This window comes from Trichosurus vulpecula, chromosome 2 (genome assembly GCF_011100635.1).
Source record: "Trichosurus vulpecula isolate mTriVul1 chromosome 2, mTriVul1.pri, whole genome shotgun sequence".
NCBI lineage: Eukaryota > Metazoa > Chordata > Mammalia > Diprotodontia > Phalangeridae > Trichosurus > Trichosurus vulpecula.
In genome coordinates this window covers 412,662,300-412,734,388 of record NC_050574.1, presented here as the reverse complement: position 1 = coordinate 412,734,388, position 72,089 = coordinate 412,662,300, and the positions used below count along the sequence as shown (strand labels likewise).

Below are 72,089 nucleotides of genomic sequence, written 5' to 3'. Positions count from 1 at the left end.
CTTTCTCACCTATTCCTCTTTGTAGTTTTCGTGACTTGGTCATACCAAATCCAATACTGTTCAATACTGAATCCTAGGACTCATACATAGCTACAGTTTACTATAAACTATCGTATGTGGCCATCTAAGTGTTCTTGATCTAAATTAGGGAGGACTTTACATTTATTCCTCAGTGTCCTAAGCAATGTTCAAGGACAAGAATTATAAGATCAAAGACTATCCGCAACTGCTAGTCTGAGGGAGCCATGGCAATGGACTTTGTCACAGTCCTGCCACAAGTTTGGTCATTGTGTATACCCTCACCACCTACCTCAAGCAGGGTGACTCAGATCTCTGAATTCTAGTCTTGGCCTACGTATTCTAATTCTGATTCTTTCCTCTACCCTAACATAGGACATTTTAAACTGTCAGTATGTAGAGTACCCACATTCCACCCCGGGGTCCACAGCAGCATCACAGAATATCAGAATGGGATTAGATTTGAGTCCATCTGGTTCAATCTATAGTAATGTGTGGATTACTTGTTAGAAGCAATAATTTTCATTTGTTTTCATTTTGTAACACCACTGGTCTCATGTGAGCTTCCACTAACATTAGGCTGACTCAGAACCGTGACTAACCTTGAATGGACCTGGATTGAACTGATCCCCCAAACTCCAGGTCCCCTTTAATCAGATCTCTAATAGTTGATAGCATACTGGATTTCATGCCTTATACATTATTCATTGTTTTCTTTTGTTGTGTTATCGTGTTTTAATAATGGATAGTTCTCTGAGGAAATCTGAAACACAACATTTTTTAAAGAGTATGCTTCAGAGAGACTGTTAGACATACTGCAGTGATTGTTGGTTTGTGGAAATGAACCATTACAAGCTTCATGCAAGGTAACAGTGAAAGAGAATCAGTTGTACCAAAGTAAATGTGATTCCAAATAAAATAACAAAAATAAAACAGCATAAAGAACTATCAAGCTGTTGTAGAGAAACAGCCCAATCCTCAGAATTTAGATGAGATTTGGTTAGGTAAAGCATTTATTAAGCATGTACTCTAAGCCAGGCAATGGGTTAAGCACTAGGAATACAAATATATGAATGAAGACAGTCCTGGGAATACAAATATATGAAAAAAAGACAGTCTCTCCCCTCAAGGAACTTATATACCACAGAGAGAAGACAACACCTAAAGGTTACTGAACATGAGTTTTGAGGATGAAGAAGTTTCCCACTTAAGACTGAAGTGGGAAAGCAGTCTCAATCTTCCTCAGATTTGAGAAGTTCCATTTGGGAATCTCCATTTGAGGAAATATCCATGCCTGTTATGGTCATGTCTAACCGGGCTCAGTTCCTGACTCTCCAGACTACTTTTCCACCTCTGACCCATTGACCTTCTAAAACTGTAGACTCTGCACCCCTGAATCCTTTTCCTTCAATTGGTGACTTTGCCCTCAGATCTGTACCTTCTTCCCAGTCCCTCTTCCCGTGCGTTTCAGCTATTCTACCATCAGAATGTAAGTTTCTTGTACCAAGGAGTCTTTCTTTTTGCTTGTATTTGTATTATTCCTAGCACTTACCACAGCATCTGGAACATAGTAAGCCCTTAATAAATGATTTATCTAATCTAATCCCATCTAAATTATGAGGATTAATTAGACTGGTTCTCTACAACAGTTTGTCAGTTCTTTCAGTCATCTCAGAAAAGAAGCCATGATATTTAGAAAGACCTGTTGGCTGCAAGAGCTCTTATAGATTTCACTATAGTGCTGCATAGGTTTCTATCTCCCCAAAGCAATTCAAGTGCTGTGGAAATATCGAGGGTTTTTGTAAAATACATATGTACAAAATTCAGCTAATGCCCATTTAGACAATTGATTTCCTATCCTGTGGTCTTGGGTTTGGTTGTCTGACTTATTAAGTCATCTGCTTCTGGTGAACATTTTCCCATAGAATTTCTATGTCATTCAAACTCAGAATCATGCCTTCCTGAATCGACATCCTAGAATCCTTAATTGGGATGTCAATTGTTAACCTTAGCTGAAATAAACTTTGTTCCTGGGGCAGTTTTGGAGAGGTAGTCTTCCTAGTAAATCCATTTCCCAGGTTCTGAGTTACTTGTTGAGTTTCCCTAGGTAATGCTTAAATCTGCTAGGCAAAAGACAGTATAATTTAGTAGAACGTGACAAAATATAATCACAGTAATTACTCTGGTGATTAGTTAATGTGAGGAAAACCAGTTTGAACCTTATGTAGTTAACATTATAAACAACAAAACTATAGTAAGAACATCTAATTAGGTTACCTCTAGTTCATCTACAAATTTGGAGAATTTTAGTCTTTATATACCACTTGTTCTGTCTGTCTTTACCTGAACCCTATACATAATATGGATAATACTATCCATAGACTAAAGGAAGAATCAAACTATAAAATAAATCCTTTTGCTTCTCGATGGTGTCAGAGAGAGACTTCAGATAGAAAAAAAAGTCAATCTTCCAATTAAGAACAGTCCATAAAAGAAGACACAAAATAGTTTTTTAAAAGAGGTTGAAGCTTTAGTTTGGGAAAAGCTACAATATTAAATAAAACCTGTTCTTTGTCATTAGTGTGCAAGGTCACAATAATGAGTTTAGAGCCTGAGCGCAAAATCAGAAAAGACATTTATTATTCTTTCTCATGAGAAAGAACACCACCTAAATGGTAGAGGTTGGGGGTGCTTTAACTATATTTTACATTTATTCGGTCTGAATAAATGGGTCCCTCCCCTGAACATAGTACGGGAGAGTATAAAGTATTCAGATGGACGCCAATCCTTTTATAGACCCTCCCTTCAAATCTCCCAGGCTCTTCATTGGCCAGATACAACCCACTGACTGCCTACTTCATGCCCTCCTCAAATGGCTTGTTTAAGCATGCGTACCACCCTCTGAACTTTCACCCGACCTGAGGCCTGGTTTCAGCTAGATCAGAGCTCTGATTGGAAGTAGTTCCAATCAGTCACCTGACTTACACTCTGCTAAAGCTGGGGGAAAGAGGGAGGAAGAGGAATGCTTTCAACTCTGTGGAAACAAAACTACTTCCCCATATCTTACAATCCCCACTCTTCTTTTTTTCAAATTTTTCTTTCCCCATCTTTAATACTCCCTTACTCTGTCATCTGAATTTTTCCCTTTAACCATCACCCCTTTAAGTAAATATGCAAAGAGGTAAAGGTTGATTGACACATTAACAAATCAAAGGGGGAAGTCCCCTTTGTAAATACAGATACAGAGACCCAAAAGAAAATGATAATGCAATTGTCCCTTTAAGATTCAAAAGTCTCTTCCCATGCAGCCGTCTGGCAGGGAATATCATCAATGAAGTCTTCTGGTCCTTGGTATTTGTTCCAGCCATCTGAAGCACAGCATCTCTGCATCTTCTTCTTGTTGTCTTCTTGTAGGAACCAGCTTCCTTTCCATTCCCTACAAAAGTGACCTTAGCACAATTTTAAGTTACCCTTATACCCTGATCACTTTTTCTTTACAAATTCAAAATTTGAACCTTGACCAATTGTCATGTTTAAGAAATTCACATCAGAACACAGTTTCTTATATTTTACCTTAACCCATTATTAATTTCCTCACTAGGAGGATGAGATTTCACTAAGGAATTAACAACAGGTTCTAGTACATACATTAAATAGTCAATTTTTAAAAGAGTATATATAAAATCTTAACCTGTTAGTCATGCCATGTTTCTTTGATGGCATTTACAAAATAAACCACAAACCATTCCTCTTTTAACATTACTAATTTTAACAAAACTTTAGACAAGCATGATATTAACAAAATAATATTCTCACAAGCCCTTGACCTAATTGTCTCCATACCATTACCAAGAATAAAAAAAAAACCCCTAACAAATATAAGACCCTGTACAAGGCCTTATAAACTACCCTAACTTATACAGGACCACACACAGGAACACTAGTCACAGTCCTATAGTAACCTAAGATGTTCCATAATCAATTGTTTTAATAGATTTGTTACTGTACTTACAAAACCTTCTGATTATAGAAATTTGCCACTAAGAGAATAGGGACTTCTAGTAAGGGGATGGTATTTCCCCAGCTTCCTGTCAACTCCAGGCAGAAGTTATGTCAAACTGCAAGCTGCATTGAGCCAGGCTTAAAGTCTGCAGGGTTTCAGTTAAGGAAGTCAAGAGAGTCCTACCTCAGCAGATGCAGAAGTTGCTCTCTCAACCCTTCTATGAAATCATATCTGTAATTCATACTTCCCTTCATAGGGCTCCTGGCATCATGGATCAGTGGCTCAGATAGCCTTCCCTGATATTTACACCTGGAGTTAGACTCAGAAAAACGGTCAGTTAACAGTTCCATTAAGTCTTTGAATAGCAAGTTCCAACAATCAGTTTAAGATATAGCTATAATCTCACATTGCTTAAGAAACATCTCCAAAGTGAGTCCTAAATAGCTTACATGCATTTCTTCCCTTGTTCATAAAATCTTCCCATTAAGATCATAAGTTATTGCTCTAACACATTTGCATCAATTTTCCAGGCTTTTCTATTCTCTTCAAACTATGCCTGATCTGAAAGAATGAGATATTCTTCAAGAATTGAACCATATAAATATGATAGGTTCAAATACTAACTCTGTCTTTATGTTTTAGACCATGGAATGAATTCAAATCCAAACAACCACATTTAAAATTTCCCATAAATGCAAAAATATTCTACAACTCATCTCTCTTTAAGGAACACTGAAACTGTTTTCCCCAAACTGCAAATGTCTGATTTAATTTCAGTAATTAATTACACCATTTGTCTTTTTTTTTTGGCAGGGCAGTTGGGGTTAAGTGACTTTCCCAAGGTCACACAGCTAGTATATGTGTCAAGTGTCTGAGGCCAGATTTGAACTCAGTTCCTCCTGACTCCAGAGCTGGTACTCTACTCACTGTGCCACCTAGCTGCCCCACCATTTGTCTTAATACCCAATTGCTCTTATATCACTTTGAAACATTTTAAGGACCTTATTCCACATAGATACAAAGTAACTTTAAATCCCAGTCTTAGTCTAAGGGATTATGATTCAACATTGCATTTGTATCTTTATTTCACAAACTTCTTTTCCGTTTGTCTAATTACTCCCATTAATATTTAGAAAGAATACTATCCTTCATATGACTATACAAGAGTACCAATTTACCCATCATTTGATTAAAAACAGAAAGATTTCACATATTTGCATTAATCAAATTTTCCATTTTTCCCCATAAAACCATCTAGGTCTGTAGGTATCACAACTTCACTTCACAATAGTAACAGATTCTGACAGATACCTTTCCTTTTATCACTAACTACTTATTTTTGATTACAGAGACCTGCCATGAAAAAGGCAGCATCATATCATCTCTCCCAGAGGGTGGGTTCTTTTACATCAGATGGCAAATTTTGATACTTTACCAAGACCCACATCTCAAAATCTAGTCTTGTCCTATATCAGTTCTGCTGACTTTAAAAAGCCAGTTTTGGAGGTGGACTGGTTTCTGACCCCTGCTGTTCTCTTTCTTTCAGTTCTTTCAGTAAAACTTAAATCCCAGTAACTTCTGCCCCACCCCTTCCTTCCCTTCTACCAAATAGTAGGTGTTCCCAAAGAATGCCAATTGACAGGCCTACATTCTGGGAGGGGAGCTATATTAAAATGAGTTCTGGGGTAGACCTAGGTCACTGGATCCTGATCAAAGAGGCATCAATATCCACCCCACTCAACAAAAGAGGGTGCTAATAATTGCCCAGACCTGTCTTCGTATCTCTATGGGGCACATTCAGCTTGAGCATATCTCCTTAGCATTTGGTCCCAACCAGAGACTCATAAAATTCAAGATTTTACACAGGGTTGATAAGAATTTATGTCCAAAATCCTTGTTTTAGTTAACAGCCTCAGTTCTTGATTAAGTACAATTCTTAATCTAGCAACATCTAGGTTATAAGGGGAATTGCTGTTCCTAAATTCCCAAAGTACTATAACACTGTACATGATTGACAAAAATTAATTTCAACAGCTTTTAACCTCTTTATCATTTTTCTCTGATAGTACAATTCTTAAAATTTAAAGCATACAAATGTATGTTTAAACCATGCAAATTTAATGCCTTAAGCACTTTTATGTTTTTAAAAATTGAAACTACCCATTATTCAGCCTTCCTTTACATTTCAACTATAAGACAAGATAGCTTATAAGTTATTACCCTTTACTAACATAACTACTGTGCTGGAATCCCATTCCAGCTTAAACAAAGCAAAAAGGTTAATGACTAACCTCACATGTGGATGGATTTATGTCCTTGCTTCACATGCTTGTTTATTCTTCTCTAATTATACTCAGTCTAGAAGAATAAGATACTTCAGGAATTATTGTATTTCCCAATGTATAAGACGCATCTTAATTTTGGGTCCTGAAATTTAAAAAAAAAATGCATTACATAAAGTTATTGAACTCAAGTTATATTCATCTGCTCATAGCTTTCAGACATCTTTTGGGCATGTCTGGTGCATATACACATGCTTAGTCCATTCTGTTCATGAACCTGAAGGACCGATTGTATCCTCCTTTGAAATCAGTAACTTCTTTTTTTGTCAGCAATTCTTCTTGCCTCATGCTGAACCATCTTTGTGGACACAGGAATTCCAATTGCCCTTTGCTCTTCAATCCATATCTTCAATTCCCTCTCTAAATCAGGCCATTTTGCTGACTTGCCTCTCGTGGCCTTCTTCTGCTGAGGTGTTTTCAGTAGGGTGTCTTCTTCCTGTGGCCAGTCTAGGAATGTTTTCTCAGTTGGAGGAGGACCAGACTTACGTTCAGCAGCACGATTTCCATTCACTTTTGCAAACTGGATCACTTTTAACTTGAATTCAGCACTGTCCCAAAATCTGTTCTGAGCCATTTCTGGGCAGAACATGGCAAAACGTAACCTAATATACCAGTGACAAATGCAAAACAATGAATGCAAAGACAACAAGCACGAAAAAGCGGGAAATGCAAGTAAAAAAAAATCTACAACCACTGTATTAGATGCACCCAGTTTTTAGACCCCCAATTTTTCGAAAAAGGGTATGTCTTATACATGAGGAAGCACAGTGCATTTGAGTACTTGGCTTTTTAGCCTTTACATAGTGTCTCTTCCAACTTATCAAGTTACTTCTATCTCTCCTTTTTTCTCCATGCTCTCTCCCTCTTTCTCTCCCCTTTTAATTTATGAAAACATAGCTCTCTTGTGTAGTTGTTATTATTATGTTTTTCATTTGGTTCTGCCCTATTTTCTTTACATCAAAGTTCATAGAGATTTTTTCAGATTTCTTTCAATTTCCAATACTGATTTTAATCCATGGTAGTCTTTCGTTGCATTCATAAGCCAGAAATGATTCAGCCATTCCCCATTTATCAGAATATTTCCATAATATCAATAACAGTTATTACTATCTAGTTCTTAATAAGATATCTAGTTCTTACTATGTGCCAGCAATTGTGCTAAGTGCTTTGCATTTATCTCATTGGGTTCTCACAACAGTGGTGGGGGGGTAGGTGCTATTATTATCCCTATTTTATAGATGAGAAAACTGAGGCAAAAAGACTCACAAGGATCAATAACAAAATAATACTATGCCATAAATACCACTGAACACACAGTTATTTTTAAAAAATAATACTGTCCCATTTGGAAACGTTCACAGGAAGTAGATTGCAGGGGTAAAAGTATATCATATTTATTTTTAAACTTTCACTATCTTCTACCAGATTGTTGTCTTAAAAAACCACATGCATTCCCAACAGAAGCTTATGAGTGCACCTGGTGATCCAGAGCCAATTTAATATTGGAGTTTCATAATTTATTGTTCCTCCTTTTGTGATTTTCACACCTTTGACTTTTTCCTTTAAATGGAGAACATGTTTAGAAAGTATAATGACAATAGAATCCCAAGGTAAGATCATGCTTAAAATCAGCAAACAAAATCTACTCCACTAACGTGGGGATGATTAGTGACTGTGTAATCAGACAGGAAAGATGTCTTAAGGAGATAGTAGTCAATACCTTTTTACCCCTTTCCAAGACTCAACCTGTAAAGATGAAATATGTACTTCAATCTTGCTTCTGAAGACAACATCATTACTGTCTATGAGACAAGAGATAGTCATTTCAAAATGACAATAAACTTTGTAAAGTATACACAGAAACACAGGGCTAAATAGCCCAGATTTACAAGAATAAGGAGGAAGAGCCTAGTTATGCATCTGCTTACGTATCTAACTCAATGCAATTACTCCAAGCAGACTTTCTTAAGTATCTACTAAGTGTGGTACCTGAGGGATAAAGATAAAAAGCTCCATGATCTTCAGGGCCTTACAGTGTAGAGTGGTCTGCTGGAAGTAGCATTAAGGATAGGGTGGAGAATAGAAGAATAAAAGAGATAACCAGAGATTATTGAGGAAAAAGTCAAGAATCTCAATGGATATAACGAAAACAGAATGGGTAAAGGGCCTAGCATTAAGAAGTCTCAAATTGCCCCATCATGATTTAACACTACTTGGCAACGGTTTAAAAAAAGTTTTGTTTTCTTTTGCTTTTTAAAGTAGATTAATGGAACAGACTACACAAGGAAGTCCCAGAAATAACCAAACTCAGCAGTCCAGGGTTCAATAAACCCAATAACAAAAATGAGAAAGGAAGAATTCTGTATTCTAGAAGCATTTCAAGGAAAACTGGAAATCAGTTTGACAGAAATGAGAGTTTGAAGAGAAAAATGTATATGATTTATCATGATGAGTTCAAGTTGAACATATAATTTTAATATCAGAGTATATCCATGCTGCATTTAAAATTAGGGGAAAAATGGGGAAGACCATACAGAGCTATGTTTGGTGGGCACACTGACAATCAAATATGGGGGATAGGGAAAGAGGTGATCATAAAAGAAAAAGTCAAAATCTTAAACTGCCTTTGATTAAGAAAGATTTTGCATGAACAAAACCAATTCAACTAGAATAAGAAGAAAAACCCCAAAGACAGGAATCAAGGATACACACACACACACACACACACACACACACACACACACACACATACTTTGTATACAGACAAGAAAAAGCAGATAGAGAGATATCGATATCTATCTATATATCTATTAAATTATGGGGTTTTCCTTCTTATTCTAGTTGACTTGATTTTGTAACCAACTTTGTATCGAGACAAGAAAGATATCGTTATCTCTCTATCCACATTTTCTTGTCTGGATACAAAGTTGGTATCCATTGATAGGAAAGCCTGAACAAATGAATTCTAAGAAGCCCGAGAAAACCCACATTACCTAATGTAAAGTAAAAAGAAGTAGGAGACTATTTAAAACTAAATTAATTTAGGTTGTTGGGTTTGTCCTTTGTTCTTGAAGAGGACCATGACGTCAGGAAAATGATGACATGACTTGCAGTAGACTTTGATTTGAAAGAGGGAGAGCTGTGCAAAGTAACCAGCCTCACTTTCTCCTCCAGAGCCATCTAGGTCCAGTGGCCTGATATTCACCAGGACAACTGGAGATGGTCCAGGATACATTGAGAGACCCTGGGCATTTCAGGGTAAGGTCTTTTCAGGTTCTCACTTTGAGTGAGGTAATGCCCATTCGGTGAATAGACTTCTTTAAGAAGTGAGTCAAGGGATGGCCCCTTTAATCAAAACTCAAAAACAACAAAAAAATCAAACTGGGAGGGGAAGACCCTCATGGTTCCTTCGCAAAAGAGAAACAGTTACTATTTAGTATTTACATTCACTCTGTGCAACAAGGGCAGGGACTTATTGTTCAATCCATGAGCTCCAGAAAGAAAGCAATAAAAGGCTTCCATACTCTGATAGAGCAGTTTGGTGGCTTAATCGATAGTGCACCAGGCCTGGAGTCGGGAAGACTGGGGTTCACAACCAGCCTCAGACACTTACTAGCTGTGTGACCTTGGGGGCAAATCACTTAACCCTATTTGCCTCAGTTTCCTCACCTATAAAATGATCTGGAGAAGAAAATGGAAATTCACTCCAATATCTTTGCCAAAAAAACTTCAAAAGGGGTCCTGAGGAACTTAGACATGGTTAAAAATGACTCAACAATATACTCTGATTAATCGTAATGAAAAATCTTAGTCTGGGAAAAAAGGTGTTGAAACACACTTTGTTCCTCTTGGAAGAGATCGGGGATTACCGATGCAGAAAGGAGCATAGGGTATCAGATCCAGTTGTTAAGTTGGTAAGTTTTGCTTAACTCATTCTGTATTACAAATGATAGTTTAGGGGGCAGCTAGGTGGTACAGTGAGTAGAGCACCAGCCCTGGAGTCAGGAGGACCTGAGTTCAAATCTGACCTCAGACACTTGACACACTTACTAGCTGTGTGACCTTGGGCAAGTCACTTAATCCCAATTGCCCTGCCAAAAAAAAAGACAAACAAACAAATGATAGTTTAGAAGTGTGGGTGGGAGTGCATATCAGGAAAGAATAAGATGCAAATCCCAAAGGCATCAATAAAATTGCATAAAGCAACAACAATTAGAAAAAAAAAACTTCTTGGGGGCCGAGCCAAGATGGGGACTGAAAACAGGGGCTCGCTTAAGCTCTCCCCCAAATCCCTCCAAACACCTGTAAAATATGACTCTGAACAAATTATAGAGCTGCAGAACCCATGAAATGACAGAGTGAAACAAGTCTTCAGCCCAAGATGACTTGGATTGTCACTGGAAAGGGTCTATCACACTGTGCTGGGAGCAGGGCACAGCCAGGCTGGAGCAGACTAGGCAGAGCAGGCAGAGCAGCAAAGACGACTTAGCAGGTCACTGGGAAAACTATTGGATCTGGGTGAGAGAATGGTGTGGTCTGGCCTCACCCCCATGGAGGTGGCTGCAGCAGCAGCTGCTTCCAGAGCTCCATGCCCACAGATGGTGGGGGGAATCAAGAGGCTGATGAAAGCGGGAGTGCAGGGATCTCTTTGCTGGTGCTGAGGCAGGGTTCTCTTGCTTTTCCCTGCTTGGATCTGAGTCTCTGTCCTGGTTGGTGGTCCTGGGGTGAGGAGGAGCACTGGAGTGGCAGAACTTGTAGTGGCTGTGGAGAGGGAGTCCTCCTGGTAGTTTCATGGTAGAAAAGAGTGCTTGCACTCTCAGACCACAGCACAGTCCAGGAGAGGAGTAAATACCTCTTATTGGATCACACCACCTCAGAAGAACTGAATATTTACAGGTGCCTAGAAGTAGCTCTGAAAACAGCTATGCAAAACACTTGAGGCTTCGGACAGAGCACGCCCCACTCTGGAAGCAGTCATACCCTGAGAAAGAGCTCAAAAGTAAAGTTATTGGCTGGGAAAATAAGCAGACAGTGTAAAAACCCTCAGACTATAGAATTTTACTTTGGTGACTAGGAAGATCAAAACATACAGCCAGAAAAAGATAACAAAGTCAGAGATCTTATATCAAAAGCCTCCAAGAAAAATATAAATTGGTCTCAGGCCATGGAAGAGCTCAAAAAGGATTTGGAAAAGTAGGTAAAAGAAGTAGAGGAAAAATTGGGAAGAGAAATGAGAGTGATGCAAGAAAATCATGAAAACAAGTCAATAGCTTGCTAAAGGAGACCTAAAAAATACTGAAGAAAATAATACCTTAAAAATAGACATGGCAAAAGAGCTCCAAAAAGCCAGTGCCTTAAAAAGCAGAATTGGCCAAATGGAAAAGGAGGTCCAAAAGATTATTGAAGAAAATAATTCCCTAAAAATTAGAATGAAGGAAATGGAAGCTAATGACTTTATGTGAAATCAAGAAATTAAAAAACAGAACCTAAAGAATGAAAAAATAGAAGACAATGTGAAATATTTCATTGGAAAAACCAGTGACATGGAAAGTAGATCCAGGAGAGATAATTTAAAAATAACTGGACTACCTGAAAGCCATGATCAAAAAAAGAGCCTTGACATCATTTTTCAAGAAATGATCAAGGAAAATTGCCCAGATGTTCTAGAACCAGAGGGTAAAATAGAAATGGAAAGAATTCACTGATTGCCTCTTGAAAAAGATCCCAAAAGGAAAACTCCTAGGAATATTGTAGCCAAATTCCAGAGTTCCCAGGTGAAGGAGAAAATGTTGCAAGCAGCCACAAAGAAACAATTTGAGTACTGTGGAAACAATCAGGATGACACAAGATCTAGTAGCTTCTACATTAAGGGATTAGGGGGCTTGGAATATGATATTGCAGAGGGCAAAGGAGCTAGGATTAAAACCAAGAATCACCTACCCAGCAAAACTGAGTATAATCCTTCAGGTGAAAATGAATTTTTAATGAAATAGAGTACTTTCAAGCATTCTTGATGAAAAGACCAGAGCTGAATAGAAATTTTTACTTTCAAATCCAAGGATCAAGAGAAGCATGAAAAGGTAAATAGGAAAGAGAAATCATAAAGGACCTACTAAAGTTGAACTCTTTACATTCCTGTATGGAAAGATGATATTTGCAACTCATGAGACCTTTCTAGGTATTAGGGTAGGTGAAGGGAATATACATACATACATACACACACACATTTACATATATACACATACATATACATATATGTATGTGCACAGGGTGAGTTGAATATGAAGGGATGATATCTGAAAAAAATGAAATTAAGGGGTGAGAGAAATATATTGGGAGGAGAAAGAGAGAGATAGAATGGGATAAATTATCTCATAAAAGAGGCAAGAAAAACCTGTTATAATGGAAGGGAAGAGGGGGTAGGTGAAAGGGAATGAGTGAACCTTACTCTCTTTGGATTTGGCTTAAGGAGGGAATAACCTACAAACTCAAGTGAGTATCTTACCCTACAGGAAGGTAGGAGGGAAGGGGATGGGGAGACTGATAGAAGGGAGGACAGATTTGGGGAAGGGGTAGTTAAAAGCAAACACTTTTAAAAAGGGACAGGGGCAAAGGAGAAAACTGAATAAAGGGGGACAGGATAGGATGAAGGGAAATACGGTTAGCCTTTCACAACATGACTATTATGGAAGTGTTTTGCATAACTACACATGTATAACATATATTGAATTGCTTGCCTTATCAAGGGTGAGGAGGGAAGAAGGGAGAGAATTTGGAACTCAAAGTCCTAAAAACAAATGTTAAAAAATTGTTTTTATATGCAACTAGGAAATATATACAAGATATACAAGCAATGGGGTATAGAAATCTATCTGGCCATACAAGAAAAGAAGGGGGAAGGAGATGGGGGAGTGGGGTGATAGAAGGGAGGGCAGACTGGTGAAAAGGGCAATCAGAATACATTCCATCTTGGGGTGGGGGAGGGTAGAGATGGGGAGAAAATTAGTAACTCAAAATCTTGTGGAAATGAATGTTGAAAAATAAAAGTAAATAAATTAATAAAAAAGCAAGAAAAAACTTCACCTATTAAATTAAGATAGTTACTTATTAGTCTTTAAGATTCTTCATACTAGGAAAGGAGACTTTTTAAAAGAACATATTAATTTTTAACATTTTGTGATGAAAAAGTAAGAATTTTGAATTTTTGCATCTTTTGATTTGGTTTGTATAATGCCTGACCTGTGATTGAGTCCATCAAATATTTCTTCCTTTCCTCTGACAAAACTTGAGGAGTATGATCAGTCTTGTCTTAACCTCTGGTGGTCCTTGTCCAGTTTCAATTCTAGGTTCAAAATATCCACATCTAATTTAGGTACTTAGAATAAGACATAGTTATGCAAATAAACTGAATGTCAAAAGCACATAAGCTTTTGGTCTTTCAAAATCTCTTTAGGTTCAGGTAGCAATTTTTTGCCAATAAAATACAAATTCATGAGCTAAAAATTTGCCAAGATAATACAAATTCATGAACTAAAAAGAAATCCAAATGGAGACAGGGGTTTGTTTGAGATGTGATGGGGCATTCAAAAGGGAGGGTGCAAATGGATCTTAAAGATATGTGGTCTGCTGAACAGAAAAAGAGGATCATTCACATCCAGTAAAAGAAAGTTGAAAGGGAAATTATTTTTAATTATACTTTCTACCTTCCCAATTTTCTTGTGTGAATACCTTGCTGCAGAAATATCAAAATAGAAAATGATTTTTTTTAAAGTAGAGGTTTCTTCTTCACCTAATCCAATTAGATTAATGTTATCTATTTTAATGATCTAGCTGAATATATGGATACTGAAAAACAGAATTAAAATATAATTAAAACTACAATTTAAGATTTTTGTGACCCAACAGACCAATGCATGCATACAATTAGAAGACCAAAGGACAGTATTTGGACACTTCATTGACTTGTCATTGGTATAATTCCTACCCCTTACACACATCCAGATTACCACCTCTCTGCAAATTAATAAGTAGTTATAGAGGGTTGGTGTAGCTGAAATAAATTCATCACTCTTTGACCTTTTTGGGGATACTGTTCTTCCCTGGACTTTTTAAGGGGGTTCCAAGGATTATAGACATAGTATCCAACTCATATTCAAAGCCCACACTCAAAGCCTTTCCAGCTGGGTAGAACAGGTCAAAACGAAGGCTACCATAAGGCATAAGGAAATTATATTGGAAAAGGAAAGGACATTTGTAGATAAAGACACATGAAAAATCATAAACATATAGACCCCCCCTCCAATCAAATATTGGTATGTTGTCTCAACTTTTTCTAATATCATTCATACATAGCAAATACTATATTCAGAAACTGGGATAAATTATTCCTTTGAGGTGTCCAACAATGTTCCATTGAGAACTTTGGTCCTGGGTCAGGAGACAGACAATTCAGAAATAGACTTCCAGTTGATACCTTAGTTATGGGAATTTGGGATGGCAATATGCAGATTAATGTTGTAATATAAACTGAAGAAAAGAGGACAATGTTGGGAGGGTGGGAGGAAGAAATCTCCATGATATACTTGAAATGTTTGGGATAAGAAGCTAAAGAAGTCAATTCTGTTAGTCTAGGAAGCAGGCAAAGGTCTAAGAGCATGTGAGCTAGGTGATTTGGGGTAAAGAAGCAATCAGCCTCAGATTAAGAAACAGAATGACTAAGTTTTCCTTCTTTTAAAGAAGTTAATATACTAAAGGTAAGGTTTTTCATTGTTCCCACTAGCTGCTTTTTTTTCTTTGCCTTTCCAATCTATATGACAGAAAGAGTTTAATTTCAGGGAGATTTCCACTTTAGAGTTCAAAACTGTGCCATAAATAATTTTATTTCAGTTTTAAGCAAATCTTTACAAGTTAAACCCTAACCCCCATTTACCCTTTTCTGTTCAATAGCATGGACTAAATTGTTTTCCATGTAAAAAGTCACAACTGGGATAGGCACATAATAAATAATAATAATGATAATAATAACTCTAATTTGTATGATGCTTTAAGGTTTTTAAAGTGCTTTACAAATATTTTATTGCAATCTCACAACCACTCCAGGAGGTAGGTACTATTATTATCTTCATTTTATTAATGAGAGAAATGTACAATCTCTGTCCACTAAAACACCTACCTGAAAACAGATTGATTATAAGTATACATCAAAGGTTTCAACACAAGGTGTGAACAACAGATAAATTAATTGTATCCCAACACACAGTGTCTTTGGTCTAATAAATTCCTGATAAACTCTTCAAGTCTATGGGATAGTAAACCATTCACTGAGCCTCTGTGGACCCCAGTGTAAAATATGAGTTAACTCCTGGGATCTCTGAGATTTCTTCTAGAATCCTATGATCTTATGCCACTGTCTCAAAATGTCAATGAGTTCTCTAAGAATTTAAAACAAATTTATATATCATGAAGAAGAAATGGCTAATGAGAAAAGTAGCACATACAGAATCTGAAGGAATGTCTTATGGAAGATCCAAGTTGTCATTCCACAACATTTCACTCCATAACAAAAATCCTCAACACACTAAACCATAACCCACTAATCCACAAGACACCAATTCCAAAGCAAACTACTCCACGACATAACAATCTACAATAAACCACTCCACAAAACAATGATCCGCAGCAAACCACTCTATAACATAACATTCCACATCTTATCAAACTGCCACCATCCAAACAACAACACACTTCAGAAATTACCTCTCCCAGTCCCTGCCCCTTAGTTACCACCCTCCCCCCATGCTACATTGGGACATAGAATAACATCATAAGTGTTCTATGATGCAATCAGTAGCTTTTTACTGGCTATTGAGTGGTTAACCTCCTGAGAGAGTAATCAAGCCTTTTTCCTGAGGTGAGGTCAACTCTCGTAATTTTCTTCAATCAGCCAGCATCCAAAAAGCTCCAATAATAGTTAGTTGATAGATATCTCAACCCAAGGTCTACCTAAGCTTTGATTGTTACCACCTTTACACATTTGACACTAGACTTCTTTGTCTTTCAGTTGGGTCTCATCTAATTTCACTTTCTAAGTTTCAGATTAAGTTTCCCTATCAGAAAGTACCCCTCCAATTCCACCTATTCAATCAACAAGCATCTGTTACTAGTCTTCTAAATGGCAAGCATCAACAGAGGTGCTTGTGATAAACAACAGTGAGACCAGTCCCTGCCTTCAGAGGGGTCAAACATAGGGCCAGAATCTGCGTGCTGGACCGGATAAAAACACAATTGAGAAATATTTTTAAAATTAATTAAATATAAATTATATTAATAAATGGCTCTCTTAAGTCAATATGAGACCCATTTTTTCCTTTCCCACTTTTTCCCTTTATTGCCACTTTACCCTTATATTACCTTATACCTCTGCTGGAAAAAAAGTCCTCATATCAACTATATGTAACAATGATTACTCTTGCTCTGATTGCCTACAAGCCAGGTATGTTATATTTTACTCCTCCTCCAGGGTTCTCTGGATACCCTTCAGGGAGTTTCAGAGGTATTTAGGATTGGCCATTGGCTCCAGCCCTTAGTAATTATATTCCCCAAATTTTAGGGGTTCCTCAAACCGAGTTATAAGTAACAGTCAGATATGCTTTTACAAAGGAATGTTTGCATATAGCATGAACAAACATATGGACACTTCCAAAATACCTGGAGGGCATGATCCTTCCTTTCTAGAATCGTAGCTGATCATTGCACTGATCAGAGTTCTCAAACCTTTTGAGGTGGTTTCTCTTTATGTTACGGTACAGAGTGTTCTCTTGAATCTGCTCACTTCCTACATCTTCCCAAGTGTTTCTGAAACTATCCCCTGTCATCATGATAGTATTCATTACATTCATATACCATAGTTTATCCATTCCCCATGGGATAGGTCCCTCTTTAGTTCCAGTTTTTGTGCTACTATAAAAGGAGCTGCAATAAAAATGTGTGTGCATATAAGACCATTCCTCTTTCTTTGATCTCCTAAAGATTAGGTCCTTCCACCTATCCCTGGATCAGAGGTATACTCATTCCCTGTGGCTCACAGGTCAAAGCAGGTGAGTTGAAATACTCCTTGCTCCCCATTGCTACTTCTAGGTTCTCTCCCTACATTCTCTCCATCACTCACTTTTCTCCCTTTGAGGTTCATGTTTTTAATCTCCACCACCCAATCAAAATCCTGGTAGCTGTTGTCTCCAGTCCTCCAGGTCAGTCCCCTTCAGTGAGTCCAGTACCTGGCTCACAATTTTTCTTCCCACCCCCCACCAACTCCTGCCCTCATACTAGGGAACTTCAACAATATATTGACTCTTCCTTCTCAGTTCCTCAACCTACTCACTTCCCATGACTTACTCCTACACCCTATCTCAGCCACATACAAAAATGTCCATACTCTTGATCTTGACCCTCAAATGTATGTCCAGGTTCAAGAATGCTATAGTCCCCTTATCCAATCATATTCTATTGGTTTTCCACCTCTCCCTCTGCCTTCCCTCATCAAACCTCCTGCTCTTCATCCATATCATGACTTCCAATCCCTTGACCCTTCAACTCCCTCCCAGGTCATATCCCTGGCACTTGCTGCTCTCCCCTTTGCCCCATCTTGACCCTTTGATGAATCAATTCAACTCTGTACTGTCCTCTTATTTTCATGAAAATTACTCCTAAAATCATAACAATTAAATATGGATTTACACTTTTCTTATAGGTTGAAAGATAGGAAATCAATGCAGTAATAATACTTGAAGATCGAAAGATTTTAAGCTAGCCATTCAGTCAGTCAATAAGCAGTTATTAAGTACCTTTTCTATAACAGGAACTGAGGATATAAAGAAAGGCCAAAACTTTGTCTCTTCTCTCAAAGAGCTCACTTTTGGATATGGGAAACAATAAGATTCAAAAAATACCTATGAGATATATACAAAGGAAATGGGAGGTGATCTCTGAGGGCAGGTATTAGCGGTGAGCAACCTGGGAAGGAACTCGAACAGAAGGTAGAGTCTGACTTGAATCTTGAAAGAAGTCAGGGAAGTTGAGAGAAAAATGGAGATGGGAGATGATTCCAAGTATGGAGGACAATGAAAAGGCCCAGCATCCAGAGGTAGTGGTGCCATATTGAAGGAACAGCAAGGAAGCTGATGCCATTGGATTGTAGTGTCATCTTAGAGATGCAGAGTTTCAATTCTAGCTCTGTCACTTTCTCTTTATATGATGTTGGGTAAATCATTTAACTTCTCTGTGCCTTGGTTTTCTGATTTACATAAGAGAAGGTTGGACCAAGATGACTCTTGAGGTCCTTTTCAGGTATAAATCTATGATCCAATGACCTCCATAGCTCTACAAATAATCAGTCATACAAGCAAATGTTTGTTAGGTATTTACAAGTACTATCATACCTTGGGAATACCCTTCTCTCGTGAGAATGGTCACCTCAGGTTCAAGTACTTTGTGTGGGTCCATTCCCACTCAAAACTGTGGCTTATCAGTCCTCACTGGTGTGCTTTCTTTTGTCTAGTCATTCAGAGGACACAATTAGCTCCATGCAAGCTATTTAGTGAAAGAAGCATAGTAAGAAAATAGAATATTTGCCCCATTAGTTAGGGGGCATATTCATCCACAAATAAACACACCATCAATGTGTTGAATGAGTTATATATACAGATAACACATGGGGTATGCATGTAGAGAAAAAATTTGACCAGAGGATGCACATGTAAGGGCAACCAGGACCAACTGTGAGGTACCACAAATGTCATCTGGTGATGTACATTGTACTCTTCTTGCTGAACTTGGCCCTTGGGCTGCCAGTTTCCCTGGGAGGGTAGGGGGGTAGGTGCTGGTCGTCTGATGGAGGGGCATTTAATCTCTCTGACACTTTGGTAAGTTGTTCTCTTTCCTTCTATAACTTCTGGGCATTGAGAGCGCACAATCTCTTTTACAAATTGTTCTCTGGTAATGAGCTTCTGAGCTTATGTCTTCAGGGCTATTCAAATCATTTCAGGTCCAATTACTGTATATGGTATGTGTATATGTTTGTATGTATGCATATCTCTATCCACATGTGGGAAAAGAAAGTAGAACCTGTTATATATAGGGGTTGATAGACAGTTCTTGTCATAGCCTCCACAACCAGCTAACAAAATCTAGGCATGCTTCACCAAGGCTAAAATTAAGTCTTTTCTTTTAGGCCCCTATATTTGGGCAGGAGATGAAAACCTGCTGTTAAAAATATTTCCAAGATTCTCCTTAATTTAATCCAGAAAAATAAGGTGAACTTAAGTTTGTCTTCTGAATCAAATGTAACCTTGTTCTTCACCCACTTAGCCATCATTCCTGGCTTTATGTTACATGTGTTTTGATAGCAAACTCCAAATGTATTTTTAGCCAGCAAAAAGCCTGTTTCCTTATACGTTATTGATAGTATAACTAATCATTGATTTAATACAAATTTATTGAGAAAGCATATGTGTGCATTGATTAGGAACTGGGAGGAATATAAATACGAACAAAACACAATCCCTGCCCCAATGTAGCTTACAATCTAGTCAGGGACATAATAATGGGAATTTAGTAAGTAAAGAACAAGAATAGGAGAGGGGTGCAAAATTAGGCACAAAGCTTGAAAGTTCTGTGAATAGGGACTTAAAATACCCACGGATAAATAGGATGGTTACCCAAATGCTTTTACTTTTATGATCTCCTTTGCTTCTGCAAAAGAAAAACCTGTATTATGTGTATTGTGGCCATTTTTACAAATGGACGCTACAGAAATTCTTCCTCACATACACTTCTATTTCTGTCTAACACATGAGCACAATATCCATAGATCCCTTTAATCTATTTATTTGTGACTGGGGTACAAATGTCTCAAGAGAGATTGAAAGTAAGTTTGGAGCTAAAGGCTCAGGGTGAATTCAATGCTTGCCAAAAGACAATCCTATTCTGAAAGGATTGATGTAGTTTATAAAAATGAGTCATTTCTTGCATGTAGCAGCAAATTCCTGAGACAGGATGATTTCTCAATTTACCCTGCAATGGCCATTATTAGTATTACTATGGGCTTTGTTCAGCTGTGGTGTCACAATAGTTGGACACAGATGCCTGGAGGCACAACGTTGGTACAATGTCAGAGAATACACACGCCTAGCTTTCAGTCCTTTGGGAAGAGAGTGACATTCTTCTACATAATTTTTTTTTCTTTCTTGCTTTATCCCTACTGTTCACTTATCAGAACTCGGTTTGCCCTTCAGGGAAGATGTACATATAGAAGCTAAAAGTTGATCTGGTTTCCCAATCTTGGAAAACTTTGTAATATTTTGTTTCTTGTTATTTCTGAAACTCTGAGTAGGGAGATGCTCTTGGAAACTAAGACAGCATAAGAGATGAAGGGGGTTGTGGTCAGCAGAGCTTCCCAGGAACTTTTGCTTGGGTTTCAGGGTGGGAGAAAAAAAGAGGAGGAAGCCGAGCACCAGAGTTGTGCCTAAGGTGCCCATGCTAGTGGTAGCACTTTTATGTCAATTTCTTGGGGCTGGAAAGCAGCTCCCCTCCCTTCAGGGTCTCTTGCAAAGTATGCCTTAAATAGACTCCTACAAAATGGAAAATTTGCAAGACTTTGGCTGAGAGGGATAGAGGAATCTAAGATGACTTAGACCAGTATATCCAAAAGGTAATTTTTTAAAGAATTCACATTTTATTTAAATTAAATATTTTTTCCAATTACATGTAAAAACAATTTTTACATTTTTTTTTATTTTCAGTTCCAAATCCTCTCTCTTCCTTCCCTCCCTCCTCATTGAGAAGGCAGGCAATTTGATATAGGTTATACAAGTCAGGCAAAACAATTTCCATATTAGTCATGTTGTGGGGAAAAAACATGAAAAAAATAAAATAAAAAGTAGTATGCTTTGATCTGCATTCACACTCTATCAGTTCTTTCTCTGGAGGTAGATAGCATTTTTCATTATAAGTCCTTTGGAATTTTCTTGTATCATTATATTGCTGAGAATAACTAAGTCATTCACAGTTGATCATTGTAGAATATTGCTTTTACTGTGTACTTCTGGTTCTATTCATTCCATTCTGCATCTGTTCATGGGACTCCAGGTTTTTCTGAAAGCATCCTGCTCATCATTTCTTACAGCACAAAACATTTCCATCACAATCATATACCACAGCCTGTTCAGCCATTCCCCAATTGATGGGCATCCCCTCAATTTCCAATTCTTTGCCACCACAAAAAAGAGCTGTTATATTTTTGTATGTATAGGTCTTTTTCCCCCAAAGAAATTTTTTTTTCTGATCATATAGAGTGGCTGAGAGACTGTGGCATAGGGGATTCAGAGACAGATTTAAGTCTAGCATTTGACACAATACTGGCTATGTGACCCTCAAGTGACTTACCCACTTTATGCAATAGCAAACTCTGTGAGTCTATAAATTGCAAAACATTTGCCAAAATGCATTGGAAGAGGGAGTTTCCTCATTGAGGAGAGGGGACAATGTCCCTAAACCAGTGAAATTCACAGACCTAGAAAAAAAAAGTGTCTTCTTGTGATCTAAGAAATTATCAAGCCTTGTGCTAAAAAGTGGAGATACAAATGCAAAAGAGGGACAATCCAGAAGATAATATTCCAAGAGAAGGAAGGAACAAAGGAAATGGGTAGCAAAGGAAACAAATTTTGATTTTGGAAGCCACAGTAGTGGTGAGAGGGCAATCCACAGACATATCCTTTTCCAGAGCCAATGGTAATGCTGCCTTAATCACAGTTTCAGAACAGAGGGGGAAAGAAGTAGGTTCAAAGCAGGGAAGAAAATGCCTGGGGTGAAGTTGAAGATGCATGTTCCTAAGGAATGAAGTGTGCTTCATTTCTAGAAGCTAGCTAAGTCTGACAGCCTTTGATTCAAGAGATAGCCTTTGTAGAAAGGAAAAGCACTAGATAGGTTGTCAAAGGACCTGGGTGTGAATTCCAGATCTGCCACTTATAACATTTGATTCTCACTACTCTTGAAGTTGGTGCTATTATTATCACTGTCCATTTTATAGATGAGGAAGTTGAAGCTGAAAGAAGGTAAGTAATTTGCCCAAGATCACAGAAAGTCTGGTCAGGATTCAGATTCAAGTGTTCCTATCTCTTAAGTTCATTGCTCAATCTACTGTGCCACCCAACACATCATTTAACCTCCATTTATCTGTTTTCTGAAACAAAAAAAAATTATTAGGGAACTCAAATTTAAAAGAGATAGTGGAAAATTGTGCCACTTTCTTTAGAAACAATTGTGGTTAATTCATTCACATTCATTGAATTTTATTGTGGTGGAGTCAATTTAATTGTGTTCGACTCTTTGTAACTCCATTTAAGGTTTTCTTGGGAAAGATACTGGAGTGGTTTGCCATTTCCTTTTCCAGCTCATTTTACAGATGAGGAAACTGAGGCAAACAGGGTTGAGTGACTTGCCTAGGGTTACATAACCTTAGCGTCTATTTCTTTAAAAGCCTCTACCTTTTCCTTTCTATATTCTATTTACTGCTGAACTTTCCAGGATAATCCCTTGATTTCTCTCTCTCTCTCACTCCCCAAAACTCCCCTCAAGCCTCTGGGAAATATAAGCAGGTATTTGTTTTAATGGCCCATCATTTTTGATAGGTTTCTTCACCATGCTACATTTCTCAGGAAAGGAACCCTTAACATTAAAGGCTTGTGAGCCGCAGATGGTTGATAAAATACTTTGTCTTAACTCTAGCTCTCATGATTATGTCTTTTGGGTTCCAGGGGCTCATAAATTGAGATGGATGTAGTATGGCCTGCCACCTAGATAACTGTTGCCTTACTAATGTTCTGGCAAGATAGATTTTAGACATCAATAAAAATGAGTTTTATTTAATCTGCTGTCTGTGATGGAGAAAAAGCAAAGAGAAGATTTGTATATAAGCTTCTTAGGGAATCTACTACCCAAATCCAAAGACAGCTATGCAGATTCTGCTTCTAACAGGAAGAGAAATTTGACCATTCATTTCTTTATGTAAGACACAGGGATTATCTTTCTTCCACAGTCATGACATTATGCTTGTTGCTGCAGAGATAAAAATCATTAAGACATAATTCCTGTCTTCACAGAGGTTACCGTCTAGTAGAATTGGTGTCAACCTCAAATGGTGGCTTCATATTGACTTAGAAAATCACAAATTAATATCTACTTTCTATTGTATTTTTCATTTATTTTGTTGAGCCTTTCCCAATTTTTAATATGGTTCAACCTGCACTCAGAAGTTTTGCAGGCCCCCGTGGGCCTCAAATTTGACACTTGTGGTCTAACGTATTCTTTTCAAAAGAGAAGGGAATTAGGAAGTTGAGGCAGCTAAGTATCCCAGTATACAGAGTGCTGCACGTGTGAGTTCAGATCCTACCTCAGACACTAGCACTTGCAATCCTGAGCAAGCCCCTTAACCTTTCTGGAGTCTCAATTTTCTCATTTGTAGAATTAAGATAATAGTATCACCTGCTCACTAAACAATATATCGCTAACACTTTGGGAATCTTAAAGTCTTATATAAATGCCAGCTATTATTGTAAGAATGAGCTAAAAGTTTTCAGAATTTTTGAATTTTCCTCCTCCATACCCCTCCTACACCAACAGAACCAAGACTTGCTCCTGCTTATCCAGACATAGCCTATTCCTTGCTGACTTGGCTTCTGAGTGTGTTCAGGGACACACCACTTCCTGCTCAATACATAAGGGTGGGCTTCAGGAAGCTTTCCAGGACATAGCAATATTACCTGTCACAAGTCCAGGCAGTTGAAGACTGTGCCAAGACACCCCCAGAACCTGGGCCCTGGGGAGACCTTGAATCTTCTAATAACCTACCTAAATAAACAGACTTCTTCTCATCCATAGACACTCTGCCTGGACTCATTCCTCAATGATCAGTATATTCTTACCCCTCTCTTACTTCTCCATTCCTATCCTACAGAACTTTGACTGCCAAAGAACAAATTCCCTGCCCCAACATCAACTATATGTTCCTTCATTGCCATCCACTTTAACCATATTTCTCCAATGTCTCACCCTGCCTATCTCTCCATTGTGCTTCTAGAATTCCCACTCAAAAACTAACATGCTTCCTTCCATTTCAGGCCTCTTTTTTTCTTCTTACATCCATCATCACTCACTTGAGGCCTGGCTCTCTAAAGATGACACTGCTCCACCCATCCTTTCCAGGACTGATTGTACCTTGACTCACACCTTCTGGGATACTCCTAGATCCCCATTGCTACTTTCAGACTCTCCCTCTTCCACTATTCACTCAGTGGCCTCCTCCTCTTGAAGTTTAACACTATTCAAATTTGACACCTGAAAGTGGATCCTGGTGGCTGTAAGATCTATCACCCCGCCAAAGACATTGTCCCTCGTTTTTATTACATTGTGGCAGACTCAGAGGACCTTTCCCCATACCAACTGCTGTACTCAGACTGTTGGGGTCTTCAACATAAATGCTGATATTCCTTCAAATATCCCAGCTTTCCAATTCTCCAATCTACCCAGATCCCATGACCTACTCTTCCACTATATCTCAGCTACACACAGAAACGGTCATATGCTTGATCTTGCTATCACCCACAAATGTTCTACTTTTAGTTCAAGAACTCCAAGATTCCCTTATCCTATCATAATCTTTTTATCATTCCGTCTCTTCTTATGTGTTTCAATAACTAACCCTATATTTTGGTCTCTTGCTGTGACTCCTAATCCCTTTAAGATTTTCCTAGGCTATCACCCCTGCTCTGGCTGCACTCTCCTCACTTTTCAATCTAAATCCTTTGGTGAACCAATTCATAATATTTTTACTCTCATATTTTATTCTCAAATCTCTTGTTCCCTTGTCCTTTGTCCAATTGCTACTCATACCCTGCCATACCCCAACTCTAGATTCCTCCCATCATCTACGTCCTCACTTCTCATGGAGGTGGGGGAAGTCACAAAATAGAATTGTCTGGATTCATCACAAATTGATGTTATCTAATCTCAACTAAGCCTTCAGTGTAACTTGGCAATCTTTCTGCTCCTCTCTAATTGGTTCTCTATTCCACCTGCCATAGCAACTATTCTAAAAACTTCTCTTTTCATGTCTTCCCCAGTACCTTCACCCACTCAGGACCTTGCCCTCAAACTTCGGTGAAAAAATTGAGGCCCTTCACTGAGAAGTTCTGTCTCTACCCTCCCTTTTATCTCATACCCCAGTGATAAGCATCCCCCTCACTGTGTCTCTTCCATTCCCGTTTCTTATGAAGAGATGGCCCTTCTTTTTTGACAAGCACTTTCCACTCATTCCTTCTCACCTTCATCAGCAGATCACCTCAATTATCATCCCCTCTCTCTAATCTTCAACTTCTTCCTATCTAATGATTCCTTTCCTGCTTACAAATGTGCCAAAATCTTCCCAGTCTCTGAGACTGTACACTATAACATATATCTCTCCTCCACTTCTCATCTAAATTCCTTGGTCAGTTAATCAGTAAGCACTTACTAAGTGCCCCATTATATATGTTGGGCCCTTTGCTAACTACTGGAAATACAAAGAAAGGCAACAACAACAAAAACAGCTCCTGCCTGTATTGTTGCCTGTATCGTATTTTTGCTTAATTTGAAGATCTTCCAATTCATTAAAAGGCCCGTGTGATCTGCTTAAGCCTTGTGAAAACCTAAGTCACATGTGGTGGGAGGAGCTTGCTGAACGGGTAGAACAGGAAAGGGTGGAGCAGGAAGCAAGTTGGTCAGAGCAGTTAGAGCTATGGGAGAGAGAAGACACAGGTGAGCAGCTAGTATTGCGAGTGTTTGTTTGTGGGAAGGCTTTGGGATGGAATCGCTCCCTGTAGTGATAACATGTATTAACTCATTTTATTGGTGTTGGGATTTGGCTTTCTGGTGTCCAAATAAATGTTTTGCTTCTGTCTTCTATATGGAGAAACTGTTGTATTTTGCAATTCAGAACCATGCTGGCACATTCGTAGCAATAGGAACTGCTGTGAATATTGCTTTGGCAACACACCGCCCTCAGGGAGCTCACAATCTAGTGTGAGGGAGAGATAATAAGCAAACAAATATGTACAAACAACTGATATATGACACAAGTAGGAAATAATTAACAGAGTGAAGGCACTAGAATTAAGAAGGATTGGGTGTAACCAGAATGGCCTTTGTTTTCTTTGAGTGACTCAGTTTATCTCAGTGAGCTTTACTAGGTGCTAAGCCCCAGGCCCAAACCCCATTAGGTGTTAATGTAATCCATGTGGATGTGAACCTCCCAGGGTCCTAAGGGGAGGGACCAACTCAAGAACCAATCACCAGAGCCTGAGCTCTGGTGATTCAGATGATGTTTGATGATGTCTGAAGCCCTATAAGAAGGGAGGACAGAGCCATTGGTGTGGGGCTCTGGAGATGGTGTTGATGAGGAGACTCTGGGCAGCTGTAGTTAAGGAGCCCTCCAGCTTGTAAACCCGGATGTTGAGATTTTGTTGAACTCTGGTAACTAGGTGTTGGGATTGAATCAGACAAAGTCTGTCGATGTTTGAAATTTGTTTGCATTTTGTTTTGAAGTTCAGGGTGCTGACTTTTCCCCCTGAACCAACTGAATGATATTTGAATGCTGAATTAAAAGCAAGCTTGTCAACCCCTTCACCTTGCTTCTCTTGCTTAAGCAGATCAGAAGAACCTGTGCAGTTGGCAGCTTTCTGGGTGCTGACTGTGGGTGAATCTTATACCCCCACAGAAGCTGCTAGCGAGATTGTTGAAACATTGGGAGAAAGGCTTCCAGTAGAAAGTAGGATTTTAGTTGGGACATGAAAGAAGCCAGGGAATCCAGGAGGTAGAGCATTCCAGGCATGAAGGACAGCCAAAGAAAATGTTTAGAGCCAAGATATGGAATGATTTATTCATGGAACAACAGCAACGAGGTCAGCATCACTGGATCAAAGAGTACATGGCAGGGAGTAAGACATAAAAACACTGGAAAGATGGGAGGAGGGGGCTAGGTTATGCAGGGCTTTGAACATCAAAGGGAGTATTTTATGTTTGATCCTAGAGAGGGTGATAGGGAGTCACTGTAGTTTATTGAGGATGACAGGTTTTACATTGTCTGCATTTTAGGAAAATCACTTTAGCAATTGAATAGAGGATGGACCGGAGTAGGGAAAGACGTGTGGTAGGCAGACTAACCAGCAAGCTATGGCAGTATTCCAATATGGCCTGTATCAAGGTGGTGGCAGTGTAAGAGGAGAAGAGTGGGCTTATTTAAGAGATGTTGCAAAGGTGAAAGTGATGGGCCTTAGCAACATATTGGATATGGGGGGGGGGCATGGTGAGGTTCTGAGGATAATACCTAAGCTTCAATCCTGGGGGATGGTGGTGGCTACAATAATAATAAGGAAGTTTAGAAGAAAATGGGTGGTTTAGAGAGAAGAAGAAGAAGCTCAGTTTTGGACATGTTGAATTTAAGATGTCCACTGGACATTTACTTTGAGATGTCTGAGAGGCAGTTGGAGATGTGAGACTGGAGGTCAATAGAAAGGGCAGAATAGGTAGGTTTGAGAATCATCAGCACAGAGATGATCATTAAATCCATAAGAGCAGCTGAGATCACTAAAGGTATAGAGGCAGAAGAGAAGAGGAACCAGGACAGGGCCCTGTGGGATGCACACCATTAGTGGATGTGAGGATCTAGCAAAGGAGGATGAGGAGGCGTGTGATGGGTAAGCAGAGAACCAGGAGGAAGTGGGATTCTGAAAACCTGGAAGGAAGAGAGCATTGAGAAGAAAGTGATCAACAGTGTTGAGAAAAGGCCATTAGTTCTCTGAATTAGAAGAACATTGGTCAATTTAAAGAGAGCTGTTTGAGTGGAATGATGAGGTATGAAGCCAGATTGTAGGGAGTTAATATAAGAGAGTAGAGACATCTATTGTAGATGGACTTGTCAAAGCCTCAGTGAATCCATTTCCTCTCCTCTCATCCTTTTAAAAAACCTCTCTAACCGGCCTTCTGACCTCATCATTCAACTAAAAGCCACTATCTCCAAAGTTATCACTGTTTTTTTTTAAATTTTTTTAAAATTTATTTTGATTTTCAGTTCTAAATTTTATTCCTCCTTCCACCCCTCCTCCCCCATCCATTGAGAAGGCAAGACACATAATATCAACTGTACAATATGTAGTTATGTAAAACATTTCTGCATTAGTCACATTCTAAAGGGAAAAAAACAAGAAAAATAAAGAAAAACTATACTTCATTCTGCACTCTGAGTCCATCAGTTCTCTTCCTGGGGGTAGACAGCATTTTGCAACCTGAGTCCTTTGGAGTTGTGATAGATAATTGCATTGATCAAAGTTATCAAGCCTTTCTTAGTTGCTCATCTTTACAATATTTCTGTTACTATTTTCTGTTATTGGTTCTGCTCATTTCACTTTCCATCAATTCATATGTCTTCACAGGTTTTTTCTGAAACCATTCCCTTCACTATTTCTTATAGCACAATAGTGTTTTGTCACATCATATACCATAACTTGTTCAGCCATTCCCCAATTAATTGGCATCCCCTCAATTTCCAATTCTTTGCCACCACAAAAAGCACTCCTGTATTTTTGTACCCATGGGTCATTTTCATTTTCCTTTGCTCTCCATGGAATAATAGACCTAGTAGTGTACTAGCTCAAAAGTGTACTAGCCCAGTTTTATAGCCCATTGGGCATAGTTCCAAATTGTTTTCTGGAATATTTGGATAGTTCACAGCTTTACCAACAGTATGTTAGTTTATCCATTTTTCTACAGTATTTGTCATTTTCCTTTTCTGTCATTTTGGCCAATCTGATGGGTAGGAGGTGGTACTTCAGAATTGTTCTAATTTGCATTTCTGTAGTTATTAGTGATTTAGAGTATTTTTTCATATGGTTATTGACAACTTTGATTATTTCTTCTGAAAACTGCCTGTTTATATCCTTTGACTATCAATTGGGGAACTGTTTGTATTCTTATAAAATTAGCTCAGTTCTGTATTTATTTGGCAAATGATACCTTTATTAGAGAAACTTGCTGCAATTTTTTGCCAGTTTGCCAGTTTCCTGCTTTTCTTCTCATTTGGGCTACATTGGTCTTGTTTGTATAAAATGTTTTAATTTTATGTAATCAAAATCTCCCATTTTACCTTCTTGAAAATTAGTTTCTTGGTTTTCATCCTAGGCTGAAGATGGATTATAAAATTCTTCAAATAGAAAAAAGTGTAGTGTCTGGGAACAAAATTGTCCTCCAGATGACATCTGAGGAGAGCAGAGTAAAGCAGACTCTTGCTTCCCAAATCTTAGAAGAAGTGCCCTTCTGAAAAGCCCAAAATCAAATCAATTTTTTGGCACATATCCCTGCAACTTGGTTTGAGCATGCAGTCCACTAAAACCTACAAATCTTTTTCAAAATAACTGCTTACCTTGAGCTTCAGCTCCTCCTTAATCATGTTAGGTCTGTCCTTCCCAGCCCAAAGATCACACTTCTTGGGATGGAGTATGGAAATAAAGTAAGAGTTGTTGTTCAGTCATTTCAGTTGTGTCCAACCTTTTGTGATCCCATTTGGAGTCTTTGCAGTGATACTGGAGTGGTTTGCCATTTCCTTCTCTAGCTCATTTTACAGATGAGGAAACCAAGGCAAATGGGGTGAAAGTGACTTGCTCAAGGTCATACATCTAGGAAGTGTCTGAGGCTGGATTTGAACTTGAGTCTTCCTAACTTTGGGCTCAGTGCTCTGTCCACTGAGTAACTGGCTGCCTCCAAAGGTAAGAATTAAGCACCCCAAAAAAACCCAATGAAATGAAATTTTTGAAATGTAAAAAATAAAAATTAAGCAACTCTGAAAAAAAAAGAAAATCAATTTCTTGTTTGGTAATATATTCTCCTCAACCCATAGATCTGACAGGTGGTTTTTTTTCCCCATGCTACCCTTAATTGATTATGATATCTCTTTTAGTGTCTAAATCATGCATTCATTTTGAACTTGGTATGTATGGCATGAGACATTGATCTGTTCCTAGATTCTGTGAGACTACTTTCCAGTTTTCCCAGCATTTTTGTCAAATAGTGAATTCTTGCCCCAATAGCTAGGATCTTTGGATTTATCAAATACTAGGCTACTGTGCTCATTTCCTTCTATAAATTGTGTACCTAATCTATTCCACTAAACAACACCTCTATATCTTCTCCAGTACCAAACAGTTTTAATGATTACCACTTTACAATACAGTTTGAGAACTGGTATTGCTAGACCTTCTTCCTTCACATTTTTTCCTATTGATTCCCTTTGTAGTCTTGACCTTTTATTCCTCCACATTAATTTTCTTATTATTTTTCAGCCTCTATAAAGTAATTCTTCGGTAGTTTGGTATGGCACTGAAAAAAGAAAACTAAGGCATTATGGTCATTTTTTAATATTGTCTCAGCCTACCCATAAGCAATTAGCATTTCTCCAATTATTTAGATCTTTCTTTAGTTGTGTGAAGAGTTTTAAATTTGTGTTCATATAGTTCCTATATGTGTCTTTGCAGGTTAACTCCAAAGTACTTTATGTCTACAGTTATTTTAAATAGAATTTCCCTTTCTATCTCTTCCTACTGTTTTTTGTTGATAACATATAGAAATACTGATGGCTTGTGTGGATTTATTTTATATCCCGCAATTTTACTGAAGCCATTGTTTTGATTATTTTTAAAATTTACTTTCTATGATTCTATAAATATTCCATCATATCAGCTAGAAAAAGTGATAATTTATTTCCTCATTGCCTATTTTTGTTCATTGTCTTTTCTTGCCTTGTTGCTATAGCTTACATTTCCAATACAATATTCAGTAGTAATGATGATGATAGATATTTTGGCTTCATTCCTGATCTTATTTGAAAGGTTTCTGATCTATCCTTATTACAGATAATGCTTGCTCTTGGTTTTATAGAGATACTACTTATCATTTTAAGAAAAGCTTCTTATAGTTTCTAGTGCTTTTAATAGGCATGAGTCTTCAGTTTTATCAAAAACTTTTTCTGCTTTTATTGATATGATAAGGATTTTTATTGATTTTGTTACAGATATGGTCATTTGTGGTTATAGTTTTCCTAATATTAAACCAGTCCTGCATTCCTACTCATAGTGTAATATCTTTATGATTTATTGCTATAATCCTCTTACTAGTATTTTACTTCAATGTTTGTATCAATATTCATTAGGTAAATTGGTCTATACTTTACCTTATTGGTTTTGGCTCTCCATGGATTAGGCATCGAAACCATATTTATGTCATAGAAGGAATTTGGTAGGACTACTTTCCATATTTTTGAGCCATCTATGTAGTATTGGAATTAATTGTTCTTTAAATTTTGGTAGAATTCACTTGTAAGTCTATCTGGCCCTTTTCTGTTAATCTGGGCAATTTATATTTTTATAAATATTCATCCATTTCATTAAGACTATCAGTTTTATTGGCATATAGTTGAGCAAAATAGCTTCCAACAATTGCTTTAATTTCATCCTCATTGTTGGAGCATTCACCCTTTTGCTTTTTGATACTAGTTATTTGTTTTCTTCTTCTCTCTTTCTTGTAATCAAATTACCCAATGATTTATCTGTTGTTATTTTAAAAAGTAAAACCAGGACAATATTTCTTTATTAGTTTAATGTGGTTTTTTTGTTTACTGTTGGTTTTATTAATCTTTCTTTTGATTTTCAAGATTTCTATTTCAGTTTTTAATTGGAAACTTTTCATTTCTTGATTTTTCTAGTTTTTTCTTCCTTTTTTCTTTTTGTTATATACCCAACTTGTTGATCTCCTCTTTCTCACTTTTATTTATTTATGTCATTTATTTAATATTTTTAGTTTTCAGCATTGATTTTCACAAGAGTTTGAATTACAAATTTTCTCCCCATTTCTACCCTCCCCCTTACTCCAAGATGGCATACATTCTGGTTGCCCGTTCCCCAGTCAGCCCTCCCTTCTGTCACCTCACTCCCCCTCCCCGTTCCCCATTGCCTGCATATCTTATTTCTTAGTTGCATGCAAAAACTTTTTTTTGAACATCTTCTTTTAAAACTTTGAGTTTGAAATTCTCTCCCCTCTTCCCTCCCCACCCACCCTCCCTAAGAAGGCAAGCAATTCCATATAGGCCACATGTGTATCATTATGTAAAACCCTTCTACAATACTCATGTTGTAAAAGACTAAATGTAATTTGCTCCTTCCTATCCTATCCCCCTTTATTCAATTTTCTCCCTTAACCCTGTCCCTTTTAGAAAGTGTTTGCTTTTGATTACCTCCTCCCCCATCTGCCCTCCTTTCTATCATCCCCCCTTTTTTATCTCCTCATTCTTTCATGTGGGGTAAGATACCCAATTGAGTATGTATGTTATTCCCTCCTCAGGTCAAATCTGATGAGAGCAAGATTCACTCTTTTCCCCTCACCTGCCCCCTCTTCCTCTCCTACAGAACTGCTTCTTCTTGCTACTTTTATGGGAGATAATTTACCTCACTCTATCTGTCCCTTTTTCCCTCTCTCAATATATTCCTCTCTCATCCCTTAATTTGATTTAATTTTTTAGATATCTTCTCTTCATATTCAACTCACCCTGTGCTCTCTGTATATATATGTATATATATATATATATATATGTATATGTATATATATATGTGTATATATATATATGTATATGTATATGTGTATATATATATATATATATATATATATATATATATATATATATATATATATATATATATATGTATGTTCCCTTCAGCTATCTTAATACTGAGGTCTCATGAATTATACACATCATCTTTCCATGAAGGAATGTAAACAAAACAGTTCAACTTTAGTAAGTCCCTTATGATTTCTCTTTCTTGTTTACCTTTTCATGCTTCTCTTGATTCTTGTGTTTGAAAGTCAAAATTTCTATTCAGCTCTGGTCTTTTCACTGAGAAAGCTTGAAAGTCCTCTGTTTTATTGAAAACCCATATCTTGTGTTGGGGCGTTGTACTCAGTTTTGCTGGGTAGGTGATTCTTGGTTTTAATCCTAACTCCATTGACCTCCAGAATATCATATTCCAAGCCCTTCGATCCCTTAACGTAGAAGCTCCTAGGTCTTGTGTTATCCTGATTGTGTTTCCACAATACTCAAATTGTTTCTTTCTGGCTGTTTGCAGTATTTTCTCCTTGATTTGGGAGCTCTGGAATTTGGCGACAATATTCCGAGGAGTTTTCTTTTTGGGACCTTTTTCAGGAGGTGATCGTTCGAGTCTTTCAATTTCTATTTTACCCTCTGGCTCTAGAATATCAGGGCAGTTCTCCTTGATAATTTCTTGAAAGATGATATCTAGGCTCTTTTTTTGATTGTGGCTTTCAGGTAGTCCAATAATTTTTAAATTATCTCTCCTGGATCTATTTTCCAGATGAGTGGTTTTTCCAATGAGATATTTCACATTGTCTTCCATTTTTTCATTCCTTTGGTTCTGTTCTATAATATCTTGATTTCTCATAAAGTCACTAGCTTCCACTTGCTCCCATCTAATTTTTAAGGTGTTATTTTCTTCAGTATTTTTTTGGATCTCCTTTAGCCACTCATTGACTTGTTTTTCATGGTTTTCCCGCATCACTCTCATTTCTCTTCCCAATTTTTCCTCTAATTCTCTAACTTGCTTTTCCAAATCCTTTTTGAGCTCTTCCACGGCCTGAGACCAGTTCATATTTTTCTCGGAGGCTTTTGATGTAGGCTCTTTGACTTTGTTGACTTCTTCTGGCTGCATGTTTTGGTCTTCTTTGTCACCAAAGAAAGATTCCAAAATCTGAGTCTGAATCTGAGACTGTTTTCACTGTCTGTTCATGTTCCCAGCCAACTTACTTGATCCTTGAGTTTTTTGTGGGGGTATGACTGCTTGTAGAGAGTACTTTGTTCCAAGCTTGAGGGGCTGCACTGTTGTTTCCAGAGCTATTTCTAAACAGAAAGCTCTGCTACGCCAGGACTCCTCCTCCCCCAAGAACCACCAATCCAGACCACACTCAGATCTAAGCTGGCTCTGCACTCCTGATCAGATCTGCCTCTTAATTCTTCCCACCAGGTAGGCCTGGGGCAGAAGCAACTGCAGCTGTAGCTCTGTAAGCAGCCTCAGAGCTGCATCACCTCCATGCCCCTGGGGCTTTGGCCTAACTGTGAACTTCTTTCACTGTCCCTGCAGCTTATCCCACTAACCTTCTCTGTTTTCTTTGGTGTTTGTGGGTTGATAAGTCTGGTAACTGCCACAGCTCACTGATTCAGGGCACTAGGGCCTGTTCCGCCCAGCTCCTGGTCTGGTTGGTCCAGGTGCTGCCCATGCTGGGCTCTGCTCTGCTCCACTCTCAGTTCCATGGGATAGACCTTACCCCACGACCATCCAGGTTGTGCTGGGCTGGAGCCCTGCTTCCCTCTGCTATTTTGTGGGTTCTGCAGTTCTAGAATTAGTTCAAAGCCATTTTTGTAGGTGTTTGGAGCAACCTGAGTGGGGGAGCTCATGCAAATCCCTGCTTTCCAGCTGCCATCTTGGCTCCACTCCTTTCTCACTTTTATTGATGTAAGCATTTAAAGATATACATTTTCCCCCAAGTACTCTTTTGGCTGCATTCCACAAAATTTTATATGTTGCCTCATTGTCGTAATTATCTTTAACAAAATTATTGATTGTTTCTATGATTTGTTCTTTGACCCATTCATTCTTTAGGATTAAATTATTTTTCTAATTAATTTTACTCTATGCTTCAAAGGCCTTTTATTGAATGCAACTTTTTTATATTATGGTACAAGAAAGTTGCATCTAACACTTCTGAATTTTTCTGAATTTGTAAGACTTTTATGCCCTAAATACAAGGATGATCTTGGTAAAGCTCTATGTACAGCTGAGATAAAGGTATACTCTTTTCTATTTCTGTTCAATATTCACCAGAGGTCTATCATATATAACTTTTCCAAATTTCTATTCATCTCTATAACTTCTCTTATTTATTTTGTCATTACATTTATCCAGGATTGAAAGGGGGTAAATTGAAGTCTTCCACTAGTATAGTTTTATTATTTCCTCTTATAATTCATTTAACTTTTCCTTCATGAATTTGGATGATTTTCTTTTGGTGAATATATGTTCAGTGTTGATATTAATTCATTGTCTATAGTACTTTTTAGCAAAATGTTGTTCCCTGGATTATCTCTTTAATTAGTTCTGTATTCGCTTTTGCTTTGTCTGAGATCATAATTGCTACACCTTCAGCTGAAGCATAATAGAATCTGTTGTAGACTGCTCTAGTCCTTTATTTTAATTCTGTATGTCTCTCTGTGTTTCAAGTGCTTCTCTTGTTAAGAAGACATTGCCAGATTGTGGTTTCAAATCTACTTTGCAATTCTCTTCATTTTTATGGCTGAGTCCATCTCATTCACATTCACAGTTATGATTGCTATATATTTTCTTACATCCCACTCTCTTCTATTTATCTTTTCTTTACCTTGTCTCTTCCTCAAAAGTCTGTTTTGCTCCTAAGCACTTTCTCCCTTAATCTACCCTCCCTCTTAGCAACCCTTCACTTCTGTGTTAACCCCCTCCTTTCCTCCTATACAATTTTTATACCCAACTGTGTGTATATGTATATATGTATATGTATATCTATCTATATGTATTCTTCCTTCTTGAAAACCAGTTCAGATCAAAGTGAAGTTCAAGCATTTCCCACTACCTCATCCCATTTCCTCCCCATTGTAAAGACTCTTCCTAATGCACCTTTTTTATATGAAATAATTTTTCTCATTCATCCTTCCCTTTCTCACAGTGCATCCTTCTTTCTCACCCTTCCATTCTGCTTTCAAGATCATCCCAACCTAATTGACTCAAACATTTGCCTTCTATCTAGGTAGACACCTAACTGTGGTAATTATATCCCTTATGACTTACCAGTTATGTTTTTCTATACTTTTTACGTTTCTCTTGAATCTTATGTTTTTATGTCAGATTTTCTATTCAGTTCTGTTCTTTCCATTGGAGATACTTGAAAAATTTTCTATTTCATTAAATATCTATATTTTTCCCATGGAGAACTATCCTCAGTTTTTCTAGGTAAGTTAGTCTTTATTTTAAACCTAGTTCATTTGCTTTCCAGAATATCATATCCCAAGCCTTTTCTTTCATAGTGATAGCTGCTAAATCTTGTGTAATCCACGATATTTGTATTATTTCTGAATGCTTTCAGCATTTTGTTTTTAACCTGGGAGTTTGGGGATTCGATTATATTCCTGGGAATTTTTATTTTGGGATTTCTTCAGGACATAATCAATTGGTAGATTCCTTCAATATCTACTTTGTCACCTGGTTCTAAGGTATCTTAGCTGTTTTATAATTTCTTGAAAGATGATGTGTAGGCTCTTTTTTAGTGATAGCTTTCAAGGTAGTCCATTAATTCTTAAATTATCTCTTCTCTTTTTTCCAGGTCAGTTTTTCTTATGAGTAATAACTCATATTTTCTTCAATTCAGTCTTTTGACTTTGTTTTATTGTTTCTCGATGTTTTGTGGTGCCATTAGCTTCCAGTTGCCCAATTCTAATTTTAAAAGAGATATTTTCTTCAATGAGTGTGAGTGTACCTCAGGTATAGGAGTCAGCTCCTGTACCTCTTTTGTCCTTTGGCCAATTCTGATTTTTAAGGACTTAATTTCTTCAGGATTTTGTGTCTTTTTTTTTTTTACCATGCTGGCAATTCTCATTTCACTATTTCCTTAAATTTCTCTCTTTTCTTTTCCTAATTTTTTCTCTAATGCTCTTTTTATTTTTTAAATCTTTTTTGTTTTTTTTTAAACCTTTTTAGCTTTTCTAGGAATTTTGTGGGGCTTGTATTCAATCTTTATATTTCTTTGAGGCTTTGCTTGTAGACACTGTCAAGCCATTGTCTTCTGTATTTGTGTCTAGAGTTTCCCTATCACCACAGTAGCTTTTTATGGTCAGGTTCTTTTCTTGTTTGGTTATTTTTCCAGCCTATATCTTGGTTTTGTCTTTATCTTATAGTGGGCTCTACTCACCTCTTGGGGCATAGGGGATGTCTGGTCTAAGTTTATGGTTTTTTATGAGCTTTGACTGCTCTCACAGCTCAGCGGGTACCTATAAGTTTTCAGTGCTTCCAAAGTGGAATGATTGGGAGAGAGGTCTGGTTACAGTCCTTCTGTTTTGTACTTTGGTCCTTACATAGGTAGTGTCCCTACTTCTTGTGACTACAACCCCTCCTCTCTTCCCTGGAACTGCAACTAGATTTGGATAAGGGGTGACAGAGTTACCATATAGCATGTTCCTAGCATAGGGACCCTTTGAATCTCTTTCCGAATAGGTGCTAAGTCCCTTTACCATCTCCAGCAGCTTGACTTCTCCTACTGTTGGCACTCCACAGCTCACAGTGAGTACCACTTCCATGCTATGGCTCCAACCAGTTCCCACTCTAGTATCTGCAAACCTCTTTTTTTCTCTTCCTAATCTGCCCTGTTTTGCAAAAATGACCCAGTGTGTCTTTTTGTTAGCTTTACCATACAGAATTTTGTTTGATGTGTGTTTTTTAAGTTTTTTTTGTGGAGGAGTTGTATCAACAATCCAGCCAGCAGCTTCTGTGGGGCTGTAAGATCCACCAACAACCAGCACCCAGAAAGCTGCAAACACAGGTCCTTTTGATCTGCTTTACTTAAGGAAAGCAACATTAAGGGGTTAACAATCTTACTTTAATCCAGCATACAAATATCATTTGCTTAGTTCAGGGGAAAAAACCAGCACCCTGAATTACAGACCAAATACAATTCAACATCTGGGTGTAAAATGGGGAGCTCATTATAATAGCTGGCCCAGAGTCACACACCACTCCTGCTGTGGCTCAGAGCTCCAAGGGAGACCACTAACCTCCGCACTTTTATATCCTGTTCAGGGCCCCTGAAGGGCCATGACCTCACCCAGGCTGGGCATGGAAAAGTTCTCCACCCCCAATATCACATCAGATACAAATCAATGGCTCCCAATTGTCTCAGTGCTGAGAAATACAAAAACAACCCACTTTTCCTGCCCCATTCAAACAAAGGCCAGAATCATTAAAGGTCAACAGCAAAAAGTCCCACCTTAATTACTATTACAGGAGTGTGCTGGAAAAGCTTGGCAAAAATTCTGACTTCACTTCACCATCACGGCTCCACAGTCTAATGCCAAGTGAAACTTTTCTGAGTACTCTGGCTGAAGGAGCCAGATTTTGAAGATGTCTAAACTAGTACTTCTCAGGCTTGGTTGTATGACGATTTATTCAATTTCTAGTTGTCCTTGGTAATGCCATACAATTCTCCACAAGTAATTTAAAAATTCATTTCATTATACAAAACTAAGAATGAAAAGATGTAGTTGGAGTTTGGGTTATCCTGACTTGGGGTGATTTAGCAAAATCAAATTAAAGGAGATATAATTAGTTTAATTTATGATGGCAGAATGAGAAAAGATGACATCTTTGAGCTTAAGAAAGTACCACTTGAATTCATAGCCTGATATTTTAAATTTCTCCTGTAGAGATTCATTTATTTCAGCCTAAGGCTCCATTTCCCCCCCTAAAATCCTGCAAGTAGCATAGCATTATTCTTTTCTCAATCATAACAGTTCTCCATATATGAATTTAGCACTTACGTACCATAAAGTAGACTATACTAAAGGTGAGGAGCAATAGAGACAGGTGCAGCAGAGACAAATGACTAGCTTCCCTATTTTTTCTACTTGAGAGAAACTTGTCAAAACTGACAAGACAAAGCTGAAGAGATATGATACTCCATGAATATACTGAGATTCACATTGACAATGTAGAATGAGTTTAAAAGGGAATATCTCAGGCTAGGCAAAGCTTTTGTGTAAGTACATTTGATTATTTAATCTATAGAATAATCATAACTCTGAAGTTTGTTAATATATTATTTTCTCAAGGAAAACCTTTCGAGAGGTAAATGGGGAGGAAACAAAGACTTTTTCCAAAAGGTGAGAACTCTAGTTTTCAAACATCTTCAATGGGGCCCCCATTGCATTGTTCCCTACTCTTGCCCGCTATTCTCCTTATGAATGCCATGATGCATTTTCCTTATAAAACAGTTTACTCTTTCTGTGACTTTCATCCATCTGATCTTGAATCTTTTAAGTGGTCCTCAAAATCAGAAAGCTCTGTGTTCTGGAAGCTGAAAGATATGGGTGCTAATCCTATTCTCTGCACCTTGACTTTAGTCAAGTTGACCGCTGTGAATATTAGTTCTCCTAAATTCTTGCCTTCACAATTGATTATCTATGACTCAAGTTGTTTTAACTTCTCTGTGTCTAAGTTTTCTCACCTGTCAAATGGGCACAATAATACCTGCCATGACTACCTCATGGGCTTGTCATATGGACCACATGAGATAATGCCTGTGAAAGTACTTTGATAACTTTAAGTTACTGTACAAATACAAGATACTTTAACTATCACATCTCTATTGTACTCTCCCACATGTTCCACAGTTCTCTTACCCATATGTGGTATATATTTAGTGTGGTTCTTTATCCTCACTTTTGTAGTCTTTTCATTAACAGTTGCAGTCCAGTCCCCTGCAAAAGACCTTCACTCAAAGGTGCAGTCAAGTTTGCCATATTCCCAGCATCGGATTTTATCATCACGGGAAGAAGACAGTTGTTCCAGAGGTGAGCAGATACCTCACTTTAATCAGGAAAAAAACAAGTCATTACCCCTTTCAGATCAAAGGACCACACCTGTACCCTCACAGTGTCAGAAACACAAGGAAACAACCAGGCAGCTGCCTGACTCCGACAACCAGAAAGTGCCTGTGCTGTTACCCTATCTTGACAAGTGGAAGATGACTAAACCACCCACACCTCATAAGCACCATTATGCGGCCACAGTTTTGCCCTCAACATACCATGAATACAAGACTAAAGGAATTCCTATGTCATTACCTTCCCTAGGACAATGCGTAACACCACTACTCAGACCTGACCAAAAGGTTCAAATTCGGTTCCACCCTGACTCTTGGACAGAAAATCTCTTGGACTCTGACCAGGTCCCCAAGTTTTCACACTACCCATTCAACCAATATTCTACAGCAACACCAATCACTAACCACTGGTTTGAAGTCCCGCTTTGTCCCTCATCCCAGGACAGGGCCATGATTGAACCATTAACATGCCATAGTCATCAGGCTCAGCCTTTGCTGAGTGGTAAACCATGGGTCAGGGAAACACCTCACCTGAATCACTGGCACAGAGCCATAGTAAAATCATTGCCATTTCTTGACCATTGGTACAGGGCTACAGACTTTAATCCATCACATTCTCACCTGTACTCCAGATCCAGGGTGGCTATACCTTCATTACAAGCCAACCTCTATACCAAGGTCACAATTCCATGTTCATTGTGCCCCTACCAGTGGGTTAAATCCACATCAACACTATCTTCACAAGGAAAAGTCATGGTTATGCCATCACCAGCTCCCCAACTCCAGGCCAGGACAAAACCTTCACCATCACTAGGCCCTGAACTTTCAGTCAAAGGCACAGATTATTCACCGTGCCCTGACTATTGTGGTGAGCTGGCTTCTATGCCTCCTCCATGTCATGACAACATGACTGAAGTTCCACAGAAACCTGATAACCAGTCCAAGGACATATTTGGATCATTACCATCTCCTGACCCCCATGATACACATCCACCAGACACCAATCACTGCGATGAACCTGAGGTTTCACTGGGCCTAAACCATGAGATTACATCTTGAGACACTGCCCACTTTGTGCACCACATATTAATTATTCATGCAAACATTAACTAGTATCTAATTAACAGGCCAGAGTTTCACCAAGTTCAAGGCACCATAATTAGGTTTCCCAAGTTCTGAACTGCTGGGCTAAGTCTGTCCCAGGTCTTAATCACTCATTTACATTTCCACTAGGCTTGAACTATCAGCCAGTGTCTCCACAGGTCCTGGATACCTCAATTAATTTTAAATCAATACTTGTTGACTGGGATGTATCACCACCAACTCTTGTCTAGCAGGAGGAAACTACTCTGAAAACTAACTCAAAGACAGCATCCTCAAGGGGCCTAGATCACTTGGTTATATCATCAGTAGGCCTGGACCGTGGAACCAAACCACCGACCCCTGGCCAAATGACCATAGTTTCAATTAATCTGAAGGCTCCAACTCCATCCACCCCAGACTACAAGGCCAATGTATACCAAAACCTAACATACAGCTAACATTTCCTCCAGACTCCAGGACTTGACCATCTGAACCCATTTCCAAAATGCCAGGACCACTGGACAAACAACTCTATTCAGGAATGGAAGAGTATAGACCAACATGTGATCATTCCCTCTGACCCTAACCACCAGGACTAAACTATAGAACCCACCCAACAGCATCACCCAAGGAAGGCCTGGAACACTGCAGAGAAGCTACACAGGGACCCAATTATTGGAATTCCCCTCCCACCAGGTCCTTACCTCCAAGACCAAAATTCTTATAGGCTGTGACTCTTTGACTAAGACTACATTGAACTCTGACCATCCAGAAAAGATGGCTCCTCAGGAAAGCTTATGGTACTTAAGTTACATCAAACCATATGCCATAAGAGGGTAGGCTATGCTTACCAGAATTTCCAGGAAATCAACATCAGTTCCACTGCAAGGAGATTCTCCTGCAATAGCTAAAGAAATGTAGGTCTTAAATGCCATGTAATTGCTTGGCCTGTTTAATTGTTTAATTTGTGCCTCCTGTATCTCAAATGACCATCCCCATATTCAAGGAATGATATCTTTGTTGAGCTCAAATATTGATCAAAACAGCACCTCTACCCAGTTCTGAGAGGATGAGTATGAAAAATCCCCAACCAAAGATATTTTTCATTTTTAGCTTCCATCAATGACATCCCAATATACTCATTCCCTCACACTATCCACTACTCTTTATATCATCATCTCAGTTGGGAAGCAGATTGATCCTTGGATTACCTTTTTACTGCCAACTGCACATAGGAGTCACAGGATAAACTTTATACTTGTCAATAATAACCAGCCATGGGGGAGGAAAAAGTCAACAGATATTCACAAAGAAAATGGCCACGTAGAGTAACTCCACCAGTGAAGAAGAGTCAAGAATACCTGTCAGAGTTCTCTAAACTTGGCTAGAGAAATGCAAGAATAAGTAAACTGCCTGACCGCTGGGTTATATTTTATATTTTTGTTTTATTTCTGCATCTCTTTTATTATTCTTTGTGTTCAGACAGGAAAATAGCAACTATTACTTCCTTTTGGGGTTCATGGAGAGTTAATTATGGACCCTGCTAGGCATGCCATGAAGAGTCTCCATATTCACTTCTCCTCTTTCTCTCCAGTTTCACTCCCTGATTCTTTTCTCATCCAATTTTCAGCAAATTAATGAGTATCTGATACCTCCCCATATGTCTTGGTATCTCCATCTAGCGGTTAAACCCATTTCCCCAAATCAGACATTTAATTCAGAGGAAACGATCCAAATGTTTCCATACTTCAGATCAGAGCATGTCAACCTCCCTACTCAATAAATTTAAGTAGCCTCCAGAATAAATTATAGAATGTAATGAACGCCCTGCACAACTTGGAGCCCCTTCTTACTTTTCTGGTCTTCTTCCATTTTACTCCCCTGCTTATAACTCTACCCTGTCCTCCTTGTTCCTCACATATGGCTTCATGCCTGGAACGCTCTTCTTTCTCATCTCTGCCCTCTAGCTCTCCCTACTTCCTTCAAAATTCATCTCAAAGTCCATTTGTAGGAGACCTTTCCCAGTCCACTCCCCAGTCCACAGTCTATTTGTTCTAAGATTACGTTCTATTTACACTGTATATATCCTGTATTACATATCTATTTGCATGTTATCTCTCCAATTAGAATATGAATCCCTTAAGAGTAAGGACCCTGTTTTGCCTTTTCTTTTTGTGTCTAACACTTAATACAATGTCTGGCACATTAATTGTGTTTAATATATGCTTGTTGACTACCTTAAGGGATATAATCTCAGAGAACCAAGAGGGGAGACCTTGGGTCATTTAGTCCAACCTACAGGCTTTGGGGTCCCAGAGTCTTTCTACTCAACCAAAGAGACTTCAGAATATTCCCTTTTTCCTCCCAAAAGTATTTAAAAGCATCTGATTCAATATGACAGAATCTGCTTTAAAGTCTCTCTTCCAACAAAGTGTTTCCCATATATATGTAAAAATCATGTAAGATGAATTATGAATTATGAATAATAGTTTATAGTCCTGCTATTAGTACCTGAAGACACATCTGTATTTCTCTGCCTTCCAGGATCCTGTCAGTAGTAGGTGTTTATCTGGAAAGATGGAATTGTTTTCTCCTTAGTTTTGTTTCTACTTGAGAACATCTCTTATTCTCCAGCAGTGAAGTAAGCTGCTAGTCACTAGTATTATTTGTAAATGTATTTTGGTGCTGTGATCTTGGGACATTTTGAAATAAGAGGATTCCTGCTCATTTCTCATAGTCCTATCAGCTAGAAACATTTTGGGATTGAGTGAGATGATGAAGTGGAGAATTAATTGTGTCAGGATAAATTTCTCAGTCAGGAAAGAGGAAAACATGGAGATTTAGAGGGAGTCTAATTGTTCTATATTAGCTATAGTATACTGGTCAATACTGTTTATACAAATGTAAATAAATGTTTATGTATGTATTTTAAATATCTTACTCACTTTCTTAGGCAAGAATGTCTTTTCCCAGATTCCTAAAATTACAAGTTATCTCAAGGCAGCTCTAACACTGATTTTGCAAAGTAATCCCACAGATTGTGCTCAAATCTTAACACTGGATCTTTTGATAATAAGAAATATTGAGGTCTGAGAATAAATTTTGGGGGATCATTTGAAAAAATCAGCATTAGAGTTGGTTTTAAACAACCTGTGCTCCAAGGAGGCAAGACAGATACGCACTTGTTTAAAAAAAAGTGCTGTGGTAGGTGAAAGATGAAATGGCTAAGGAAACAAAGGTTCACCATTCTGAGCATATTGATTTATTAAGCAGTGCCAATTGCCTAACAGAATTGGACCAGACTTCCTTAGCTTACACCTGGGCCCCAAATACATAGGGAGACAGATTTTTATACATTAAAAACAATTAATCGGATAAGGCCAATTAACAGGACATAAATAGAACATTAGGTAGTTTGATTTCTAATTGTAGGAAAGATTAAGGATTTTCCAAGTTGGGAGGGGAAGAGTAAACAGGTGTAGTTCCCTGAATTCAGCAAAAAAAAAAAGTGTCCCTCCAAGTGTCTGTAAATAAGCAAGGAAACAGAAACAATAATTGATTGGTTAGTATGGGGCCAGTTTTCAGATAAGACATATAGGTTGCTTGAGATGTACAATTGTGAGAAAATTCCTTGCAGCAATCTGTGCATCCGACTAAGTTTCTAGTCAGCACAACCTAGGTCCTTGGTTAGAGCTCTCCAAACAGCAGTAGAGGTGGTCCAGTTTCCCAGCCATGTGGGGCTAGGTTCTAACAGCACAATATGGTTTTCTCTCAATTTCCATAGTTGAATGGAGTTTTCTAACAAGACAGAATTTGAACTATACCCATAACTGAATAAAAACTGAGCCAACTCCAGAACTGAGTCACAAGATGGAGTCAGCGTGGTTCACTCAATTCCCACAGCTAACCACTTACTGTTCTAACCCCCTCAATGCCCTCAGATGCCTAGACCACCACTCTGTAGCATGTGCTACAAAGTCCGTAAGTTCTCAGGATCGTCACCAGGGCCCAGACTGCATACCAGTTGTGCTCAAAACAAAGTAGTAAAGCCACAACCATGTTCTCATAGACTAGGTTGACAAGAGTCAAACAGTTAGCTGACTTGGACCGTGGTCAGGAGCAATATCTGATCATTGACACACATAGATCCCTAGACCATGGTCTCTTCTACCTGACTTTCAAAAGTCCAGATCTTGTGTCTGTGGCTCCACCAAGCCCACATCTATGCCACCACCACACCCTGAGCACAAAAGTGTAACAGCACTGAGTACTAACTACTGGCCTACAGTTAAACCCGGAGGACAAAACTATAAAGCCACAACTTCATCTGGCCTGTTCCAGTTAGCCCTTTGCCATCAGACCTCACGGACACCAGAATGAAATGGCCAAGCCAAAGCTATATCTAGGTCTGATAACAAGAACTTGGTCCCAACCACCGGAATAAACTTATCATAACTAGGTGCTCAGTGTCTGTCTCAGATCGTCCTAAGCTGTGACCACCGGCTGCAAATCCGCTAAGCACAGATCACTGAAACATTAGGCCTAATCAATGTGAGGAGATAATCACCACATTCTCACTTTACTCTTAACCCAAAAGTCCTAAAGTCAGAAAAAGGAGCATCTACAAAATGTGAAGGAGCTTAGGACTCTATTTCCCCTTCTTGGTCATAATTACAAAATACGTAGCTCGGGAAGATCAAGGCTTGACACCTCTAGCTGGCCTCATTGAAAACCCAGAGTACTAATGGTCTAAATTTAGAATAAAAGCTCTTGATGGGGCATTAAAGTTTCTTTCCCACCTCAGTCACCCAGTTTTAAGATACGCCAATGCATGTTTCTTTTCTCTGAAGGACTGGTATATGATCCTTTTGGTATACATAAATTTTTTTGTCCTGACTCAGTTTATTCATCAAACAGCTTCTCTGCAAGGATTGTCCCCCTCAGTGATGGCTGTAAGGCTAGTCATATGGGGGAGACTGCTACTCCTAAAGCTCTTGGGCTCTGGGTACTGAGCTACCTCTCCTAATGCACGAGGGGAGGTGGTGACCAAGGGGGTTTGACTTGCCCAGATAGTGCTGTATCCTGCTTCTCCCTCAGAGTTCCTTGCTGTTTCATCAGGATGCTTGCTTGCTCCAGCAAGGGCGATTTATCCACAATTGGTATTGATGACGGTAGTGTAGATGGTGGGTTCCTTCTACGCGGGGGTTGTACCCATAGTCCATTGTCTCTCTCTTTAATCTCCTTGGGGGTATAGACCTAATAGTGCTTTTTCTAGGCCAAGGATGTGTACAGTTTAGTGGCATTTGTGGCATGTTTTTAAATTGCTTTCCAGAAATGTGGGACCAGTCTACATTTCCACCAACTACTTATCAGTGTGCTTTTCCTGAATCTCCTCCAGTAATTGTAATTTTCCTTTCTAGTCACCTCTGCCATCCTGAAGGGTAAGAAGTAGGACCTCAAAGTTGCTTTCATTTGCATTTTTAAAATTAGCAATTTGGTGCTTTTTTTGGATATGGCTATTGTTAGCTTTTATTTTTTCTGTTGAGTGATATATTAAAATGATTTATGGAATGAAAATATCCCCTGTTACTTAAAGAATATGGATCAATATTTACAAAAATATAAAACTCCCAGATAATCAAATAAGAAAATGTTTTTAAAATCTCTTACTTGAGGAGTATGTACAAATATGTAGCTTCAGTGAAGAATGTGCTAATTTGGTCATTCTCTATGTCGAAAGGGAAATAAATGCATGAGTCTATATTCTGCCTCCTTGTCTTCTCCAGAGAGGCCCATCTTTAGTTGCTGCTCCCTTGCAAGAGAATGAGACCTTCAGCATATTGCTCTGGAATTTAGCAGTTTCAGGTCAACCGTCCACTTTGGCAAGTTCATAGGCAACGCGTCCTTGGTGCTGGATGGAGGAACCCACACAATGACGTCGGAGGATTTCTGCAGCCTCAGAATTTAAAACCTGTAATGAGGGAGGGAAGAACTGGTCAGTAAGATTGTTTCAGCATTTGTAGAATGTCAGTTGTTTCAGTCGTGTTTCTCAGCCTCTCTGCTTTATCACCTTTTAATTGACACTTTGGAGAGAGTGATAGAGAGGAAGCTCAGCCTTGAGGCTAAGGTGAGACCTAGGTTTGAGTCCTCCCTCAAGTCCATGCTACCAGTGTGACTCTAGGGAAGTCACTTAACATCTTAGAACTGTGGGAAACTCTCCAAGATTATAAATTGCCATTGTGTCAGCATGCATTGGTAGAGGGATTTTCCTTTTGTAGGAATTCTGTATGAGCAGCGAAATCACAGATCCAGGACTTAACCCTAAGATTTGCAGGTAATTTTGGTTCCTTCCTAAATGACTTCTACCTACAGCTTGGGCAGTAGGTATTAGAGTTAGGATGAAGAAGTAGGTCACAGTATTCTCATTTATAAATTGTGCAAGATGGACTCGATGATCTCTGCGGTTCCTTCCAGCCCTAAACATATAATCCTAAGATTTCAGGCCTTTACCTTCAAGAGGAGCTTCACTCTCCAAGAGTTTTGGTGTATCTCTCACATTTTCAATTCCAGTCAGTAAATATCTTCCAGTCTGTAATGAAACTGTATTTCTTTGGGTCAAGTGAAGTTGGGAAGGATGTAGAAATCTTAATTGGAATGGCAGTGTGAGTCATCTTAACAAAGTTGTGAAACACTGCATAATAACCTTTACATTTTAAACCGTAGAACCCAAGGAGATAGTAAGGAACTGGAAGCACTTCCCAGTGCTTGTGAGAGGGCACATACAGGCATTCTGTGTACACATGTGTAGGAGAGGCCAAAAGGATATAGTCTGTCTGCCCACTCACTTATCTTTCTACTTAAGAGTGAACATGAGGAGGAGGGGCGTGGAGCCAAGATGGTGGCTGGAAAGCAGGGACTTGCATGAGTTCCCTGCCAAGTCCCTCCAAAAACCTATCAAAATTGCTCTGAACAAATTCTAGAACTGCAGAACCCAAAAAATAGCATAGGGAAGCAGGTTTCCAGCCCAGGACAGCCTGGATGGTCACTGGGTGAGGTCTATTGCATGAGCGGAGCTGGGAAGGGAGCAGAGCAGAGTCCAGTGTGGGCGGTGTGGCAGGACCAACCAGACCGGGAGCCAGGAGGAGCGGGCCCCAGCTCCCTGAATCAGTGAGCTGTGGCAGTTACCAGATTTATCAACCCACAAACACCAAACACAACAGAGAAGAACTGCAGAACCCATGAAATAGTGGAGGGAAGCAGGGCTCCAGCCCAGGACAGCCTGAATGGTCGCTGGGTGAGGTCTATTGCGTGCGGAGCTGGGAACAGAATGGAGCAGAGCCCAGCATGGGCAGGGGCAAGACCAACCAGACTGGAGCCAGGAGGAGCTGGCCCTAGCTCCCTGAATCAGCGAGGTGTGGCAGTTACCAGACCTCTCAACCCACAAACACCAAAGACAACAGACAAGGTTAGTGGGAAAAGCTGCAAGGGTCAGAGTGATTGGAGTTTGCAGTTTGGCCACCACCCTGGAGGCAGTGGAGGTGGTGCAGCTACAGAACTACAATTGCAGTTGCTTCGGGACCCAGGCCCACCTGGCAGGAGAAATTAAGTGGCAGATCAGAGCAGGAGTGCACAGCCTGCTTAAGATCTGAGTCCAGTCCAGGTTGGGGGTTCTTGGGGAAGGAGGAGTGCTGGTGTGGCAGAGCTGGCTGTAATAGCTCTGAAAACAACAGCTCATCCCCTCAAACTTGGAACAAAGTACTCTTTACAAGCAGTCATACCCCAAATAAAAACTCAAGGGTCAAGTAAGCTGGCTGGGAACATGGCCAGGTAGTGAAAACACACTCAGATTTAGTCTCAGACATTGGAATCTATCTTTGGTGACAAAGAAGACCAAAACATACAGCCAGAAGAAGTCAACAAAGTCAAAGAGCCTACAACAAAAGCCTCTGATAAAAACATGAACTAGCCTCCGGCCATGGAAGAGCTCAAAAAGGATTTGGAAAACCAAGTTAGAAAAGTAGAGGAAAAATTGGGAAAAGAAATGAGAAGGATGTGAGAAAACCATGAAAAACAAGTCAATGGCTTGCTAAAGGGAACCCAAAAAAATACTGAAAAAAATAGACTAACTCAAATGGCAAAAGAGCTCCAAAAAGCCAATGAGGAGAAGAATGCCTTGAAAGGCAGAATTAGCCAAATGGAAAAGGAGGTCCAAAAGACCACTGAAGAAAATACTACCTTAAAAATTGGAGACTGGAGCAAGTGGAAGCTAGTGACTTGATGAGAAATCAAGATATTATAAAACAGAACCAAAGGAATGAAAAAGTGGAAGACAATGTGAAATATCTCATTGGAAAAACCACTGACCTGGAAAATAGATGCAGGAGAGATAATTTAAAAATTATTGGACTACCTGAATACCATGATCAAAAAAAGAGCCTAGACATCATCTTTCAAGAAATTATCAAGGACAATTACCCTGATATTCTAGAAGCAGAGGGTGAAATAGAAACTGAAAGAATCCACAGATTGCTTCCTCAAATAGATCCCAAAAAGAAAACTCCTAGGAATATTGTTGCCAAATTCCAGAGCTCCCAGATCAGGCAGAAAATACTGCAAGCAGCCAGAAAGAAACAATTTGAGTATTGTAGAGACACAATCAGAATAATACAAGATCTAGCAGCTTCTACATGAAGAGATCAAAGGGCTTGGAATACGATATTCCAGAGGTCAGTGGAGCTAGCATTAAAACCAAGAATCACTTACGCAGCAAAACTGAATATCATGCTTCAAGGCAAAATATGGATTTTCAATAAAATATAGGACTTTCAAGCTTTCTCAGTGAAAAGACCAGAGCTGAATAGAAAATTTGACTTTCAAACACAAGAATCAAGAGAAGCATGAAAAGGTAATCAAGAAAAAGAACGAGAAAAAGAAATCGCAAGGGACTTACTAACGTTGAACTGTATTGTTTATATTCCTACGTGGAAAGATGATGTGTATGATTCATGAGACCTCAGTATTAGGGTAGCTGAAGAGAATATACATATGTGTGTGTGCGTGTGTGTGTATGTGTGTGTATATGTATGTATATATATATATATATATATGTGTGTGTGTGTGTATATATACATATATATATATATATAGACAGAGGGCACAGGGTGAGCTGAATATGAAGGGATGATATCTAAAAAAATAAAATCAAATTAAGGGATGAGAGAGGAATATATTGAGAGAGGGAGATAGGGAGAGATATAATGTGGTAAATTATCTTACATAAAAGTGGCAAGAAAAAGCAGTTCTATAGGAAGGGAAGAGGAAGCAGGTGAGGGGGAATGAGTGAATCTTGCTCTCATCAGATTTGACCTGAGCGGGGAATACTATACACACTCAGTTGGGTATCTTACCCCACAGGAAAGAAGGAGAAAGAAGATAAAAAAGGGGGGATGATAGAAGGGAGAGCAGATGGGGGAAGAGGTAATCAAAAACAAACACTTTCGAAAAGGGACAGGGTCAAGGGAGAAAATTCAGTAAAGGGGAATACATTAGGAAGGAGTAAAATATAGTTAGTCTTTCACAACATGAGTATTGTGGAAGGGTTTTACATAATGATGTGCATGTGGCCTATGTTGAATTGCTTGACTTCGTAGGGAGGGTGGGTGGGAAGGGAAGAGGGGAGAGAATTTGGAACTCAAAGTTTTAAAAACAAATATTCAAGAAACAAAAAAAAAGTTTTTGCATGCAACTTGAAAATAAGATAAACAGGCAATGGGGCATAGAAATTTATCTTGCCCTACAAGAAAGGAAGGGAAAAGGGGATGGGAAGGGAGTGGGGTGACAGAAGGGAGGACTGACTGGGAAACAGGGCAACCAGAATATATGCCATCTTGGAGTGCGGGGGGGATGGTAGAAATGGGAAGAAAATTCGTTCTTCAAACTTTTGCGAAATCAATGCTGAAAACTAAATATATTAAATAAATTTAATAAATAAATTTTTTAAAAAAAGAGTGAATGTGTAAAGGCAGGTGCACTTTACCTATATAGAGGAAAACTATCATACAGTCTATTTTTATAAAGTGTTGTTTTTGAAAATGTAGAAAGCAATGAAAAGGAGCCTTTGGTGAGGGAAATCTCAGGAGAATCTGGGGTTTCAAGGGACAATGACGAGTGATAGGAATTCATGAACAGAGAAGTCACATCATACTGAACTGTGCTTAGGGATCTTTTCTTTGCTTCCCTATCCAGGGCTCTGAAGTGGATCCCTGCTCCTGCTATAGCTGCTTTGGATTGTACAGACCTTTGTAGATGCTCAGATAGTTCAGACTTAATTGTGCTACAATTTTTTTTTCATGCCAAAAGCAGGTAAATTCACATAAATAATTTTTTTTCTTTGTTACATTTTACCCAAAGAGAAAAGAAACAAAAACCAACTAGGTGGGGATCTTAATCTTTTCCAAATCGCCTCCACTTCGTTTTGAGGGGTTCTAGGAAGACACAATAAGAATCTGTACCAGCAGTGGCTATAACTGATACTTGTGTGGGAACGTGAGAAATGGGAACAAAGGAAGGTATGAGCAGTGAAGGTACCTAAAATAGGTTTATTTGTGCTTTTACAAACAGGAATATTTCTAGCAGGCTACAATTTCACTGGGTGGGCCCCTACATTGTTGCTTTCATTTGTAAAGCATAGTGTTTCCCAAACTATTCTGCAAGGATTCCTGAAATGCTCTTAAGGTGTTTTTTTAAATTAAGATGGGGATGGGGAGAGAAGGGAATAAGCCTTTATATAGCATTTATTCTATGCCAGGTACTGTGCTAAGTGCCTCACAAACATCACATTTGATCCTCACAACAACCCTACAAAGTAGGTGCTATTATTATTCCCACTTTACAATGTCCTCCATTGTAAACTGAGGCAAACAAAAGTTGAGTGACTTGCTCAGAGTCATACGACTAGTAAGTATTCAGATTTATACTCAGTTCTTCCTGACTTCAGTGCTCTGTCCATAGTGCCAACTAGATGCCTAAATGAACTTCATGTTAATAGACATTAAAAACCACAATTTTATAGGATTTAAATATAAGATTTAATATATGATTTCTTCCAAAGTTTTGTTTAATCTAAAGGGTTCTATCACTGTGGAAAAAAATTGTGAACCACTGGATAGCTGAGTAGCTTAGAGCTATAGAGCCTTCTTTCCCTAACTTCATAACTCCTTCATTCCTGTTCCTTGGGGTGTTTAGTAAAATAAAAGTGAAAATTGAAACATTTATCTTTAGAATGCACTTAATAATAGGAACTTAATAAATATTTATTTTCTTCCTCTCACTTTCTTCCTTGCTTTTCCTTCCTTTCCTATTTCCTTTCGATATTGTGCAAAATGGATAGCCCCCTTTCTGAAGAGAACTTTGAGTGACTACCTCTATGAAGGCAGCCTTAGGCCTTGCAAATGACTAAGTGCAAGTGATTTGAGAAGCCTCAGGATGGGTCTCCTGCCCTAAAAATATTTTCCCCAAGCAACTACCACAGGGCTTAAAATCCCAGCACTGCATGTTAATTCCTTTGGATTGCCGTACCTTTTTTGTGTCATGGACCCCTTTAGTAATCCCTTTAGTAAGGGAGCCTATGGCTCCCTTTTCAAAATAATATTTTAGATGCATAAAAAAGTACATAGGCTTACAAAGGAAACTAATAATATTGAAATAAATATGTAAATTTGTCCCATTCAAGTTCATAGACCCTCTGAAATATATCAATGGGAGTCCATGGACCCCATTTCAAGAACCTCTGGATTAGATTTTGCCATCTCTTTAAGAAAAAATAAACAATTGTTTCGGCGAGGTAAGCATCATCAATTTTGGAAATGGTTACCAAGAAATAGGCAAGTGGGAAGTTAAAGGCAGAAGAGGGACAGTAAGACATAAAAGTAGAAACCCAGAAAACTTTGTCTTATAAATTTTGGACCTAACTATTCCTATTATTTTTATGCTTCATGTTTATCTTTTCATTTAAAGATTTTTTCCTCAGAAACCATCTTCTTGAAATTAACGTGTTTCTAAATAACACCCTCAACGCCCCATGATCAAGGTATCCCCCTTAGAGGCCTCTTGGATGGGGTCCAGCCACTAAGATCCCTTCCATACAATCTTCTGATTGTAAATAGGTCACAGATATCAGGAGAACATTGTGGGATTGAGACTACTTTCGCAATTAGTTCTCAAGAGGTAAGAGTGAAGTTTTCATCTTTGGAGAGTTAATATTCAGTCTCTGGGCAAGGTGCAAACAGAAGAAAAGTTTGTTTCAGGGAACATTTCAGAACTTTTTTCATGACAAGGGCTGATGAGGCATCCAGGTTGTTTTCTCTTTTTAGAAGCACTCTGGGTCCGATGTAAATTTATCTACTGCCTAAGCAGTAAACCTGAAGTTTGATTCCTAGCCAAGATTACAAGCCAGAGAAGGGACAGTAGCCAAGCATGAAAGTGGGGATAAGGGAGCAGTGCTCCAATGCCGAGAATGATTGGAAAGGCAGGTGGAGTCTGCCTTGTGGACACAATTTGAGGGAGAAATATATTAGAGGGTGAAGTAGTAGCAATTGACATTATGAAGGAAAAGGGAGGAAGAAAGTGAAAGTAAGGAAATAAGTATTTATTAAGTGCCTACTCTGTGTCAGGCACTGTTCTAAGTATTTTAGACAAATATTATCTCATTGGATTTTCATAACAACCATGGAAGGTGGGTGCTATTGTTAGCCCCGATTTACATTTGAGGAAAACAAGTCAGACGGAGTTTAAGTCTCCATTTGGCAACAGACCCCAGAACTCTTCTAGAGAAGGAAATTCTCCTGGACATTGGATGGGAGGATAGCGCTGACGCCAAGCTTACACCTAATGGCATATTTCTGGTAATGGAAAAAGGAGGGTTAAGGATACCTGTTATAATTGCTACAGTGGATGGCCTAATCAGAGGCTATGTGCAGCTTAATTTCTCACTCTTTCAACATCCTAAACCATATTACATTCTATTTTGAAAATGGTAAAACTTTATAAAGATGTAAGATGCCATCCTCAGCATCACTTCTTATCTCTTCAGGATGAACAGCTTTGAGGATATAGCAGTAATAAAAACACTCGAAGAGAAGTGTCTGTACAAAAACATCAGACTTAAAATATTGAATGCATATTTATTGGCTGTTCTACAGTCCCTAATCAGACATGCGGCACAACCAATTGAAAGCAAAAGAAAGATTACTCATTGTCAGTTAAGAATGATTTGACAGAAACATGGCTAGTTTATTTGATGCAAGAACACTTAAGAGATGCGGGACACCTAAATCCTATGTGTTGGATATAACTGACATAATCTCTTCCAGTTCCATTAGGCCTTTTTTGTTAATTTGTTGTGAAGCCATTTCAGTCCTGTCTGACTCTTCAGGAGCCCATTTGGGGTTTTCTTGGCAAAGATACTGAAGTGGTTTGCCATTTCCTTCTCAGCTCATTTTACAGATGAGGAACTGCAGCAAACAGGATTAAGCGACTTGCCCAGGGTCGCACAGCTTGTGAGTGTCTTAAGGCCAGATCTGAACTTGAGAAGCCAAGAGTTTCTGACTCCATCTCCCCACCCCCCACCCCCCGCACTCTATGCACTATAGCGCCATGTGGCCGTCCTGGTCTTAATTACTTGAATCAAAAAGTTGTAAGAATGCAAAGTAAGAATACTGTTTTCCCCAGTGGTGCTGCTTTCAAAATCTCATGTGCTGGGAGCCTTTCCTTATTTCTCTTGATGTGACGAGGATACGAATGGAGCACATGCACCATCCAAAGGTTACCCCTAGCTCATTATTGTTTTTTGATCATACATTTCTTTGATGCTATCCTTGACTGGTTCTTCATAGCTCCTTATTTGCTGCTTGTGTAGCCTGCTCATTTCTAGGCATACTCTGCAAGGGTCTCTGAGTGATACTCAAAGTCCTACCCTGGGACGCTGACTCAAGAGGATGGCAGAGGCCAGAGCCTCCTCGGAAGCCACCGAGGAGTTGAAGAGACTGTAGGGTTTGAGGTACAGACAGAGACATGGCCTACATAGCAGATCCTGCTGGCCTTGACCTGGGAGAATGCCTCCGTGGCTGCTTAGCTCCCTTCCATGATGGGCTGTGGGACAAATAAGGTCCTTCCTGAGCCTCCCAAGGATGTCCAACTGGATCTGGTCAAAAAGGTTGAGCCTTACTCTGGCCACAAGCCTGATGTGTATAAGCATTTCATCAAAGATGATGGAGGTGGGGCCTTAAAACTGCATTCCCATTACCCCCTTATCACATTCAGCCTTGTCAGGTACTCATCTGGCTAGCCACATGGAGCCTCATGAGCCCCGAAGGACCAGAGCGGCTAAATACTGGGCCAATTTTGATCCTCGACTAACAGCTAAATATGATATCAAGGCCTTTATTGGAGGGGCAGCTTCAGCAGAGTTGTGCAGGTAGAGCATAAGGCTACCAAACAACCCTATGCTATTAAGATGATTGAGACCAAGTATCGGGAAGGGAGGGAAGTATGCGAGTCTGAGCTGTGTGTCTTGCAACGGGTTCGCCATACTAACATCATCCTGCTTATTGAAGTATTTGAGACACAAGATTGTGTCTATGTGGTGATGGAGCTAGCCCATGCTGGAGACCAAATCATTGCTAAAAGTTCCTTTACTGAGAGGGATGCCACCCGGGAACTGCAGATGGTGCTGGATGGGGTTAAGTACAGGCTGGAGTCAAGTACTGGGCATCACACATTAGGACCTGAAGCCAGAAAACCTGCTGTATTATCACCAAGGCACAGCCTCTAAGATCATGATTCCTGATTTTGGGTTGGCAAGTGCCCAGAAGAAAGCGGATGACTCCCTTATGAAGACTACCTCTGGCACTCCGGAGTACATTGTCCCAGAGAAGAAGCCCCACATGAATTCTGTGGATATGTGGGCCCTGGGGGTCACATCATACATCCTGCTGAGTGGAACAATACCCTTTGATGATGACAACTGGTCAAGGTTATACCAGCAGATCCTATAGTATAGTTACTCAGGGGAGTATAGTTACTCAGGGGAGCCCTGGCCTAGTGTATCAAATTTGGCGAGGGATTTCGTTGACTGTCTGCTAACTGTGGATCCTGGTGCCAGGATGACAGCTCTCCCAGCTTTGAAGTGCCCATGGGTGGTAAGCATGGCTGCCTCTTCATTCATGAAGAATCTTCACCGTTCAATTTCCCAGAATCTTCTCAAGAGGGCATCCTCTTGGTGCCAGAGCACCAAGTTGGCTCTGTCCACATGCTCCAGGACCAATAAGTCTTGGCATGTGCATGAGCCGGAACTGTGAGAACTCAGCCTGTGCTGCCAGCTCTCCTCTCACACCTGAGATCTTCTCAGACACACCCTAGGGAAATGGCAATGGGACCCCGTGCCTGGGAGCAGGAGCAGGGACCACAATCCCTTGAGTTTCTCCTCTCACTTGGGGAGGGGTCTGGGACTACCCAACAGACTCCCATCCCTTAGCCAGACATCCACTGTCTTAAGTGCCTTGTGCCACCCCCAGGCTAATGAGGGCCCCAGAAGAAGAAAAGCCTGGTGGGCCTGCGGTGCCCAGTATTATTAATGCCAAATTCTAAGGACTATCTGCCCACACCCATCCCGTATACATAGGTAGCATTTTGTGTGTATCAAGAGCCCCTCTCAGATAACAAAGGACGGATGGTTTTTCTGTTGTGTGCCCACCTTTCCTGGGAGGTTGGAGTACTGAGTGGTTATGACTCAATTACGTAAGAGCCTCCTGCTGTATCAGCACTGCAGAAGGCATAGGTTGGGGGCAGGGCAACCAGTGGCAGTCTGGAGGATCAAGAGGGGACCAAGATTAGACTAGGAACTTTAGGTCTGAGCACCTTACAGTGGTAGGTCAAGAAGAAGAGCTCCTAGGGGCAGTTTAAAGAAATGGAAGTTCCTTGTTGCTTCTCCCCTGATTCCAGTTCTGCCCTGCCCCCCGCCCTATCTCCTTGCTATTCCCACCCTAGAGATATGGTACTTGTGGGTGGGATGTTACAGATGGTCCCACAGCCAGGAGAGATCTCAGCCACTTTCCCAACCTCTTGGAGTTCTGGACAGCAATTGTAGACCTAAGGGACTGCAAAGCAAATCCCTGATGTTAGCCTAGAGCTTCTTTGCTCACATACCTCCTTCAGCCTACTCTCTGTTGTGCTGCCGGGAGCCCTCACCCTGGAAGGGTCAAAGGGTTTGTCTTGGTTAGGGGAAGGGAGATGACTGGGTGGAAGCTTCCTGTACCTTTCTTCTGTCGCTTGGTTCCTAGGAATCTCTTTGGGAAGCCTGTCCCCTTCAGTGGACTTTCTCATTTGCCAATCCTACTACCTACACACCACAACTCCACTTCTTTGCCAAATGATCCTTCTTGGACCAGATACCTCGAGCGCCCCCTACCCCAACTCCACCCCAATCCATGAGAGGCAAGATATATATACTTATGGGTTTGAGACATTTGCTTTTTGTCTCAGCCTCTTGACATTAAAAAGGTCCCTCATACTATTGTTCCCAGGGAGCTTCTGCCATTGGATTGAGAATGTATAAAGTTATTTATTTTGTGTACTCAGTTTGCAAATGTATCTTGCATATTCAGTAAACCTGCAGTCTTCCCCCAGAATGACTGCTCCATCCCTGTGGGAAAAAAGTCCTACCCTGATGTTCAATTGTGGCATTGAAGTGACTCAGATTCTCAAAGGTTATGCCAAGTTGTAACCAAAATGCTTCAAGTACAATCCTATCAAAAGACTGGATGTTTTCTGAAGACTAGGCTTCCCAAAGTATAGAGAAGCTCATTATCCATAGGTGCATCTCTTGATGACTGAATCTGGTCCATGAAACAAAGAATAGGAAAATTCTTCATATATAAGTAGAAACACAAAATGAGGATAAGACGAAGTAAGCTTTTTTAAAGTATTCAAGGAAGAATATAGCCAGTTGTAAAGGCAGCTAGTCATTTGACTTATAGCTTTTGGTAGACTTTGTGGAGGAAATCTCTGGAAATACAGTTCTTTAGGAACTTTTATTAACATCTCAAAAATAAAAAAAAATTAAAAATAAGTACATAAATGGAAGAAGACACAGGATATTTCCAAAAGGCAATTTTTTTTTTTACTTTTTAGCTATCTCAAATGAACTTCCAATTCATAGCTCCATAAAAAACTCTGTGTGTGTGTAGGGGGGAAGTTTAGGGTACCTCAAGCTCAATTCTATGATCCTCAGAGCCAACATCGTATAGTGGGAAGAAATGAAGAAAGGAAGGAGAGGAAAAGAAAAAAAGAAGAGAAATACAAAGAGAGGAAAGGAAGGGAAAGAGAAATGGAAAGGGAAAGGGAAGAGGAAATGGAAGGGGAGGGGAAAGGGAGGGAAAAGGAAGGAAAGGGAAGGGGAAGGAAATAAGCATTAAGAACTTGCTGTGTGCCAGACACTACTAAGCACTTAACAAATATCCCATTCCTCACAATATTCCTGGGAAGTAAGTGATTTTATCATCCCCATTTTACAGTTAAATGACTTTCTCAGAGTCACACAGGCTAGTTAAGTGTCTGAGACCAAATTTGAGCTCAGGTCTTCCTGACTCCAGCCCCAGCACTCTTATCCACTGTGCCACCTAGCGATCTCTAAGGAAGAGCACTGGTCTAGAGATCATATGATCTGGGTTCTAGCCCTGCTTTGACACTTACTAGCCACATGGCCTTTGGCAAGTCATTGATCCACTCTGAACCTCAATTTCCTTATCAGTAGAGTCTGCCACTTTACAATCCAGAAAATGTTACAGGAAGTGCCAAACAAAGCTGTTACATAAATGTGATCTATTTCCTCATCTGTCAAATGAGCACGTGTATCAGTAAGGCAATCGTGATAATGCAGATGATAATTGTCAAAATGGGGTTCTGTGTGGGGAAGTCTATGAGACTCTGCCCGTAGAGGGTAGAAGCAATCCATCTATTCAGACCCCAGAGAAGCGTACCCCACAAGCCATTCATCCAGTCCATCAGAGCAGTAAAACATTCAACACACACAATATCCCAAAACCTCTCCGACCCCTGCTGGGGTCTTCCCCAAAACAAATTCACAGCACAGCTAAGTCAGCCTGTTCAGTTCTAACAATCACGAGGGCGGCCATTAGCAGCTATAACTTCTCTCTCTCTCTCTCTCTCTCTCTCTCTCTCTATCTCTCTCTCTCTCTCTCTCTGCATTTCCTGTCAGAAAGCTCCTCCCACCACACATGACTTAGGCTTCATGTGATGTAAGCAGGTCACATGGCCTATTAATGGGTGGGAAAGATCTTCAAATCTAAATGGCTACTACTACAGCATAACATCTGCCTTGTGTGCTGGGAGTTCATGTACGGATCCGCTGGTACAGATTATGTGAAAGTCCTTTGAAAACTTGCAATGTTAGAAGAATGGAAGGAATTGTTCCTTGTGGATCCTTGCCATCCCCTTGCCTCTACAACTTCCTCCAACACAATGTCGTCCTCATCCATGCTGTAGTTACAGGGTTTCCTCACCCTCACTCCTATCATCTTTTCTTCCTCTGTAGCCTTGGACCAGTTCATTTCAATTCCACAAACATTAAGTGCTTGCTATGTGCCAGGCACTGTGCTAAGCCCTGGGCATACAGACAAGAATAAAGGACATGTTGTCTTTGCTCTCAAGGAGCTTGCAATCTGACGTGGGAAGACAACACAGAAAAGGAAGCTGAAAAGGGAGAGGGAGGAGCCGCCAAAGAGAACCTGGCATGGGGGGCATGGCATTCCATGGAGCTAGAGCCAAGCAGAGCTGCCGATGGAAAATGGAAGTTTGCTCCAAAAGGCTACCAGGCCAATTTGGTGCTGATACCTTGTCTACTAAAGCAGATTTAAAGTAGATTGAATTATTGTGGGAAAAAGCACTAGTCCAGGACTGAGTAGATACCTGCCTCAACTTGCCAGACCCCCAAATCATTTCTTCCTTACTACAGATTTGGAGTTGTGCCCTCTCTACACCTGGCCTCAGTTGCCGCACTGCATGAAGACCATGGCCAAATATATTTGAATACCTTGAGTATGGCAAAAACACCACTTTAAACACTAAAAGATGTATAAGTATTACCCTTACCTTGTCCTGACTTCAAGGCCAAGGGTCCTCAATGTGTCGACTACAGCAGTGGTGTCAAATTCAAATAGAAACTGGGGCCACAGAATTGTATGTAATTGTACATTCCTGCAAGGCACATAAAGATTTGGAAAAACACATATTAACATTATATTCTGTTGTATTTTAATTTTGTTAAATATTCCCCCAATTATATTTCATCTGTTTGGGGCTGCACCAGGGAGGGTAATCAGTTGCATGTGGCTCCATATGTTTGAGACCTAGACTGTAGGACCGCATAACAATAAATGAGAGCAATACCTTTCATATGACTTGACTATCAGACCAGAGCTTTAGCTGAGACAATAAATACCCAGTAGTCAGATCAAAGCTTTGCTCATGCCTAGTCACTGGTTCAGGATAGCAATTGGTTGATTAGGATACATCAGCTTCAGGAATAGGGTCACCGCTGCACCAGCACATTGCCCAACTTGTGTTCTAGGTCCACAGCTTGAGAAACCTCTGGTCCAAGGAAAATTTTATAATTATGATGCCCTGAGCACTATTCCAGAGTTCATTTTTCATCATCCAAACATAGCATCAGAGCCAAAAGTACTTGTCTACTATGCCCCAAACCTAGAGTTACAGCCATACCTGTGAAAAATCCTCTTCCTAAACACCAGGCCAAGGCAAGAGGCATACAACCAAAGAGACTTTGGCCCTCAGGCCAAAACATAAAATTGATTTTCTCCATGCATGGATCATTGGGACAAGGTGATCTTTACATCTTTAACATATGAGAACCATAAGACTAAGGCTCCACCAATCCCTTGGCAAGACCAAAAATGACCAGAGACACCACCTTACCTTAATTATCATAACCACATCAGGTACCAGTCATGTAGCTGAAGCTACCAAAAGCCTTAATCATCAATCTTTAAACCCACTGGTCCTTTTCCAATGGGCTTTGATCAGTAGACATTAAGCTCCACCAGGACAAAGAGTCCCAGGGCCTCAAAAATTAGGCCAAACCGAAATAGCATCACAGTACCAGCCTGAGGTTGTATAGGCCCTCACTACCAGCCTTCACTTCTACTTGAAATACATCCTGAGACAATGATTGCTCTAGGCTCTGCACCCTAGGTCATAGATACATGAGGTCTGACCAGTAGAATAAATACTTCCCTTGTCTATAAATATCAGTTTATTCCACTGTATTCCTACCATTGGACAAAGGCTGCCCAAGGTCATAGATTTACTTTCTACACCTCACCTTTACTAAGTCACAGACATAAAGCTAAACAACTGCATGCTGGAAGAAAAGCTGAATTTGAAAGCTGCAGATGGAAAGTAGAGAATTAGCTGGAAAGTCTAGAACCCAGCCTTCTATAAAGGAAAGCCTTGGGAGGAGTTTAGTGTCCTACCCTCCACCCCTTCAATCTGAAGGGAGAGAAAGCTGAGAGGGTTGGAATGAGACTTCACGTGATCAGCTTACCCTGGGTGGGGCATCATGTTCCGTGGAATTCCAACCAAACAGAGCTACAGATAGAAAGTGGAGAGTTAGTAACCCTGGACATCAAGGATCAGGGATGACAATGGTGGAAATTCCAAGTTAAGCAACTCGTATCATAATATGCTATCCTCTGGGCACTCCTTTCCCAGATCACGTGCTTTATTCTAAGGCAATGAACAAGAGTCTTGCTTTTCTGACAGATAGTTAGTTTACCTCTGGTTCTACCGGGGGTAGGGGCAGAACTGATCCACATTTACTTCAGTTGAACTACCAATATCTTGGTGCTTGTCGTCCCCTCCCCCATTTATTGATCAATCTATCCATTCATTTATTTATCTATTTATCTGTTTGTTTACTTATCTATTTATTTTTGATGATTCAATTTCATCATGTACAGTTTGGTTTTAATACAACCTACTCCTATAGTTATCTACTCCTATAGCAGTAGGGCCAAGTAGGATCCTAATCCTAGGGTGTTGTAAATCAGCCTTGAGGTGGATCTGAAGTTTCAAAGAAAGGAAGGCATACGAGATTATCATGTGTTTTTGATAGACCCTTGGTTTGTTTGGGATATTGGAAGAGAATTCATTGTATAAAAATACATTATTTTTATTTTGAAATTTTTTATTATGCCTTTCCAGCATAATAATAAATAGCAAATCCCAGGCTTGATAAGTGGTACTACTGAGCTGTTGGGGAGAAAAATGTTTTGAGAGTCATAATAATTATTTTTCTTCATTTTCTTTTTATATGTCTCAAAAGCAGAGAAGGACATTTGGGGTGGGGGCAGAGATGGGATTCTAAGTCGAACTGGGTAGAACACAATCAACCCCAGTAATTTTTACTCGGAGGATATCTGCATACAAGAACTATTAAATTCTTTGCTTCTAGATAGAACTCACTTGGAAAACAAAAGAAAATATTCATACTGCTGGGAAAATTTTTAGATTTTGATCTGGATTTTCTCTTTACCTTGCCCATCTTGGGTTTTCCTTTTTCTCTGAAGCTAAGCTTTATTTTTTCCACTTACATCTATCTCTACCATTGCTTTTCCATTTAGCCAAAACAGGGTTACTTGCCCAACTGCAGCAGATCTAATCAGAACCTTGGACCTAAACTGGAAAAAGTGAGGATTCCATTAAAAAAATCACCTACCCCTATTTTCCATTATGTTAACAACCAGTGATTCAATGCCTACTATCTGCCCGGCACTGTGTTAGGGACAGGGAAGAACAGAAAAAAGAAAGTCTGCCTTCGAGGAGCTTGTTTCCCTGGGGCATGTTCACAGAGAAGTAAATACAAATTACATACCTATTAAATACAAAGTAATTTCAGGGGCCACTAACAACTGGGGAAGTGAGAAGGACTTTGTGTAGAAACTGGAACTTTTGAGTCTTCAGAAAATTAAAGACTGCACATTTCCAGTATAGGTGCATTGCTTGGTAAGTCATTGTTCAGGAGTTCCATTAGATCCAAAGCTTCCCTGGGATGGCTAGGGGACTTGAGTATGGCCATACCGAGAAGGGAATGTAAACAAAACTTGAACTTCTGAGAGAAAAGTTAGCTCCTTCAAAATACAAAGAGGTTCCAAATCTCCCTACCTCAAAGATGAGGGTTGGGGCACATCACTGCATATTACAGTAGAAAGAGCACTGACAGACAAAAGATATAAACAGGCAGTTTTCAGATGAAGAAATTAAAGCTATCTATAGTCATATGGAAAAATGCTCTAAGTCACTATTTATTAGAGAAATGTAAATTAAAACCACTTGGAGGTACTACCTCACACCTATCTCGTTGACCAATATGACAAAAAAGGAAAGTGATAAATGTTGGAGAAGATGTGGAAAAATTGGAACACTAAGGCATTGTTGCTGGAGTTGTGAACTGATCCAACCATTCTGGGGAGCAATTTGGAATTATGCCAAAAGGGCTCTAAAACTGTGCATACCCTTTGATCCAGCAATACCACTTCTAGGTCTGTATCCAAAAGAGATCATAAAAAGGGAAAAGGACCTAAATGTACAAAAATATTTACAACAGCTCTTTTTGTGGTGACCAAGAATTGGAAATTGAGGGAATGCCCAACAATTGGGGAATGGCTGAACTAGTTGTGGTATATGAATGTAATGGAATACTATTGTTCTATAAGAAATGAGCAGATGGATTTCAGAAAAACCTGGAAAGACCCACATGAACTGATACTGAGTGAAATGAGCAGAACCAGAACATTTTACACAGTAATAGCAACATTGTGCTGTGACCAACTTTTATAGACTTAGCTCTTCTCAGCAGTACAATGATGTAAGACAATTCCAAAAGACTCATGATGGAAGATGCTATTCACATCCAGAGAAAGATCTATGAAGTCTGAATGCAAATCAAAGCATACTACTTTCTCTTATTTTTGTTTTTACTTTCTTATGGTGTTCTCCTTTGGTTTTGATTCTTCTTTCACAACACGACCAATGCTTAGATATGTTCAATATGATTGTACATGTATAGCCTATATCAGATTGCATGCCATGTAGGGGGGAAAATTGGGGACTCAAAATCTTATAAAAGTGAATGTTGAAAACTAAAATTTACAAAAAGAAAAAAAATTTTAAAAAGAATAATTTGAGGGCTTTTGGAGTTTGTAATCCAGCTGGGGAAGGGGACACAACACTGTAGATTATGACAGACAAAAGATAGCTGCCAGTGCCTCTTTCACATTTTACTTAACTTATATTTTCCATTTACTTAAATGTATACATGTTGCTTCCTCTGATAGAATGTAAGCTTCTTGAGGTCAATAACTTTCAGTTTTGTCTTTGTATCCTCACGTAGAAAATGCTTTAAAATTCCTGTTGATTGACAAGAGGCAAAACAGAAACTACAAGAAGCATTAAGAGACTATGGATCCTGAGTCACAGGCAATAATGATGGAAAAAACAGGAAAAATGTTTCCCTTAGGACTTGGAGAAAAAAAACCTTCAAAGTGAAGATGGAGATTTTATATGAGATAGTGGATGAAGATGTCAAGAAGGAGCGTAAGCACCCAAAAGATCATGAGCCCATTTATTACTCATCAACATGTAAGTGTGCTGCTTCTTAGCCCTACAGTCCCATCTGAACAGTGGGGTGGCTATGTGGCTCAGCGGATGGAGTGCAGTCCCAGAAGTCAGGAGGATTCCTCCTTCTGAGTTCAAATCTGGCCTCAGACACTTACTAGCCATGTGACTATAGGTAAGTCGCTTAACCCTGCTTGTCACTTACCTCAGTTTCCTCACCTGTAAAATAAACTGGAGAAGGATATGGCAAAGCAGTCTGGTATCTTTGCCAAGAAAATCTCAAATGGAGTCAGAAAGAGTCAGACATGAATGAAAACCACCAAACAATAACAATATACTCATATGTATCAATGCATCTTATGTGTCTGTATATGAATCACTTCTTTGTTCTTGCACTTTTGTTTGTCATTCTTTCTACTTACTGACTGAACAACAACCCATGAAAACACAGATGAAGGCTCAGGTATATGGCAGGATATGTACTCCAATTGAAAGCACATTTCTTCTGAGTCTCTGATCTTATATCTGATTATTGTTGGCAGATACACAGGAAATGAATGAGAAGTGGTCCTTTAGGGCAGTCAATCAGCCAGTGATCTGGACTCCAAGTCCCCTTATCAACCTCAAGGTCATCATGATTAGGAACGTCTACTAACTTTGCATACATGGATTAGATGAAGTTTGCTAACTTCCCAACACATAAGCAGGTCAATCAGTGGTCAAACATGTAGTCACTTCTGTCAGCTAGGGTCTACCAATAAGCCAATCCTCACATTATAACAACAAGATAGATTTAACCTGAAAACTTATGAGTGAATCTGGGTCCTAAATAGGATGGAGGCATCATGACCATAAATAGAGGAGAAGCTATAGAAGTGTAGTGTGATTCAGAACTGATGGCAGAGATGGCCATGGTAGACCGAAGAGGTATTAAGAGAAGTAGTATCTGGTGATATATTGATGAAACTCTCTAATATAGTTTGACAAACAGAATAAACTGAAATGACTGATACAAATCAATTCTGCAAATATGCCATGCCACAAAGACCTTTGCAAAATAGAATTAAATGTAGGTGTGCACCCACTTAACTAGCAGATCTTCAGTGGGGAAGAAAAGGGATAATAAAAAGTCAGAAGATGGATTCTAGGGCAGAAAATGAAACCTAAGATCTTGGCTTTTAAAGGAAGAAGTTGTCCATTCTGTCCTAAGTTAGAGGACATAAGGAGAAAGGGAAGTAAAGGGGACATAAGGAGAGAGGTAAGAGAGTGCCAAGCACTGGGAATTCTTGCTCTGATACCATCATATAGAATGATGTTCTCAATCACAAATTTAGATCGCATTTTACGAAGGGCACCTTATTTCTTCCTAGGGATGCTACTTGTAGTTAGGATATTCTTAAATCAAGGCAGCAGTGTTTCGGTTGTATTCTTGTGGTCTGATCAGTGAGAATTTCCATATATGTGCTTAATAAAGGGAGTAGGATTTTCTTCCTTGTGGTTCTCCCGCCAACATAACTCAAAACAGCTCAACACAATAACCTTAACCAGCATTATCAATCTATGACAGAAGATAGAACAACAAGATACACATAAAAGGAATGCCTCATTTTGATCTAGTGTACACAGAGAATTACAGAGTTTCAGATTCAGAAGGAGCCTCCGAAGTTGTATTACCTATCCAAGCTTTAGTAAAAATCTTTGACAAGACCAAGACTCCCAAGAAGTAGTCGCTATGCAGCTCTTTTTTGACTTCTAGTTAAGAATTGTTACCTTCTAAGGTAAACTTTTTTTCCATTTTGGATAGCAATAATTACTAGGAAGCTTTTCCATACTTAAAACCTAAAACCATCTCTTTACAACTTCCACTAACTGCCCTCTGGGACAAAGAAGAACATAACTGTTCTTTCTTCTATCCAATAGCATTTCCTTCAAGTATTTCATGGCAGTTATCCTGTCCCAGACCTAAACATTTGTTCCAGGCTCCTTCTAGTGATCTCAGTATGGCACAAGTTAGAGATCTCTCACAGTTCTGGTGGCCCTCCTCAGAATGTTGTCTCATCTCCTTCTTAAAGTACAGAGTCCAGAACTGATGGAACACAAGACTCCGCATCAGAGCACAGAAAGATTCTAGGGGCAGCTACCCAGTTCAGTGGATAGAGCGTGGGACTTGGGAATTAGGAACACTTGAGTTCAAATCCTGCCTCAGACACTTATTAGCTCTGTGATCCTGAGAAAGTCACTTAAGTTCTCTGTACTCCAATTTCCTCATCTATAAAATGGAGAGAAAACAGCGCATAACCCAAAGAGTTGCTATGAGGATAAAAATGAATTAACACACGTAAAATGCCTTGCCAACCTTAAAGAGCTATATACAGGCTAGCTATTATTTCCCTAGCTCCGGACATTATGTCGCTAATACATCTAAATTGTACTTCTGTCTATTTCATATAGTCTCATCACATCCACAAGATTAGCAAGAAAGAATTTGTCCAGTGCTTTGTTAAAATCTAGGTAAAATATATTTATTCTATGACTACCAGTCTTGTAACTCTATTAAAAAGAAAATGAAGCTAGATTTGAATGCCTTGTTCTTCATGAAACTCTCCTGCCTCTTTGTGGTCATTGCTTCAATGGAATCGTTTGTGATATGTTCCAGAATTTTGCCAGGATTCAATGTCAAGCTTAGTGTTCCATCATAGATTAGACTTTCTTTCCTGCTTTGAAAATTAAAACATTTCTTCCAGGTTCAAGACTTTTCTCTTTTTCTCCATAATCTTTCAGATATCATTAATAGTAGCTCAGCAATCCAACCCACTAGGTGTTTCAGCACTCTGGGACGTGGTTCTTTTCCTGGTGGTTGTTTGTGCTCGGGGGCATCCGGTTGTGCTTGCCTACTCTCTCCCTACTTATTGTCAGTTTCAATTCTTCATCAGCTATTTTTGTTCTTTCCTTTCTAGATCATGAATAATTTTTCTTGTCATAGAAAATAAAAGCACAGTCAATATCATCTGTAGTCATTTTCTCATCCACCCAGGGCAGCTTTCTGATTCCTTTTTCACACTCTTTTCCTCTCTACATTGCTTATAAGGTCCCCAAACTTTTTTGTTATCTCTAGTTTTTCTCAACAGCTTCAGTTCATTTTTAGTTTTAGTATTCCTGCCACATTCTTAAAAGACACTTTAGGGCATCATTTTGTGTTTATCCTCAGTATCTGTCTTTGTTTCTGGCTTCTATTCATGTCTTTAAAAAAAGACTAAATAGGCTCATAGGTTCCTTGTGCTTATTCTGCCTTTTATCTCATTGGACTTTTCTCATTACTTCAAAATTTCATCCTTGGCAGCTTAATATCCCTCTTAGGGAAACCTTTCCTTGTAGAAGTTTGTACTTAGAAACCAGAAGAGAGTTCTCTTTATCTAAGGATATGAATATTGAAATGTTCATGACAGATAAACTCCTAATTATAAATTAATAAATTACATTCTGGGGCATGGATTGGGTAGGGGGAAGAAAAGGAGTTGTGTTCAGTTGGTGTGAGACAGTGTCAATGCTAGCACTAACGTAGGCAGAATAATTAATGACCAAAAATTTATGATTCAAATAAGTGGGTGAAAGCTTACCTGAAAATATCTCTTATGGAGTTTATCCAGGCCTTTTTTATTAAATTAGTATTATTATTGTAAACTGGGCACTCGCCAACAAACATGCATATTTCTACAAATAAAGAATAGTAAAAGAAGATTTCAGGTGAAACTGCATATCTACCATGTGTGGTCTGGTTTTCAGAAGACTCTATTAAATTCAACATGGAAGTACTAATACTGCCCTTCTTGTCCGTGCCCACTTTTGAACTTTCTTCTGCTCTCTTTTGTGTATTTTTGCACGTTTCCTTAATATTTTTTCTTTCCTTTTCTTTTTTTGAATCACGATCATTACCCACCCCTCTCCCCATAATACTTCTTCCTCTCCAAATAAAAACTCTGCCCTGTAACAAGTGGCGTGTGTGTGTGTGTGTGTGTGTGTGTGTGTGTGTGTGTGTGATTTGCTAGGCAAATTTGTATTGCATTTGTTGTGTTTGGCAGAAAAAGGAGGGAAGGGAATAAACATTTATACAGCAACTACTACATTGCCAGGCACTGTACTAAGAGCATTTTGCAATTATGATCTCATTTAATCCTTATAACAACCCTATATGGTAGGTGCTATCATTATCTCCATTTCAAAGTGGAGGAAGCTGGGGCAGACAAAAGTGAAGTGGCTTGCCCCGAGTCACACAGCTAGGTCTTCTGGACTCCAGGTCCAGTGCTCCTTTGGCTGTACACCAACTGCTTCTGAAAATGTATGTCTCAGTCTCCACTTCCTGTCTAGCTCCTCTCTCTGAGAAGGTTTGGCAGCATGTTTCATCAGTCAGTCTTCTGATGCTATTAATGGTCATTGCCTTGTCAAGCATCCCTAAGTCTTTCACCATTCACCCTTTGGAATGTAGTCCTCTTGATGTTGCTCACTGCACCATGCATCAGTTAGTTTATACAAGACGTTGTAGGGTTTGTTTTTTTCTGAATCTGTCCCTTTCATTCTTTCTTATGAAACAATAATGTCTCACTACATCATATGCCACAAATTGTTCAGCCATTACCCAATTAACAGACAATGATTTTGTTTCCAGCTTTTCACTTGCAGAAACTGATGTGCTTTTGTCCATATGCATTCTTTGTCCGTCCTTCTTTAATCCTAGCGTAGTGGTATCACTGGGTCGAAGGATGCGTAAAGTTTAGTGCCTGGAGTTATAATTTCAAATTTCTTTCCATCTGTTTGGACCACTTCATCTGACCACCAGAAGTGCATCAACGTGTGTGTCCTGCCATAGCCTCTCCAATGATTATTTTCTTCTTGTCCTCTTCACCACTATGATATGTAAGAGGTACAAATTCAAAACTGTTTTATTCAGAGCTGCACCTCTCTACATACAGTGATGGGGCACTTTTTCCCTATAATTATTGATAACTTTAGTTTCTTCTTTAGAGAACTGCCTATTCATGTCCTTTGTGTAAAGCCAACCAACAGCATCACATCTGAGGACTGCTGCTGTGGCTAATTTCAAGGGTCTAAACCCATAGTATAATGAACTATTTATTCAGAACTAAACCATATTCAGGGAACTAAAGCATAACATTCACAACAACATAACAAAACATATCATTTAGAATATCTTATAGCATTCCTCAGAATACCCACACAGCATATACCATTTTTCAATAAACTAAATCATAACATTCATATCAATGTCCTTAAGCAAAACATATCATTCAGTAGCATTCCCCAAAATACTTATTTACATAATAGGGGGGTCCCAGGCAAGGGTCTTCCCTAGCACAACATATTGTCCTTAAGGGGTGGCAGAACACACAAACACTATCCACCCCTAGGTCACAGCAAGTTACAATCTCCTCAGTCAATACAGAGTGTCCAAGTAAAGTCATTCTTGGGATTGTGTCCTCCTCCCCACACTGCCTTGCAGGCTTTCTCCTGGCATTCTCAGGTGTAGGCATGCTTTAATGAGCAAAGTCCCAACATAAACAACAAATTCAAATAAAGTTCTCTTGGGGGTGTGTCCTTCTCCCCACATTGCTCCAGCTCCCCACTTTCAACTCCTAGGGTGGCTGGGCAACAAAGCCAACAGGGTGAGGTACCCGGGGGTCCACAGCACTTCCCCCCACCAACCAGAGACAACTCCACTCTCCCCCTGGGTCCCAAACCATTCCAGTGTGAGGCAGCAGAAAAGCACACACAGTGCCTTGATGCAAAGATTTATCTTGCCTCAAGGGGGAATTCTGAACTCCTGGGTTCCTCCCCCTCCCACAGGAGCTAGCCACTCCTGGCTTCTTCCTGAGTCCCAATGTAGGCAGTTCTCTGCTTTTGCTCTCACCTCACCAAGGTCGGCTCGCAGGCAGTTCTCTGCTCTTTCTCCATGGTTCCATGGAATCATAGCTACCACAACTGAAAAACAAACAAATAGCACAGCCTGCATACTTTCCTTTAGTTTGCAGATCCTACTGACTAAGTCATTTTGTAACAACAATGTTGCTTGCAGCTGCTGTGGAAGTGTAAGACCAATAAAACTAGAACACAGGAGGGCTGCTGGCACAGGTTCTTTGATCTGCTTTTCTAAAGGAAAGCAACTCAAAAAGCATCAACAATCTTACTTTAATCAAACATATACCTCATTTACTTAGTTCAGGGGCAAAAGTCAGCACCCTGAACTTCAGAGAAAATACAAATGGAAATTACAAACAGGAATTACAAGCAGAGAAAATAACACAAATCAACAGAGAGGGCTTCTAGCTGTCTGATCATTACATACATACACTGTTACCAGAGAGAGAAGTACCAACATCTGGGTTTTCAAAGTTGAGAAAATCCTTAATGGTTACCCAGAGTCTTATCTGGCTACATCACAAGAAACTCTTCCTATGAGTGAGCCACAATGCAAAATGCTAACCTCAGAGTATATACACACTTCTTCAGGCAGCACAACCCTCGTGAACTAGGCTCATGTGATTCAAACTTATGTGATTTAGGCTTTCTTGTGACTTAAGCAGGACATCAAAGACTCTTGATTCAACAAAAGGCTAGACTCAATCAAAGGTACTTGATTGCCTTAGTGCTGAGAAGAACTAGAACTCCAAAAGACAAAAGAACAGCAAAAAGTCCCACTTTGCTTGCCATTACATTTTGACAATTTATCTATTAGGCAATGAATTTTCATGTATCAATTTCCCATATGTATATTGAATATTGAACATTTATCAAAGAATTTTTCACTGAAGATTTTTTTCAAGTTAGCTATTTTCTTTCTAAGTTTTACTTCATAATCTATTGGCTTTTCAATTTTGTGCAATCAAAATTATCCATTTTATTTCCTATCATCCTTTCTATCTTTTGTTTGATCCAGGACTCTTTCCTTATCCATCATTGTTAATAGGAATCTCCTTTGCTTCTCCTCTAATCTGTTTATGGTATGATCTTTTATAGCTAAATTGTATATCCATTTGAAGATTATTGTAGTGAAGAGTATGAGTTGTTGGCTTAAGTCTTATTTGTCCAAGATTGCTTTTCAA

The 72,089-nt window shown here is 39.3% G+C and overlaps 1 protein-coding gene and 1 pseudogene across 2 annotated transcripts; both read left to right on the top strand.

Moving 5' to 3' along the window:
• Nucleotides 1–19,207: 19,207 nt before the first annotated feature.
• LOC118836005 lies at nucleotides 19,208–42,701 on the top strand. 2 transcript variants are annotated; one of them, XM_036743337.1, is made up of 4 exons: nucleotides 19,208–19,280; nucleotides 37,800–37,865; nucleotides 39,410–39,460; nucleotides 40,043–42,698. In XM_036743337.1, the coding sequence occupies exons 3-4, from the start codon at nucleotides 39,430–39,432 to the stop codon at nucleotides 41,239–41,241; spliced, it is 1,230 nt and encodes a 409-aa protein (XP_036599232.1). In that variant the 5' UTR covers nucleotides 19,208–19,280; nucleotides 37,800–37,865; nucleotides 39,410–39,429; the 3' UTR covers nucleotides 41,242–42,698. The 2 variants fall into 2 exon arrangements, with proteins under 2 accessions (XP_036599232.1, XP_036599233.1); XM_036743338.1 differs by lacking the exon at nucleotides 37,800–37,865 and having other exon boundaries at nucleotides 40,043–42,701.
• A 12,707-nt stretch (nucleotides 42,702–55,408) lies between these two features.
• On the top strand, nucleotides 55,409–56,621 carry LOC118837278 (annotated as a pseudogene).
• The last annotated feature ends 15,468 nt before the right edge of the window (nucleotides 56,622–72,089 follow it).

Coding starts and splice junctions, on each gene's coding strand:
- LOC118836005 (XM_036743338.1), top strand. CDS start 39,430: ATGGGGAGGAAACAAAGACTTTTTCCAAAAG. Junction 39,461..40,042: donor ACAAAGACTTTTTCCAAAAG/GTGAGAACTCTA, acceptor TTTCATTAACAG/TTGCAGTCCAGTCCCCTGCA.